The sequence below is a fragment of the Phodopus roborovskii genome, unplaced genomic scaffold (assembly GCF_943737965.1).
Source record: "Phodopus roborovskii unplaced genomic scaffold, PHOROB, whole genome shotgun sequence".
NCBI classification, from domain to species: Eukaryota; Metazoa; Chordata; class Mammalia; order Rodentia; family Cricetidae; genus Phodopus; species Phodopus roborovskii.
The window spans coordinates 67,407,525-67,475,915 of NW_026126418.1; the positions used below are offsets into that span (position 1 = coordinate 67,407,525).

Genomic DNA, 68,391 nt, shown 5'->3' on the forward strand with positions numbered 1-68,391 from the left:
CCTTCTTATTTGTTTTGTTTTTGAGACAGGATCTCATTATGTAGCTCTGGATGTTCCAGAACTCACTATATTAACCAGACTGACCTCAAATGCACAGAGATCCTGCCTGCCTCTGCCTCTACCTACCTCTGCTAGGATTAAAGGCATGTGCCTCCATGCCAAGCTATCCAAGGCTTCCTTGCTTGCTTCCTGACCTAAAGGCCCTGTGTATTACCCTGAACTATATTAAAAGTTAAAGAAGTTGTTCAGCTGGGCATGATGGCTCAGCTTTAATCATATCATTTGGGAGGCAGAGGCAGGTAAATCTCTGTGGGTTCAAGGTCAGCCTGATCTGCAGGTGAGTTCCAGGTTGACCAGGGCTACATAGTGAGACCTTGTCTCATAAACAAAAACAACTGTTCTAGGGCTAGGGTAGTTTGACTGGTTAGGGCTTGAAGCCCTGGATTTGGTCCCTGGAACTGCATAAACAGGATGTGATGGTATACATTCAGGGTGTGGAGGCAGGAGGATTAGAAGTTCAAGATCATTCTTGGCTACACAGAAAGTTTAAGACCAGCCTGTGATACATGAAACCCTGTCTCAGAAATGAATCTTTCTAGTGGGGTTAACCATGTCTTTCTGCCACGCCCGGGGTGTCAGGCATTCATGACTGAAATGTGCATGCTCATGAAATAACACTTATCTTTGACTTGGGGACATCAGTCCTGTGCTGGCATGACTGGATGGGATCTTAGCACTTCCCATCTTCCTCCCTGTGTCCTGAACCAGCCAATGTTCTATTATTCCTCCACCTGGGCCCAGGACATCTGGCTCAGAGGGAGGCAGAGACACAGAGAGGTGAGGTTGGAGAAAGGGATAGGAGAGAGAGTGAGACTCCCTGGGTCTCAGGACCCTTGCTGGCCACTCCGACGTCTGAAATGGCCTCTGCACATTTTTCTGCTGAGGACACCAACTTGGTCCCCCGCCCCCATGCCTACCTATTGTCTCATTGGCTTCTTCATGACTTACTGATTAGAATTGCAAGAACAAGAAGAAATTCCTGTTTGCTGCTTGGTAGCTTGGGGACTCAGGCATAGGCCAGGCTAGAGCTGCCTACCCCCCTTCACTGCCCTTCTACCCACTGGCCCTCAGCCATTTCTGGCCTTCACAGATACTTCCACTGCCTGATGGAAAAAGACAGACCCCTGATTTTCAGCTCCTGTCAGGGCTGAGAGACTAATGCATCTTTGCAGAAGGTGCCCCTGGCTTCTGGGATGGTAGATGCTGGGATTCAGGGGCCTAGAGTGGTTTGTCTCAGGGGATGGAGACAGGCTAACTGGCAACGGCTGCATCCAGCCTATGACCAGGAACCCAGACCTTCAGAGATGCCCAAGGTCCTGGACAGAACTGGGTTATCTGAGCCTACCCCTCCTACCTGCTTCCCTTTCCTCTCCTCTGCTTCCCCTTCCCTCTCTTTCCCTTCTTCCCCACCCTCTGCATTCTTATTCTCCATGGCTTCCACCCCCAGAGACAAAATACAAATCTCTTATCTTCTAGACTCTGGAGCTCAGGGTTCTGATCACCTGCCAGTCCTTTATCACAAATCCACTCCTGCTTCCACCACACCCTGTCTTCCGGCCTGGGGTGACTGGTCATGGGCTGGTCCTCATCTGCCTTCTTGGCAGGGAGAATCTCACTCTGGTCAGGCAGGGACACCTAGTATGTTGACAGTCTCTGGAAAGATCCTTCCCACCTGTGTCTGCCATCCAACAGAGTTCTTGTCCTACTGTGTCACAGTGAGCCACCCGGCTTGATGTCCCTGCTACCCTGTGAGGTTCTGCCCAGCTCAACTGCTGAGTTATAGAAAAGTGCTAAGTACAGAATGAGTGAATGAATGAAAAAAAAAAAAGTGGATGAACAGATAAGGGAAACTAAGGAACAGTGCTGATGTTTCCAGGGACTAAAGGGTCAAAGGGTCTGCCAAAGTCACTCACTAGACACATGTTGCCACCCACACGCCAAGGCAGACACCATGCATCATTCAGTCCTCAGAATGCTCTGATTAAACACACAGAGAGGCTGCTGCTACTCAGGGTCAGCTCATGCTGCTGTCCATGCAATACACAGCTCTGTTCCAAAGGGACAGAGGTCACTTATTCTGGGCCAGATATGAATGACTATCACCCCTAACATGGATTCAGGTTGTCCTGAACATTCCCACATGGAAGCAGTTATGTGAATTTTATGACCACAGGATAAAAAGAAAGTGGATATTATACGTGGCTACCATAAGGGGGCTAAAGACAGCCCAAGGTAATTTTGCTTCTTAATTTGCAACATTCCAACTTTCCACAATCATGAACTTCAACAGGACTGTGACTTCTTCCCCTGTGTGTGTGTGTGTGTGTGTGTGTGTACATGCATGAGTGCATATGTATGTGCACACATGGAGGCCAAGGGAAGATGTTAACATATGTAATTTAACATAATAATGGGTTTCATTATGACATTGCTACCCTGGCTAGTTTCTGTCAACTTGACACAAGCCAGGGTCATCTGGGCAGAGCAAATCTCAACTGAGAAAATGCCCCTATCAGACTGGCCTGTAGAGAGGTTTGGGTAGTATTTTCTTAATTGATGATTGATGTAGGAGGGTCCAGCCCCACTGTGGATGGTGCAACTCCTAGACAGGAGTCCTGGGTTATATAAAGGCAAAAACAAGTGACTCATGGCTTTAGTCCCAGCACTCAGGAGGCAGAGACAGGCAGATCTCTGTGAGTTCAAGGCTGGTCTGGTCTACAGAGTGAGTTCCAGGACAGCCAGGACTGTTTCACAGAGAAACCTAGTCTTGAAAAACCAGGAACCACCCCCCTCCCTGGAAAAAAACAAAAACAAAAAACCAACCTAAAAACAAAACCGGCTGAGCAAGGAAGCCTGGGAGAGCAAGCCAGTAAAGTAAGCAGCTCCTCCATGGCTTCTGCTTTAGCTGCTCCCTCCAGGCTCCAGCTTGACTTCCTTCGTGGTGGACTGTAAGCTGTGGGGTGCAATAAAACCCTTTCTCCCCCAAGTTGCTTTTGGTCATAGAGTTTTATCACAGCGACATAAAGCCAGTCCAGTTGCCATACATGTACATAATGGGTTTATGTACTCACTCCCCATTACCCTCTCTGGTCTCCCTCTCTTTCCTGTTTCAAACCTTTCTTCTTCCCAAGTAGACCCATTTCTTTTTCATGCCTGCATATAAACCCTCATGGAGGGGCAGAGCTCTGAAAGCTCCCTCTATTTTTTTTTTGGACAGGGTCTTTTACTGAACCTGGAGCTAAGCAATTTTGGCAAACTTGGCTGTCCACAGAGCCCTAGGGACCCTCCTGTCTCTGCTTCCACAGTGTTGGTGTTGAAGGCATGTGCCATATGTAGGCCCGGCTATTTCTGTGGGTGCTAGAGATCCAGACTCGGGTCTGCAAGCTTGTGCAGCATTTTACCTTTTTTTTTTTTTCAACCTAACCAGCTCCTTCCTCAGCTCCTCTTTGTGTGTGTGTGTGTGTGTGTGTGTGTGTGTGTGTGTGTTACTATGTGTAGCATTGGGGCTCAGATGATGAAGAAGGATATTGGAGGCTCCAAGTCCATTAGGGAGGTCAGAATTGGGGGACACAGAGTGACCTGTTATATGGAAGGCCTCCATGTCAGAGGTCCCAGCTAGGACTTTCAGGAGCAGGGATGGTTCCTAATGTAGGAGGTGGTTCCAACAGTGTCCAAAAGCAGTATCTGAGGCAGGTGATGCCATGCCTTCCACACAGGCTGAGGAGGGGTGGTGTGCTGTGAGCCTGTGGTCAGAGCTCCAGAATGTGGTCCCATGGGGTGGGAGCAGAGCAGCTTCTGGACTGTGCTCCAAAGTCAGCTGTGATCTTGCTGGACTGGACAGGTGTGTCTGGAGTGAAATAGATTTTTGAGACAAATTCCAGTTATGTAGCCTCAAACTGTCAAGAGTTCTCATGCCTCAACCTCCTATGTTCTGGGATTACAGATGTGTGCCAGCATGCCCAGCTCAAACACAGCTTGTAACCCTTGCTTTAGAATTTGTGGATCTCCAAGAATATGGTGTGGTTCCCTGTTCTATTACAAAAAAACAAAACCTAGGTTAAAGAAAGGGGAAGCCAGCTGAAACTCCAGGACTCAGGAGCCTGAGACAGGAGGATGGTGACTTTGAGGATATCCTGGACTGCAGAATGAAGGCTCATTTGAAGTCCAGCTCTGATGAAAGGGAGAGTAGGGTCTGCTCTGTGCAGTAGCGCATTCAACAATAAACTGTCTGGAATGCCTTGCTCCTGGTGTCAAGGCGACACCACTTGTCAGATTGTGGAATTACAGATGACTTGATTTTTTTTTTTTTTTAATTAAATTCTATCTATCTATCTATCTATCTATCTATCTATCTATCTATCATCTATTTTCAGACAGGGATTCTCATTCTCTGTGTAGCCTTAGCTGTCCTTGGCCGTCTTGGAACTCACTTTGTAGATCACACTGGCTTCAAACTAACAGAGATACACCTACCTCTGCCTCTCGAGTGCCAGAATTAAAGGTATGTGCCACCACCACCCAGCTGATCTTTTTACTTAAAAAAAAAATTAAGGTGCAATTTATAAATACACAAATGACAACGAAATTTTTATCACATTTATTTATTTACTTGTGAATGTGTATATGTGTGGGCATACCTGAGACAAAGTACCCGTGCGGCAGTCAGAGGATAACTTGCCAGAGTCAGTTCTTGCCTTCCTTGGGTTCTGGGGATGAAGTTCATCTTGTTCTTCTCACCAGTCCACTTTCATAAAAGTGACAATTTTAAGGGTCACTCTAGAATGACAAGAACTCACACCACTTTGCTGTTGAGCACTGTCCCACAAATCACAGCCATTGGCATCCTCATCACAGTGGCTGTAGCTACTTTCAAGAGCCCCTGACACCAGGCTTGCTGACCTTCCCTCCTGGAAGGAGGGGGCAGAGGGGGTCATTGGAGATTACCATCACTCCCCCTGGCATCTCCCTGGCAGTTGCATGTGGTATGGGGCGGTGCTAGAGCCTATGGACTCAGGAAAGTTAACTGAAGGAATTCCATCCATGCAGCTATGAAGATGTCATGCTGGAGTTGAGCCTTTCTAGTCGTGTGGCTGTTTGGGGGTGTGTCAATGTGTTCCTATGAGTAAGCCTAATAAGTGCACTGGTTCACCAAAGCAGACTTGGGTGCAGCTGTGACTTTGATCTGTCATGGTACCAATTGCTCATGTCTCCCCAGGAAAAGTTTGTGTAACACGTCACAAGCTGCACCCACTAGGCACCCCTCACCCTGTTATTATCCTGGTGCCTGGTCACTGACTGCCAGCCTGTTTTGTATCTGGGTCTGCCCATTCTGGACATTTCATAGCAACAGAATCCCACAGCACCTGGCCTTTTATGTCTAGCTTCTTTCTTTCAAAGTGCTGTTTGTGATGCCTACTGATGTGTGACGTATCTCCGTGTCCCAACCCTTTTCATGGCTGAACCACATTCCATTGCAGGTACAGACAGAACACACCTTATTTGTCATACAATGCTTGTTGGACAATAAGCCTGATTTCACAGTGAAAGGAAGTGTCAGGGAGTTGAGGAAGGCTGCCAGTCCAAGTCACACCTTGTGATCAGAAGGCAAGGACACCTGATTGCCCCAGGTTGCCTACTTGCATAAAAGCAGAAGGAGCTTTTTATTACAGAATCTAGAGAAAGGGCTGTTCAGGAAACTTCTGTTATTGCTACAATCTTGATTTCCCAGGTGAGACAAACACCTCAGGAGTTTCCTTGTTGGCTAGGAGCAATCGTATAAACGATTCTATTTTGGCTTTTAGCCTGGCCTGCAAGGCTCAGTGATGGATCCTAGACCAAACAATGAATGGCCTTGTTTTAATTTAGCAGGAGGAATGTCTCTAAGCCAGGTCCTGAGTCACCACAGGCGGGGCTAACTCACATCACCCATCATTTACACCCATGGTCCTTTCAATTGAACTGAGATGGGACCTCCTCTGTTCCCCACCCCCGCCATGTTTTGAGATAGGCTTGTATATAGTTCAGGCTAGCCTGGAACTCAGATATCCACCTGCCTCTCTCCCAAGAACTGGAACTAAAGGCATGCACTACCATGCCTTGTGTACCTTCGGTCTTCCTGCTTCCTCCTGTCAAGTGCTGAGATTACAGGAATTCACCTGTCAGTGGGGCTCATAATCTGCTTTGAAATCTAAGGAAAAGACAAACTCTTTGGATAATAGTAAATATGAGAAACAATTTTACTTAATTTTTTTCTTTTTTTAACTTTTATTGATTCTCTGTGGGTTTCACATCATGCATTCCGATCCCATTTATCTTCCTGTCCCCTCGAATCCACCCTCTGCCCTTGCAACCTTCCCCGAAAAACAAAACCAAATTTAAGAGAAAACCCAAAACCAAGCAAAATAAAGAAACAAAACAAAACAGAGAAGAATCTTGTGGAAGCTGTAGCATGACCCACTGAGTCACAGTTTACCCTTTAGTCCATTCATCTTTACTTGCAAGTGTTTATTGCCATGAGTCATTGGTCTGGCATGAAGCCTCTGGCCTCTGCTATGCTTCCAACACCCATTAGAGGCTCTTACTGGGGCTCCTCTTGGATGTCCTGTTGTCCTGTGTCATGAAGATCCTGCTGCTTTGGAACTGTAGGTTTGTCCCCTTTGCATGCTCCAACAGTTCATAGATGGGGTGGACGTTGGGGTGGGTCAACTCGTAGCCCTGGTTCTGGGCCTGGGTGGTAGTTGCCAGCCTGCCAGCTCTCATTTTTGCTACTTGGGCGAGCTCTTCAGCACTGCCTCCAGCTAGCTCACCCAGTGTGGCCTGCAGCAAATAACGGACCAGTTATGCTCTCAAGTCCTCAGATCCGGGTCACTCACACGCCACCAGGGCCAGCTGACATGCAGGGCCCTCTCTCCTGCTTGCTGTGGAGGCTGGAGGCAGGGTGCAGATGAGGCTGGGGTGGGTCAGCTCTCCTGCTCTCATGGCTGGCTCACCTGTGCACCTGACAACAGGGTCAGCCCAGGCCGGGTGCAGGGCCCTCTCTCTTGTGTGCTGCAGCTGGTGAGGGGCAGGGCTAGTTCTCATTCTCATGACTCCAGGGCCAACTCTCTCACCTGCTGCAGGTAGCAAAGGGTGGAGTGAGGAGGGCATCTTTCCCTCACCCATTCCACCACATGACAGATGAGGGGGGTGGGTCTGCTCTGTTGCTCTCACACCCTTAGGCCTGGCTCATCTGCATTCTCAACCATAGGGTCAGCTTTAGTGTGCTGCCTAGGCAAGGTGCTCCTCTATGTTGAGGGGTGGGGCCATTTTTCCTGAGTGAGGGGGTGGAGGGTAGCTCTGAGAGGTGGGGCAATCTCTCTTACCATGGTATCCAGGGCCAGTAAAGGAGGGGCTGGCTCAGCACAGCACGGTTGCAGTGACTCCCTGTACTAACATGGGACACTGATATCATCCCAGATCCCAGCTGCAGTAGGACCACAGACCCAGACATGGCCCTTGGCAGCATCTCTGGCCTGGACATCACCATGGCCTCTATGGCAGCATGGCCCTCAGACACCGACACGATCTCAGGCAGCCAACCAGACCCAAGTTATCTGCACATCCCCAGTGGTAACAGGAGCCATGGACATCAACTCAGATCCTGGATGTCCTAGGGGCACAGATCTACACATGGCCCTCAGCAGCAGCCTGGGCCAGAATGTCACCATAGTCTCAGGTGGCAGCATAGGCCATTCAGATTGGCTCCTCTGGCCCTAGGTGGTGGCCCATACTACAGGCCTCTGCATAGCCCTTGGTGGCGACAGGAGCCACAGATATCAATACAGGCCCTTTTGGCTTCCCCAGGGCCCTGGACCAAGACCTTGGCCCAGACCCAGACACCATCCTGAGCTCAGGTGACCAGTAGGCAATACATCAGCATGTTCCTTACCCCCTCACCTCTTCAGATCCACCTCTCTCCTAACCCATGAACTATTCTACCTCTCTCCCTCCCTCCCTCCCTCTCTCTCTCTCTCTCTTTCTCTCTCTCTCTCTTATTTCCCCACCCTGTACTCACTCACCACCTTGGTGGCACTTGGCAAAGATGGTGCCTGATCACCTGGTACCAGAGGCTTCGGGCAGGCTCCTGGTGGGTTGTGTGGGCCCCCCCCCCCACTCCTCTGCAAGGAGTCTGGTGGGAGCTATCTGTGTCCTCCACTGGCTCAGGCCTCCTATTTTACTTAATCTTTAAACTTGGAGATAGATGGGGATATCCCGCCAGACACAGAATTATCACTAGGCTTGCTTTTTAAGTAATTAGTTATGTGACTTTCTTTTGAACAACCCCTTGTGAGAGGCAGGCTAAGGCTCAGACAGATGGGTCTAGAGGGCCAGTGGCAGGTAGCACCTACCCTCACATTCCACTGAAGCATTAAGTTGCCTGTGGGTAGGCTGAGTGATGGGACCTCCCAGGAATGGGCCAAGAACAGAAAGAGGCTGCAGAGATGGGCTGGGTCTCCCTCCCTCCTCTGGGGATTGAACCTGGGGGTTTGGGCAAGCTAGTCAGGGACTCTACCACAGAGACACGTTCCCAGCCCTTGAGATTGCTTTTTTTTTTTTTTTTTTTTTTTTCTCCCAGTAATGAAAATAACCTTGATTGACATTCAGGAGCTCAACATTGCAGGCAGGATTTTGTAGTATACCTTTTGATCCCTGAGCTGAGGAAGCAGAGGCAGCAGATCTCTTTGAAACATTGAAGCAGAGCCTCAGTTCCAAGCTCACCCCTAAATGGCAGCTCTCAATGACAGCTGTTTCCCAGGCCAGATGCACATCTGCATCTATGCCAAATACAAACAATTTCAGCAACAGAAATGGCAAGTGTTTCACCAACCCTGGGTCAAGGAGAGGGTTTTGAGATGAGCTCAGCTGGGGTGAGTTTTACCCTAAATTCAATGTCCTTGACATGAGAAAACAAAGGCAGTTATTGGGGAGCTGGGCCACAAGCCAAGGGACACTAGGAGCCACTAGGCCCTGAATAAGTAAGAAGGGTCCTCCTCTAGAGCACCAATGTGAATATGGTCCTGGACACATCTGACTTTTGACTTCTGGCAAAGACCCTTCTCTCAAATGAAGTCACAGCTCAGGTGCTAGGGACTAGGATGTGAGAGAGGCTTTTGGAAGGCAGCCATTGGATCATTCCATCTGCCTAAGGGCTGGGGTATGACTCAGGGGCAGAGCACTTATCTAGCAGTCACAGAATCTTGGATTCCATCCTCAATACCACATATGCACATATGTAAACACACACATATATGAATACATGTGCATGCACATGCACATACACACAAACATACATATCTAAACACATACCCACACAAATCATAAAGCTCATAATGGCAATGCTGAGATGAACCAGATATTGATGAAGGCCCTGCTGATGTGGGCATGCCACACCTAGGACCATAGTCCACATGTCAATCATGATGTTGCAGTATTGGCCACCATTCTGCTGAAGGGGGCTTGCAGCCTGAGAGCACAAGCTCTCAGAGTCTGAGGATTTATTTCCTGGAGTTTCTCCTTGTCATTAGCTGTCTTGGCAGACAATTCTTGGAGTAGGGTGGGATTCTACCTGTTTTAACCAAATTCCTTCTCAATATACGTGGTGATTTTTATCAATGTACACAGCATTTAGTTGAACCATGCAGTTGCCATAACTTAAGTACCACAGCACAGTCACTTTGGCAGCCTGTCCACAGTCTGTAAAGGGCTGGGGACTTTGTACAGTAACTGTAAAGCTGGAACCTGAGCAGCTCAAATGACTAGCTAGGGAAGGGAGAAGCCTGACTCTGAATCAGTTTGTTATTTCGTTAACTGGAGGTTCTTGGAGATAACTCATTTCTTAGTTTTGGGAAGAATTATTTTCATTTTTTGGAGGAAGTTGGAGGCTCACCAGTTAGGAAATCCACAAAAGGTCATTCTAGAGTCAGGCTTGGTGCAGGATGCAGTGGCTCACACTTCATACCAGCACTTGGGAAGCAGAGGCAGGAGGATCAGGAGTCAAAGCCAGCGGTAGTTAGCTATATCCTGAATTTGAGGCCAGACTTGGCTATGTGAAAACTTATTTCTGATCCTCACTTTCCCAAAAGGTTATTCCCATATCTTAATGAACCCAGGAAGAGATAAATAAATGCAAAGGAGACATATTTTGTTTTTGTTTATTTTTAAGACAAGATCTCTCTCTCTCTCTTCCCTCCCTCCCTCTCCCCCTCCTTCCCCCTCTCTCTTGGAGACAGGGTTTCTCTGTATTGCTCCCCCCCCCCCCCAGCCAGCCTTGCACTTTATTATAAGCCTTCCCATCAGGCCTTGACCACATATTTGCGAAGCAGGTACAAGCCTCTCTTTCCTCTGCTGCTTCTTGGTCTTCAGCTTCTCCTAGTGCTTGGTGAGCCGGTGACACATGGTTCTAGTCTTCTTGGGTTGAAGGTCCAGAGGCTTGTACTTCTTACCCTTGTAGAATTTCCTGAGGTTTTCTTAAATGAATTTGTGGATCTCTCCTATCTTAGAGAGTTTGGACAGCTCCACCTTCAGATAGGCTAGTTGTTTTAGCAGCTCCTCCTCCTTCTTTGCCCTGCAGGTCCCGCCCGAGCCTTAATATTGGCCAGAGCTGTGCTTCTGACCGCTGAGGCCTCCTGGTCCGAGAGAAAGAGGAAGAGGTGGCTCTGTATTGCTTTTGAGCCTGTTCTGGAACTTGCTCTGTAGACCAGGCTGGACTCGAACTCACAGAGATCCACCTGCCTCTGCCACCAACACACAGCGACAAGGTCTCATTTAAAAAAAAAAAAAGATGTATTTTTATTTTATGGGTATGTGTGTTTTACCTGCTTGTGATGTAAATGTACCGTGTGTGTAGTGCCATCAGAGGTCAGAAGAAGGTGTAGGATTTCTTGGTGCTGGAGTAACAGATGGTTGCAAGCCACCATGTGGGTGCTGGGGACCAGTTTTCTGGAAAGTACTCTTAAATGCTGAGGCATGTCTTCAGCCCCAAGGTCTCATTTTCAGTCCAGGTGGTCTTGGACTTGCAGACTATGTGTCACCATGCTTGGCCAAATGCTATGTTTCTATCCAACACCAGTGAAAGATAAAAATTCATATAAACAGATATTTCCAAATGTTCCCTCTGGACTCAGCTTAAGCTGCCTCAAAGTCCTGCTCTGGTGTGAAAGGCAGCAAGACTGGCCATTTCTCAAAAAGAAAAAAAAAATAGAAAATTCAAATAGAATTACCAAGAAATTTACAAGTTACAGTTCTGGGAATAGAAAGAAAAGAACATAGCTGGCTGTGGTGATGCACATTTTTTTTTTTAATGCCAGCACTCAGGAAGCAGAGGCAGGCAGATCTATGAGTTCAAGGCTGGCTGATCTACAGAGTGAGTTCCAGGACAGCCAGGACTACATAGAAAAATCCTGTTTTGAAACACCTGCCCTGGAAAAAAAAAAAAAAAAAAAAAAAAAAGCAGCACTTATTACTTTTTTAGAAGGATCTGGGTTTGATTCTGAAACTGGGTTTGATTCTTCTGACATCTGTGGAAACTAATCATGTGTGCATGCAGGCAAAACTCACACATGAAATTAATAAATCTAATAATTTTTTAAAAAAGGAAATTCTGAAACATGCTACAACATAAATCCCAGGTATAGGTCTTTGTAAAAGAACCAGAGAGATGGCTCAGCAGTGGCTGCTATTCCAGAGGTCCTGAGGTCAAGTCCCAGCAACCACGTGGTGGCTCACAGCCATCTGTAATGAGATCTGGTGCCCTCAGTCTGGCCTTTAGGCATACACGTAGGTAGAACACTGTATAAATAATAAATAAATAAATAAATATTTAAAACAAAACAAACAAACAAGCAAACAAAAAACCCCAGTGCCATAGGCTCTACTTCTGGGAGGTTCTTAGAGGTATCAGCAAGAGAGAGAAAGTAGAGGAATGGTGTCAGGGAGTAGGGAGGGGCAGCAAGGGAAAGGTTTCAGTGAGAGATGAGAATGTGGTGATGGTTGGGAACCACAGGAATGTGGGTTATGTCTGCTGTGTTTACTTACCACAATAGAAAAAGCAAAAGAAAACAGACAGAATTGATTGCATTTAAATACCATACTATGTGATTAGCAATTTCAAGCAGGAGTCCAGTGGATACCATGTAAGAAGGTAAACACAGGGAAAGGAACAAGGTATTCCCATGGCCACTGTGTCACTTCTGAGACCCTTACGGGTTACAGAAGGAAGCACAGTGGCTTTGTGGTTGGGAGACCTGACAGGCCTCCCCCAAGGGACAAAGATAGTGATGCCCAACCAAGAAGGCGCCACTCTGTACACTGAGTAATCTCTCCTTCCCAGCTCAGATCTCATGTAGCCTAGGCTGACTTTGAACTCCCCTTGTGGTTGAAGATGCCCTTGAACTCCTGACCCTACTGCCTCTACCTCTGGGATATTGAGATTACAGGTGTGTATTACAAAGCTCATTTTATATGGTACTGGGGATGGAACTCAGGCTTTGTGCCAGGAAAGCACTCCACCCACTGAATGACATTCCCAGCCCTTGAGGGCTCACTCCATATTCTTTTAGCTTTTTGCCAGATAGGCACTCTTGTAGTCCAGTGTAGATACATCTGGAATCCCAGAAATTGGGAGGTGGAGGTAGGATGATCAGGATTTCAAGGGCAGCCTGAGCTACATAAGATCCTGTATCACAACAACGACGACAACACTGCAGTAAAAGACACACTTGACATTGCATCCAAGTCTATCTGACCACCACTTAAAAGCCAATTCCCAGCAGCCAAGAGTTGGTGGGCAGGAGATGGAGTTTATTCAAGGGCAGGGCGGGGGCAGAGTCTAAAGAGATGGCTCCGTGGTTAAGAGCACTTGTTCTTGCAGAGGGCAAGTACTCGTGTGGCAATTCACAATCATCCCATAACTCCAGTTTCAGAGCAATGCCTTCTTCTGACCCCTAGGGCACCAGGCACACGTGTGTCGCACATAAATGCAGGCAAAACTCTCAGATGCATGAAAAAAAATAAAAAACAAATGGAGAGGGGAAAACACATAACACAGACCTTTGGCTTCCACACACACACATATGCATGCATACATGAACATGTATACATGCATGTCATAGACATTACAGATGGCCATTGTACCCTAGACCAGACTGAGGAATAAAAATAGTTACCCATGACACAAGTCCATATCACCAAGCTTAATGTTTTATTTAAAAAAGATTTATTTATTTATTTACTTATTTATTTGTGTGTGTGTGTGTGTGTGATGCATCTTTGTGTGCACATGGAGGCCAGAAGTGGGTGTTGGATGCTTTCTTCTATCACTCTCCATCTTTTCCTTTGAGGCAGGTCTCTCTCCCTGAACCCAGCGCTGTGTTTTCTCAGCTAGACTGGAAGCCGGCAAGTCCCAGCAACTATCCTGGCTCTTCTCCATCAAGCTGGGGTTACAGGTGTGAGCAGAGTGCTGGATTCACTACATGGGTGCTGGGATTTGAATCCTTATGATTTCACAATAAGGGGTTTTATCTGCTGAGCCATTTTTTTCAGCCTCCCTATTACCAAGCTTGAACTACACTGTTTATCTGGCCTGAGAAATCAAGATTAGGGATGTAATAGTCAGACTCTCTAAACAGGTGGCATATAATTGGTGCAATAATGAAAGAATCCCTGTTTCACTTCTTTCTCCTTCCTTCCTTTCCTTCCTTGAGGCAGGGTCTCCCTTTGTAGTTCTGGTTAGCCTGGAACTTGAAACACAGTCTTGAACTTACATTAATCCTTCTGTTTCTTCTTCTGGGTTCTGGGATACAGACCTGGTGTTATTTTTCCTATTGTTTTGTGACCTGTTCTTGGCTCCAGCTCTCTTCAGCCTTTCTAGCCTATAAATCCAACCTCTTCAGCAGGGCTCATGGGACACTTGCTCCACTTTATGAAAAGAAAATTGGCCTGGTCCAGTAATTGCGAAGTAATTAGCATCCTTAAACTAAAGTTGTCTTTTAACACCATTGTGCAGAGCATGTATATGGGAAGCACAAGGGAAGGCGTCCAGCCTCCGTATTCCCTGGAGTGCAAATGACAATGCCATGGAACCCCCACCAAAGGTGTGGGTAAGGGATTCAGGGCAGCCGCTGCGCATGGGGGATGGTGCAGGGGCCATTCTGGCCATTGTCTATTAAGTTCAACAAACCTTTGCCCAGGGATAAGCTGGTGCCTTCCTAACTCCCTAAATGGGAGTCACATGAGAGGGGCGCGTCAGTAGAAATCAGAAGACTGGCTTTCAGGAGCAGCTGCTGACCGCGGGGGCTGTGGGTCCTACCCCACCTCTCGGTGCAGCCAGAGCTGCAGACACTTGGTGCCATTCAGCGGCTGCGGCCTCACTACTGATCGCACGTGCAGACACGGGAGGGCTGGGGGCAGACCTTGTTTTTTACCCTTGAAAAGGCGTAAGAAACGCGCAAGCGCAGGCCGGGGCCCCTCATGGCTTCAGCACCAGCCTTCCACCTGCGATCCAAGCTCAGTCCGGGTCGCCTTAGCCGGTCTCAGGAGAAAGGTCCCCAGCGGGAGGGAGAGACTGGACCAGGGGCCTTGGGCCAGTCCCCCCACGCGCGTGCACGCCTTTCCCAATTGCCTCCGCGCGCGCGTGCACGCCCCCTCCCATCCGTCTCCCCGCGCGTGCACGCCCTTCCTCTCCGCGGTCTCCTCGCGTGCACGGTCTCCCCGCGGTCGCCTTCAGAAGGCACGCGCCTCGCCTTTATAACGCGGGCCTAAGGCGCGCGGCCCGTATGGCGTGCAAGCGGCGGCCGCTACGGGCCTGGCCGGGCCTGGGCTGAGGCCGAGGCAGCCGCAGGGTTCCACAGCCCCTGACGGCGCCCATCATGCGGCGGCTGCGGCGCCTGGTGCACCTGGTGCTCCTCTGTCCCTTCTCCATGGGCCTACAGGTAAGCGGCGGTACAGGTGCAGCCACACGGGGAAGGGCTGGGTGTGGGATAGCGAGGGTCGGTGGGCGTGTTGTGCACCGAAGCCCTTCCTTCGTTACTTGAAAATTAGGCTTGTTTTTCTGCGGTAGCAAACTTGGGACATACCCTGCCCATGGCCATCTGGAACCAGGAACTGTGATGACCTTGGACCAGTGAGGGCCAGCTCCTATCTGTGGAAGAGACTCCCCCTGCTCGTGCTTTGGGGTGATGAGGGTCAGGCCTTTGGACTCCAGCCTCTGGTTGCCAGGGTCCTCAGAACCTGCAAGAAGGAGCCAGCACTTGCCTGCCCTGCCCAGGTCTCCTTGGCCTCTCTGCAGGGCAGACCTGAGGATGCTGGAGGATGCTAGAAGATGCTGGAGGATGCTGCACCTTTGGCCCAGGGCCTGGCCTGCGTTAGATGGTTTTAGAAAAAGGATAAAGTCTGAAACCTACTGGATGCAGAGATCTTCCAGGCTCAGACGTCCTTGTCAGCTCTCCTTTTCCGGGGGCCTTAGATTGCACTATGGTCCATGCTCAGTCCCATGTTGGGTATAAGTGGAGGTTTTTGGGGAACTTCCTTGTGTCAGGAGACGGGAGTGTATCCATACCCCTAGTTCTGAAGGATAGACCCTGACTCAGCAGTGAGTGGGCCTAGGAGTGGCAGGACAGGGGTTTGGCCAGTTCCCTGTGGGGCTGGCTCAGGGAGAGTACTGCCTGAACCTCATCTGCCCTGAGCCTGTTTCAGGAAACTGAGGAAACACCAGGGCACCTGGCACATGGCCTGGGCTTCCTAGGCAGGGAGGTCACTGTGCAGTTATCATTCCTGTAATGACCCTGTCCACCTCCCAAGTGACTTCTCTGGTGCTGAACTATTTATCACTGCAAAATATGGGCCCAAGACTTGCTAGCTTGTTCAACACTTAGAGGTAGAAGACCATGTAAGCTCTGAGTAGCCACTGGGGTGAGGCCTGCCCTGGGATGAGGATATGCAATGGTTCAGGGTCCCTGGGGGAAGAGATGGGTCTGACAAAGGCCAGGTAGACCATCAGAAGGAAACCAGGTAATAGTAGCCAAAGTGGTTCAGTGGAGCTATCTGTACCAAGGCCCAGGAGCCTGCCTGGAGTGTCTGGCTTGGCAGACTTCTAGCATGCTTCTGGGTCTCCATCACTTGGTCCAGCCTGGCTTAGCTGCTAACTCTGGTCCTGGAGCTTTGCTTTTGGTGTAGCTTGAAGTCTTTTAGCTTGCCTCACAGCAACAGTCTCATGTTGTTTCTCAGTCTTCATGTTTTAATTTTGAACAAGTCTGAAAGAAACAGCTGATTGCCAGGACTAAATGGGCCCCAGGAGGAGAGGTCCACAGAGCCATGCAGAAGAGGGACCATCCTGGTAGAACCTGAAGAAGGGCTGGACATTCTTGTGAAGGAGGTTCCTTTCTATTCTAACCTGAGGGACCTAGGGCAAGAATATAGACTTGAGTTCAGCATAACTCCCAGATCCAAAAGTGGGATTGCCTGGCTGGCTTCATTCTCAGACTCTCTGGCAGCTAGTAGACAAGAGGCCGTAGGAAACACTTGACTTCAGTAGAGACCCCACAAGTCTGGCCCCCCTCACCTTCCCTGCCGAGCTGATCCCTTGCCTTTAGCTTCAGATTGAGACATTTAACCCTATGTGGCACAGGTTGTCTGGAAGCCCAATCCCTTTCCCCGGAGACTGCTGTTTCTCAAGGTGGGCACTGGGGAGGGTGGTGGCATTTAGCTGTCTCTGGCTGTCAACTTTGGACACTTCTTGGAGTACTTAGTGGGAGCCAGTGTCCTCAGCACCTAGACCAGACCTCTCACCCTCTAGTGCTCTCACCTGTGATCTTGGAAAATGAGGACAGAGGGGTGATGATGACAGGGTGGCCAGGGACCTCCACAGAAGTGAAGGTCTTTTTTTTTTTTGCCTGCATGTATATATGTGATTCATGTGTGTGCCTGGTGTCAGAGGAGGTCAGAAGGAGGCAATGGACCTTGTGGAACTGGAGTTACAGATGGTTGTGAATGGGTGCTGGGAACTGAGCTGGTTTCTTCTGTAACAGAAATGTGTCCACCACACACACAGCCTTTTAAAAGAAATTGTGGCAAAATACACAGCATGATGGGTGGTGGTAGCCCCAGCATTTAGGAGACAGAGGCAGGGGGATCTCTGTGAGTTCTAGGCCAGCCTGGTCTACAGAGAGAGTTCCAGGATAGCCAGAGCTGTTACCCAAAGAAACCCTGTCTCAAAAAACAATCAATCAATAAATAAATCAATCAATCAATAAAAATAAAAAAGGCAAACAAAACCAACAACCCTTCCCTGCAAAACACCAAAAAACCCACAGCATGAAATGCACTATCCTGCCCATCTCTACTCCATACAGTTGGTGCATGTGCATTGAGACCGGCTGTGAAGCCACTGGCATGGTCCATCCCTAGAGAGCTCACCTTCTCACCAGGACTCTGTTCCTCGCCTACCCTGCCCCTGACACTCACCTTCTGTTTGCCTCTATGCATTTGAAGTTTCTGGGGACTCTGATTGGAGTCCCGCAGGAGGTGTCCTTCAGTGACATCCATCTGGGTTGTGGCAGGTACCAGACGACTCCTGCTGACACTGACTGGTGTTTCTAATTTGTGGATGGATACTAGCTGTCCACCCTTGCTGTTTGTTGTTGATACTGCTATTGTGAATGTGTGTGCATGACTTTATCCATGTCTTCTCACTGCTTCCCAGGGTGTAAGAGAGTTGAATTGTTGGGCCCTTGCTCTCCATGCCCCCTTTCCTGCTGGTTCTGACTCAAGGGGACCAGTGGGAAAAATTAGGGCCATAGCCCCTGACCGATGGCTCAGCTCACCTTATTTGGAGGCAGGCATGTTAAGAAAGGAGGGCATTTTAAGGGAGTGGGCTGTAAAAAGATCTTTATTCAGCTTTATCTTTTCCTCATTTTGAAATAAATGTCTACTTGTCCCTGATGGAGAGCCCCTGACTGCAGACCCTGGCATATGCCTGATAATGGGAGGTGCTGAGCTAGTGCTTCTCAGCACTGGAGTTGGTTGGTGCCAGCTGGGTTGGAAGGCTGGCTGTGAAAGGTTCAAAGAAGTGGAAGCTGCCCTTGGTTATGGGCACAGATGGGCACCTCCTCACTTGGTCCCTTCCTCAGCAGGGCCGGCTCCCAGGCCTCAGGGTCAAGTATGTCTTGCTGGTCTGGCTGGGTATCTTCGTGGGCAGCTGGATGGTCTATGTGCACTACTCATCCTATTCGGAGCTCTGCCGTGGGCATGTCTGCCAGGTGGTGATCGTAAGTCTGCCTGGGCTCAGGGACCTGACCCATGTGGGGCTCTTAGAGATTTGGTGGGAGGTGGGCTTGGAAGAGGGGGGAGTAGAGGGCTGGGGGTGTCAAGGGGAGGAGGTAGGGAAATTATAGCTGTTGCATGTGCTTGGGGTGGATTTAAATGTTGACACATGGACTTAAGCAGGGAGACAGGAATAGCCTGGAGAGGGCTGCCCTGACCAGTCCTGAAAGCAGGCTGTGGGGTGGAGTCTTTTATGCCTTCCTCTCCAGGGAGCCATTGCTGCTGTCAAGTGAGGATGTCCTTGGGAGTGCTCACTTGCATGTCAGTGTCTGTGTGACTGTGCCCACGAGCCTCATGAGGCTGGTACCTTGGTTCTCAGTTCCTTGTAACTGGTGATGGGGACATATTGTTCTCTGACAGGGGACATTGCCTTTTTTCCAGAGGAGATCCTTCTCTACCCCCTGGTCATACAGTCTCAGGTGCTAGCCAGACTCTCAGCAAGGAGGGAGCCACTCAGCACTCTACAGATGGAGAAACTGAGGTTTGGAGACCCAGGGACAGCAGGAGTCCTGAGGATGGCTGAACATATTGCCCACCTTAGTTTCTTTTTATTTTTTAACTTTTTTTTTTAAAGTTCATTTATTTGTATATGTGTATATGTATGTATGTGCACACACATATACCATGGCCTGTGTGGAAGTCAGAGGACAACTTGTGGGAGTTGGTTCTTTCCTTCCATCTTTACTTGGATTCTGGGATTTGAACTCAGGCCATGAGACTTGGTGGCAAGCTCCTTAACTTGCTGATCTATTTTGCTGGGTTCTACCTTGGTTTCTGTGGAATATCCTGTTCCTTCTGCCACCTTGGAATGCTGAGCAGGGCCAGTAAGCTCCTCATCTTCCCATCTACTGTGAGTCAAGGGCAACATGGCCTCTGGTTCCTACAAAGCCCCCCCCCCCCCCACCTGCTCCCGAAGTCTTATGACTGTTGATGGGATATTAGCACTGAGTCCTATGGTGAAGGGTTTGCTTACAGGGTGGTGGGATGACAAGCATAGCTTTACTCTTCCATCTCTATCTGATGAGCCTGTTTCACGTCGCCATAGGACACTCACTGTCTTTGTGGCTCACATGGCTCAGCTTCTTGGATTGTGGGGTGTTGGGTACCTCCCTTCCCCCATTTCTGCCAAGCCTGGCTCTGACCAGTGCTAGGCTCCATGGCAACCAGTGATGTATATCCAGGAATTTACCCAAATGAGAGCCAGCAGGCTCTTTATCCCCAGACTAGGGGCTGGGTAGTGCTGATTTAATCTGTGATGAGAGGCTCTCCAGCTAATGAGGTAACCTGGGTCAAGCCTGGCAGGAAGTAAGGTCCTGAGACCCCGGGATGCCATTTCTTTAGGAATGGTGACAAATAAGCCTGACAGTGACTAGTAACTGAAGTACTGGAGCATTTGAAGTCCTGGGTCTTGTTCACAGATGGCACCCCGTCCCTCCTTTGGCACATTTTATGGGTTGGTGGTTGAGTCCAGCTGGATCCGGAGGAAGACATCAAGGATAGGCCAGCTGTTCCTGCCTCAGCCTCCTATAGTGGCAGGTTAAGCCAGAACAGAGGTCACAACAGATGGAAAATGTTGGATGGGGAATGTGGACAGCTGCTCAGGAGTGTCCCAAGCTGCCTTGAAAGTTCCTGGCCATGCTGGGTTGCAGAGCTTGGACAGCCTTACCACAGGGAAATGAAGGGGTGGCCCAGGTGCCCAAAGGGTGCTGCTCACTAGAGGCTTATTTATCTACCATGACCAGGGCCCCTTTCATGGGACTTGTGGCTTTCATCTCATCCTGGTCTAGGCTGCTATCTGACCGTAGCTCTGATGCTGAGGGCCCAGCTGGGGCTGCAGTGAAGCCTTCTGTTGGGACCTGCCCGTGGTCTGGGTCATCTATGTGTATTCTAGTTGTAGTGCCTGGCATAGACTGGTGGTACCTTTCTCCCAGGAGTCAAGTCAGCGAGAGGAAGGAACAGAAGGATTGTTCCTAGCGTTAGGCCTATCCCTATGTCCATGCTGCTAGAGGCTTTTCTGTCCCTTCCTTTCTGGAGGGATGTGGCTGGGCTGTGGAGCCATAGGAAGTAGATAGGGCTGTGACCACCAAGCCCCATGGCCTGGGCCATACCCTGGTGTCTGTCTCCTCAGTGTGACCAGTACCGCAAGGGCATCATCTCCGGCTCTGTCTGCCAGGACCTGTGTGAGCTGCAGAAGGTGGAGTGGAGGACCTGCCTGTCTTCAGTCCCAGGCCGGCAGGTGTGCAGCTGGGCACGGTAGTCAGGCTGGGTAAGGGCAGCTGCTGCTGGTGGCAAGCTGGACATCTATTGGGAACATACTTGTGGCCTTGTTTAGGTGTACAGTGGGCTCTGGCAGGACAAGGAGGTGACCATCAAATGTGGCATTGAGGAGGACCTGAACTCCAAGGCCTGGCCAGGTGCAGTCCCAGGGCGGGAGCTGGTGCTGTTTGACAAGCCCACCCGGGGCACCTCCATCAAGGAGTTTCAGGAGATGATCCTCAGCTTCCTCAAGGTTAGTCTGTTCTACCAGGGGTGCTCAGACTTTCACTGTAGCCCACAGCTGCGTGTTTACAAAGACCTGGGTAGGATGCAGCAAGGAAGCATCTTCCCAGGGCTTGTGGGAACAGGTGGACTGGCAGAGTCTGAGGTGTGGTGAGGGTACAGGACTGTGTCCAGTGTGGTAAAAGTAGGGACTGGTGGGAAATGGAAACAGGGCTCAAGGGCCAAGTGATTAGTTCTCAATACTCAGGCCAGTGCTGTGGGCTCTACTCCCATCCCACAGTGACAGACAGAAGGGGTTGGGTATGTGGTGCAGTCAGCAGGCCTTGTTGACATTCTAATGTTCAGTGCTCTGCTAGCTGAGAGATATGTACCAGGGCGTGCTTCTCTGCCTTCCTTTTGGTCTCAAATGTCAGGTTAACCTAGGAGACCTGCCCTCCCTGCCAGCGCTGGTCGACCAGATCCTTTTCATGGCGGACTTCAACAAGGATAGCAGGGTGTCCCTGGCAGAGGCCAAGTCTGTGTGGGCCCTGCTGCAGCGCAACGAGTTCCTGCTGCTGCTGTCCCTTCAGGAGAAGGAGCATGCTTCCCGGCTGCTGGGCTACTGCGGGGACCTCTACCTCACTGAGGGCATTCCCCATGGCTCCTGGCAGGGGGCAGTGCTGCTACCTGCTTTGCGCCCACTTCTGCCATCTGTGCTGCATAGGGCTCTCCAGCAGTGGTTTGGACCTGCATGGCCCTGGCGTGCCAAGATTGCTATTGGCCTGCTGGAGTTTGTAGAAGAGCTCTTCCATGGTTCCTATGGTACCTTCTACATGTGTGAGACCACACTGGCCAATGTGGGATACACGGCTGCCTATGACTTCAAGATGGCTGACCTGCAGCAGGTGACACCGGAGGTTACCGTGCGTCGCTTCCTTCAGGGCCGCCACTGTGAGCAGAGTTCTGACTGTATCTATGGGAGAGATTGTAGGGCCCCGTGTGACAGGCTCATGAGACAGTGCAAGGGTGACCTCATCCAGCCCAACCTGGCCAAGGTATGTGAACTGCTGAGGGATTACCTGCTGCCCGGTGCCCCTGCAGACCTCCGAGAGGAGCTGGGCAAACAGCTGCGCACATGCACTACACTGAGTGGACTGGCCAGCCAGGTGGAAGCCCACCATTCATTAGTGCTTAGCCACCTCAAGACCTTGCTCTGGAGGGAGATCTCCAATACCAACTATTCTTAATGCAGCATGCTCCAGCTGTGGGTGGAGCATCCACTTGGGGAAGGTTGCCTCTCTGCAAGCAAGTCTCCCCCACCCCTTTCTCCCAACAACTGAGCAGAGGGACTGTTCCTCTGAACATGTAAATAAATGGCTTTTATGCGACACGTGGATATTTGGATCCCTTGCTAAATAGGAAGCAGTCTTCAGGCAAGGCTCCATTTTAGCGCTCTTGTCTGGGCACCAATAGAAGGCTTGTGGCATGTGTTGTGGACCCAAATGCACCTTTTCTTAGAAAATTTGCATAGCTCCACCCAGCAATCCACCCTTTGAACTCTTGTGCATTGGCATTTCTACCACCAGTACTCCATTACACCACTGAGCAACATTCCCTAGGCCATCTTGTTCCAGAATGCTGGTGGCACACAATGGCCGCTCCACTCTAGGCTTCTGACACCTTTTGCTAACCAGCCCTTCTGCATGCAGTTCAGCTGTCCAACAAAGAACAGGCAGAACATGTTATCTTTGTGCTCTACTTCAGAGCAGCCATAGAGAAAATGCTTCCTTGCACTATGCCAGCAAACATTTATTAATGCTTTTGGTATAAGTTAGCCACAAACCCTTAAACCCCTTACCATTCACTCTAGCAGGCTTTATTTTCTAGGGGAGATGAGGGGAAACTCAATGGGTCATTCACCCTTAGATTGGAGAATGCTGATAGAAATGATTACAAGCTTCAAGAATTAACAAGTTTATTTGTGTCACAATACCTACAGCTAACTTTCCCCTCCTACATAATTATAACTTCTAAGGCAATGTGCAGTTGGTTAGATGGAAATGATGACTCTTAAATGTGGTGAGGGGTCCAGAGGCTACATCTGCACTTGTCCTCATCAGCCATGTGACCCAGAGGTAGGCCTTATTCTTCCTGGCTTCTGGATCTGAAAAATTAAAAAAAAAAAAAAGGATGGATACTTTCTTATATATCCTGATCCCTCTTGTGAATGAATAACCTCCCCCCTACTCCAAAGTTCTATCTTGCTAAATGCCAACCACGTAAACTATTGGTGAGCCCTTGCGGTCTCTTGACATTGGAGTCTGGCCAACAAAGCCACATCCCAGTACCACCTCACCACGGCTCTGCAAAATGTTAGGCTATAAACCATTCTTAGTGCTCACTGGCTTCTGAACACTGAGTGTAGAAATAGCCACTTGCTCTTTGCCCTGATGTCCCAGGCACAGCTGAGTAGCTGTGCCTGTAGTGCTGACAAGTGTGGGACAGCATCTTCAGGGCAGCTGCACACAGTCCACACATCATGCTCCAGTGGGCCCATCCCACCTCTTACCTTAACTGGGCCATTGCTGGGCATCTGGCATAAAGTTCACACCATGAGCAGAGTTTAGTCACCAGCTTTCCTGCACCAAAGAAGAAGAATCAGTGCACTTCCTTCCTGCCAGCCCCACTCCACTAAACAAGGACTACACACAGCAATGTACTTTTAAATTCTTCTGACTAGTATGGCAAGCAGGGAAGGACATTATGGGGAGACTGGACAAATGGGTAGTTTATGCCCAGGGTGGCACAACCTATGACCTCAAGGATGTTTGTCAACCACAGCAACTAAACTAATGCACAATGGATCCTCACATGAGAGGGCAGCCATCACCGACACTGTTAGATGTGCTACTATACCCCCATATTCTGAACTCATCCCCCTTAACCCATGCTGCACAAACCCACTTCCCATTGTCTGTGGTGCCAGGGATGGAGAACCAGGCCTGCATCTCAGCCCTACTAGTTTAACGTCCTGGAAAGTGAGGACTACAGAAAATGTAGCCTGTCTCTCTGGCAGTAGCTAGCAACCTTTCCTCACGTCAAGATAGCTTGCCAACAAGTTCAGATCATCAGGCAGTAACTCCACTCATCTCCTCAAAGGATAGCTTTGATGCCATCACTGTTTCCATCCACTGTAGTTTGAGGCAGTCTCTTGCCCTACAGCCCAGGCTGGGTGAGCAGCCAGGATTACAGAAGTATATGTGCTATTGCTATGCTCCAGGACCTTTTGAAGGTTACTGGCTTCATGATTTCCAACAAGTCACTTTATTATCTCAAACCATCTCTTCACAGACTGGCCTCTCTATTGGGTCTACCTAGGTCCATCAAATTACCCTAACCAGTCAACAACTAGGAGGGTGATCCCACCTCCAGCTTCAGAGTGTTAGGCTACAAATCATTCAGATGTTCACAGGTCAGAACACTGAGCGTAGACATAGCCTCTCTCCTCTCTGCCACCTACTGACGCACATGTGACACAGCAGCCACACCTGCAACGCCTCTAGGGGCAGGACGCTGAACTAAGTCCGTCCATCTGAATCTTTAGTAACTTTGCGTTAACTTACCCAAGGCCAACATGTCCTCACGGCTTCTTAAATTTCCAGCAAATTCCCTAGAGAAAGTAAACGATCATTCTGCACACATTCTTGGCAAGATCGCAGGGGGGACTGCATCAGGTCTGTATTTCAGTCTTATTCCAATGGGTCCACATGGTTCGGTCTCCTTGCCAAGGCTTTCTGTAAGTAAAATAAGAATAAACGTAATTACTTCCTGCTTTCTCCTTAATTCTGCCCTCTTCTAGCGGAGCCTCGGTTTTCCTTCCAGGGCCTGGTGGGGGGGAGGGGGTGTCCACCCGGCTCTCCGGCACATCAGGAACTGCCTTCCTCTTACCACAAGGTTAGACTGCTGCACATATTAGGGCGACTGAACCCTCGGAGGGAAAGCACGCGACATATTTCTTACGATCGATAGTATGAGGCGCAGTCTTCCCGCCAGCGGGCCGAGGGCTATGGAGGGTCCTCCATGGCGTTCCAGGTCAACCACAGAAGACAGAACCACAACCTGTACACCGCCGCCATGGCCGCCGAGAGGCTGAGCAGGGTCGCACCACGTCTTTTATAGTAGTACCTACGGCAGCCCGCGAGGGACTTCTCTGTCCTCCGGCTGCAGCGCCCTCTAGTGGACCCTCAGTTCCTCGCCAGCGCTCGTAGCCCCACACCGCTCAAAGGCTCTTGGGCTAGTGTGGTCCTAAACGACCTAATAAAACCAGATCTTGCCTCATCAAGTGGATCTCAGTGACTTATTTTGCGTGTTGCCAAGCTCTCAGGGATTTTCCAAGCCACCCTTGGAGTCCTGCACCTTCTCAGGAAGCTCCGTGTTTTTTTTTTTTTTTTTTTTTTGGGGGGGGGGTGCCGGTGATGGGGTGGGCGGGGGGGGGGAACTCTACTTCCCACGTTCTTGGTTATGTCAAGGCTTCCACACAGAGAGGAAGGACCAGTTCTGACTAACCATTGTTCAGGGGCCAAGGAGGTGATGCTTTGCTTCCTCATTTATAAGGAAGCTTTGGAGATGGATCAGGAAGGAGCTACAAGGAGTTCGCGGGCCCCACTGTGCATGGCTTTGAGGTGCCCGGCAGATTTTGAAGGTTGACTGTGTTCTACTTCAGGGTGATGCTCAAAGACACATAGTACACTCAGCTAACTGCTGGGATCTGTGTTGTGTTCAGCACAGTACATATCACACATCTAATGAGTCCTGAAACCCATGAGGATCCCCCGGGTGACTGAGGGTGAATTGTGGCCCGGGGACACGTCAGTAAGCACTGTTTTGCTACTCATGGGCCAGGCCTGCCATACTTGCTGGTGGTCCCAAATTCTTGAACCAATCCTTCCTTTTCCGGACTTCCTCCGTTACTTCTAGCCTGTCTGCCTCCCTCCCCGCTTCCCTTCCTGTCTCATGTTCCCCGGCCCATATTCCCCCCACTCATTTCTCAGTGTAGCCTTGGTTGTCTTGGAATGCACTCTGTAGACAAGGCTGGCCACCTTCTTTTGCCTTCCAATGCTGGGTTTAAAAGAATATACCATCATTGCCTGGCTTCTTCCTGTTTTTTGATACAGTGTTTCATATAGCCCAGATTACCTTTAAACTTGCTATGTGTTTGAAGATGACTTGAACTTCTGATCCTTCCGCCTCTACCTTCCAAGTGCTAGGATTAGAGGCATGTTCTATCATGCATGGTCCAAATCTTTGAATCTTTACTGTAGGTTTGAATATGGGACCCATCTCTACTGTTCAGAGGGGAACTGAGACATCAGGAATAAGAAAATGTCCTGTCCTCACATGATTGCAATGGTGGGCCTAGGAAGGGTCTTGGAGGTATGTCTGGCAGCAGCAGAGGTGGAAGGAAGCTCACTTGAACTGTTGAACATTGACCAGGTCCATCAGTGCTAACCGTTTTGCCAACAGGTCTGGAAGAATCAACAAGAAGTAATGCTTCTGGATCCATTCCTGCTCTAAGGCCAAGATCCTGGTGCCCACCATGCCATTTGTTCTAGCATTTGTGGTTGAACTAGATCCCATGCCAGAAGAGGCTCCTGTGTTGGTCCTGAGTTACACACAGGTCTGGAGCCATCTCCAGATGATAGAAACAGAGGAGCAACTGCTGGAACCCCATCAGCAGAGGTACAGCCAGTCCAGAACCAGCTCCAACACCAATTCCAGATATAGGCAGTAGCACTGCCTGGGCCAGCCATAGCTCAAGGTTGGCTATTGACTCTGGATCTAGAACCAGTTCCATAGCTAACTACAGCAGTGACTCTGTGCTGGCTTAGGTGTCAACCCCAACTGCAACAAGTTCTGTAAGGACAGAACTAGAAGTGGCTGGATCACCGCCTCTGCCTCCAGATCCAGCTTCATCACAGATTCATTTCAGAGCTCTAGCATCATCCAGTGCCAGCTTTAGATTTAGAACCTACTCACAGCTCTAGAGAGAGATGCAGCATGAGACTCAGAACTCCCAGGAGCTCCCAGCTCCCGAGCTAGACATAGCCCTGCAGAGCTCTCAGCAGCCAGAGCTGTCTGCTCAGAGCCTGTTCCAGTCAGGAGCAGTGACAGGTGAAAGCCAGGACAGCCTTCACAACAGAGCAGAGTCCTACCCTACACCACAGTTTGAGAAACTGGTTTCTTCCCTGTTTCTTGAAGCATTTGACAAGTCATCAGTGTTCCTGCTTCAAGTGCTTGGGAAGAATTCAAGGTGGCCAGCTGGCTTAGACTTTTATTTACCAAAGAGTTTTGAGTTACAAAACTCTTTCCTTATTATAAGACAATTATAAGACATAAATATCATTTATCTATTATACAGATAGATTTACATAGATGGGGCGTTGAGAGGGACTTATTTCAAAGAATTGGCTGTTAAAGTATGTGGTGGCTAACCTTTTCAAATATTTATTTTTATTTTATGTGTATGGGTGTTTAGCCTGCATGTATGTTTGTGCACCATGTGTGTTTGGTGCCCATGGAGGTCACAAGAGGGCATTTGATCCCCTGGCACTGGAGTCACAGATGGTTGTGAATTGCTCTGTGGATGCTGGGACCTGAATCCAGGTCCTCTGCAAGAGCAGCCAGTGCTCTTAACCATGGAGCCATCTCTCCAGCTCCCAGGAACGGTTAATCTTGACTGTCAGCTTGGCTGGGGGAAGGCATTTAGGAGATTAATATAGTACTTCTCTGAGTATGTCTGCTAGGATGTTTCCTCACAGGATCAGATCACGAGTACCCTCACCTGATCAGTGTTTTAATCCATTAATGGATTGAAAATTTGAGAGATATCCAGCTGTGGGGGTAGGGTTTTGTTGGAGGAACTGGGTCGCTAGGAAGGCATGCCTAGACACCCCCCCTCCACCCCTGCTTCCTGAGTACCATAAAACAATGCGACCTGCGCTATACAAGCAAGGTTCCCCATGGTGTTTCTCAGGGATTCGCACAATCCATCACGCTGGCTTGGCTATTTGCCATTTAAAAAATGATTTACTCTAAGACTCAGAGCTGTGCAGAACCAGGACCCTGTGCCTGCAGTTGGCTTCAGGGATCCTTGCTAACCTCTGCCTGTCTCTCTGGGCACTAGGCTCACAGAACTGCACAGCTTAGGGTACCCCCTGAAGCATCTGGATGCAGCCTCCTTCAGTGGGTGCCATGGATCTCACAGGATCTAGGTTGAAATCCTGGCTCTGTCACTCTGCAGGGCAGAATCACAGTTCCTTATAGAGTCCTCGCTCTGCGAAACCCCATGAGTTGGGGTCTCTACTGTCTACTCTAATGTTCTCTCAGCATTCTTGAACGACCCATTAAACTCTGCTTCCAGCACTTAAAAGCTTTTCTGCCCAAGGCTCTAAACGTTGACACATTCTTGCTACAATCAAGTTCCAAAGCCCTAAGAAACACAAGGGCATGTTTAGCACAGCTGTGACCTCACTTCCTTTTGAAAATCTTATTTTTTTTCATGCGTATGAATATTTTGCCTGCGTGTATGTCTGTGCACCACATGTGTGCCTGGTGTCTGCAGAGGCCAGAAGAGGACCCCAGATCCCCCGGAACTGGTGTTACGGATGGTTGTGAGCTGTCATGTTGAGCTGAGCATCAAACCTGACTCACTGAAGAGCAGCCAGTGTTCTCACATCTTCCCCACTTCTTGTTATCACTCCTTTTTCGTCTTGGTTTCCTTTTCTGTTGCTGTGATAAAATAACCCAAAGAAAGCAAATTAAGGGAGAAAGCATATGGTTCGCAGTTTGAGGTTGCAGTTCTTCGTGGCAGGGAAGTCACCACAGCAGGGGCTAGGAGCAGCTGGTGGTGACCTTGCATCCACAGTCAAGGAGCAGAGAGAGATGGATGCTGGCACTTTGTGTGCCTTACCTTTTGTATTCAGTCCTGGACCTCAGGCCATGGGACCTCAGTACCTACACTCAGGGTAGGTTTCCCCATCTCAGTCAGCTCAATCTAGGAATCGCCCCCAAGTTTGCTTCCATGGTGATTCTAAGTCTCAGCAGCTGTCACGGCTCAGCAGTTAAGAGCACCTGCTGCTCTTCAGAGGGCCTGGGTTCAGTTCCTAACACCCACATTGTGATACCTTGCCCTCTTCTGGCCTCCATGGCCACCCACACATATAGCACACACACATGAATAAAAGTAAATCTTTTTTCTTCTTCTTCTTCTTTTTGAGACAGGGTTTCTCTGTATTGCTTTGGAGCCTGTCTTGGAACTAGGTCTGTAGACTGGGATGGCCTTGAACTCAAAGAGATCCACCTGCCTCTGCTTCCCGAGTGCTGGGACAAAAGGCATGCATCATCAACGCCGGCTATAAAATTAAATCTTAAATAAAAAGATGAACCAATGCCTGGCTATAAAATTAAATCTTAAATAAAAGGATGAAGCAAAATATATTTTTGGCACATTTGTTTTTATACAAATAACTCTTTAGTGACTGAGTACATAGGTAACATTAAGTGTACACTACAAGGTTATAACCTGATGAGACAAAAACATCAGTCAAGGAATTCTTGCCATAGCCACAGGAGGTGAGGGTATATTTTGGCTGAAAGCATAGTCTATAACATTGTGAGGGTCTAGCTCTGTGTAGACTCCAACCAGTTTCCTGCAGAGCAGCTCTTCATTCTTCTGTTTCTGTGCCTCCTCAGGAGGAAGCAGGAGGCAGGGATACTTCCCTCAGGGTGGGAACTGAGGCCTGACATAGACTAGCAGCTCCAGGGTGTCCTTCAGCACCAGGGCTGATCCTGGCTCCTGGGGAGGGTGGGAGCACAAGGGGCCCTTGTGTCATGCTCTTGGCTCCAGATCCCTAGGTCTACTCTGAGAACGTTCTCACTGGACAAGGGTGCTCAGAAGTGCCAAAGGCAGTCATGAGGTTAATTCCACAAATTAGCTCCTCCATTCACACCCATCCAAACAAAACTGCATTCTCCTGGACAGAGTGGGGTGGACAGTGACTTTGGTGTGGGTGGGGGAGGGCAGGATTGTGTTTCCAGAGCAAGCCACTCTATAATAATAAGCAGCAGCAGCAGCAGCAGCAGCAGCAGCAGCAGCAGAGCTGAGCTGGGACCATGCAGCTGCTGACATTTGCTGTGGGGCTGGGTCTGCTGTTTGTGGTTCCAGCCATGATGCCTCCTCTGACTCCTGCTCGTGCTGAGCAGGTGATGGCCCTGGAGAGGGAGGACTGAGGGTAGGAAGTGGCTTCCAATGTCAGACCTTGGCCTGGGTGAGTCTCACTCAGGCTTACTGATGGGAGCCACAGGTAGCTGCCAAAGTAGAGCTTTGCTTTCTGTTCTTTGTGGGGTTTGTCGGCTGCATGGGGAGAGGGGCTTGGGAAGGCATACCAGCTAGCATTATACCAGCTAGCATTACACTCTCTTCTACTTGAGGAGTACCCAGAGGCTAAGGGAAGGCTTACAGAGGTTTTGCCAGATCATCCTGGCCAGTGTGACCAACACAGACATCCACAGACTCACTTCTCCCCTCTTAGTTTGTGGGCTGGAAAAAAGCTTCTTCCTTTTTGCCAGATAGGTTTAATACAGAATTTATGTTCCAAAGGGCAGGCTCATACTTGGCTAACTACATAAAGCCAGAGATTTTCCAAGACTTCTTTTTTCTTTTCTTTTTTTGAGATGGGGTTTCACTGCGTAATAGAATAATATTGGCTGTCCTGGAACTCACTTTGTAAACCAGGTTGGCTTCTGTCTTTTTCTGCCTCCTGAGTGCTGGGATTAAAAGCATGCAACACCATGCCTGGCTATTTTTCAAAGAAAACTATAAAATGTTGGAGTGTTTTTATGGGAAGACTAAGCCTTGGAGATGTCCAGCCACCCTTCCAGGTTCTGTTACTGATGGGTAGTGAGCCTGGCTGCAGCTTCCCTGATCTTTCATACCTACACTCTGGAGGTGAAGCTGACTTGATTCTGAAGAGGTCTCAGGGCTGATGCTAGCATCCAGTCTATCTGGATACCTCTAGTCCAGCTGTTGGGCCCTTCATGCTCACCCCATGCTGTCTCACAATGACTTCAAGTTCTTTCAGCTTTCAGGAGCTGGTCAACTGTTAGTCACATTCTCTGCCTCCTGTTTCTCAGCACTCCAACTCTCTTCTCTGTCACTTCCACTCCAAGTCCCTCAAAAGGGAACAGGACCCAGTCACCCCAGGTCTCACTCAGGCCCTGAAGCCCTGGGCATAGGCCACAGATGATGCAAAGCGTGCATGGGCCCCAGGAGATAGAAACACGGTGGTAGCTGGTGGCGTCTGCGTCAGTGCTCATAGGGCCAACACTACTATTGATTGTTTTAGGAGAAGCTTGATGAATTCAGTCCTCAGAAAACTGGCAACCACAGGAGAAAGACAGAAGCTGCATTTTGGTCTGGCCACACCCTGGCAGGGTGACTGTGGCAGCAACCCACACACAGTGAGAACACTGTTGCGTTCTCACCTATAACTAGGCAATCTGGATCTCAGTCCACTCTGGTCCCTGCCCTGCCCTCCTAGCTCATCTTCTTACACAGAAAGGTTGACCTGTATCACTGGGCATCTGTATGGTGTCTGGTCAGGGTTCCTCCTAGGAGGCCATGATCCAGGCCTGCCTGGCTCTGTTGACGACCGAGAGGGGTAGCCATGACCAGGGCTCCTCCTAACCATCAGTGTCTCAGGCCCTTCAGTCCTGCACTGAGACCCTCATTAAGCGTCTTTCCCCACTTTAGCTCCAGCTTAGGACCCCTTTCCCTGGCTTCTGACACTGTCACCCTCTCAGAGACAGCTTTCCTCTTCAGATTTTAGGAAAATGGTACATAAGGAATTGGGCAGGAAACATGCCTATTCCTTCGTGGAAGTGGAGTGATCCGCTGCCTCCTTTCGCATTTGCAAGAAGCAGTTTTGGTGATCTGGAGTTCAGGATGAACCTCACGTAAGTAGCTTGGCTGCAGACTCTGCTGCAGTGTTGTCTGACCCCAACCCCCCCTTTCTACAAGCTCCCCGACTAAAACTAGCCTCTCTAACATCCTTATGAAATCCTGTTGTATTATCTTAGCAAGCTGATAGACAGCCCCCATAACCAAGAGAATGATTTTCATGTTGACACTAGGCGGAACCCAGGAGGCTCGGGGAACCACTCTGTTGTGTTCTAGGCCTTGCCCATTGGAATGAGATAGCTGCTGTTGGATGGCTCCAGAGAACCCAGCATGGACTGCCTGGTGGTCTTGCTGGTGCCTGTGCTTCCCTGACCAGCTACAGCCTTTGTGCCTGTCATAGGAACCCTCTGTTGCCATCCTCAGCATCCCTTGCTAGCTCTAGGCTCCGGGGCTTTGGTACCTGAATGTGTATCTCTTAGGGCCTCTGCCAAAGAGTTGAAGAGTCCTGGCTTGTTGGAAGTGTCATGCATCAGGAGGTGGTAGGAGGTGACCTCATGGCTCTATCCCATGATTGGAAGCAGGGAAGAATTATGGGTGCCTTGGGGAGAGCCATACTTGAACCCTGCATTCTAGGAAACCCATTGGCTGCATTCCGTTCAAGCTGGCCCTGTATGAGGGAGAGGACCTTGGCACATTCCTTACTTGTAAGTCGCTGGGTTCCAATTCTTATTTCAGTAAAGGCTCAAAGGGAGACCTGCTGCTCACATGACTGTGTTGCCCACAGGGTGGAGGCACCTCATCTACATCCACTTCCTGCCTGGGAAGAACTTCGCCATTGCCTACTTCAGGGGCAAAATGAACTATTGGTATTTCCAGATCATGATGCTCATGGGTAGGTTCTAGATTTTTTTTTTTTTTTTTTTTTGTGTTTGAGCATGTGTCCTGGGCACAGGCACGGACCAGGTCCATGTCTCCATGTCTTCCTGCCCAGCTTGCTTCATTCTTCTGCTGGAGAGCCATTCATGCACTTTCTGAATTCACCAGGAGGGGGATTTGTAAGCGCTTGGCCTTTTTTTTTTTTTTTTTTTTTTTTTAAATCTTCTGTTCCCATATGACCAATCGTAGTATCAGAGTCTACTGCTGATCCAGTCAGTTCCTGGCTACTCCCTCCCCCAATTAGTCAGCCTTTGTGTAGTTCTGCTCTGAACAGGGGTCTGATTGTTGCCCATTTGTCACTGGGGACATTGGACAGCAGGTGCAGTTGTCATGGTGGTGGTGGGGATTGCACTATTCAGAAAATGGATATAGGGATCCAACCCAACACCCTGATGGGTATAGGAAGCCCACCCAAGGAAAATCCTCTTTCCAAAGTCAGCAGTGCCAGTGGAGATATGACCTCTACCTGTCAACACTGTCCACAGAGCAATGTGTCTGTCCTACAGCCTTCACCACAATTCCCACCTCTGCCAGCGTTCAGCAACTCTGCACCCGGGATCCTTCTTAACACGGGTGGCCCTGGGCTGCCTTCTCTTTCATCCTCCATTCTCTGCTTACCTATTCTCCTCTATGCTGGCCCCATGGAACCCACCCGATGGAGGCTCTGGGCATAAAAGCCCCCCAAAATGGCCTGTGCAGGGTCTTAGGCTACAGTAGTGGCTGAAGCACCCTGCCCTTTTTTTCACAGACAAGAATTTCAGGGGTCTTGGAGCTGCCTAAATTCTCCTTGGAATCCTTAGGTTACTGATTACAACTCTAGTAGACAGAATTTCTCATGTCCTTTCCTTTTTATGGCCATCATGATATCATTGGAGGCACAACCTCCACAGCAAGCAGGGTTTTTGTGAAGAGGTTATGGGAAAGTGCCTTGGGTTAGATTTTGGAGTGATGTGCATATGTCCTGTCAGGAGGGACCCTGGGTACAGCATCTAAGATATGGTAGCCCAGAGGAGAGGAGCTGAGGACATTCAGGGATCCTTCCACTGCAGGATGAGTTTTTATGGGGTGGGGGATGGGTCTGGGACCAGGCTTTCAGGAAGGACAAACTGAGCACTGAACCTTTTTTGTCTTCTCACCTGATGCTCCTTCAGTTGTGGGGCTCAGGGCTTCTGTTCTGGAGGGGCTGGGACAGGGTGGAGTAGGGCATCTCTGAACCTAGAAAGAGTAGCTGTGCAGAGAACCCTACATGTGTCTCCTGCTCACCAGAACTGGGAGGATGGAGCCTCAGAAGGGAGCCATCAAGGGGTTTCAGTTCCACAGCATGCTCCTTCAGTCTATCGACGGTGTTCCTAGGAAGAGGGAGGAGGATTCCCCCTGAAGGTTCCCCCTCAGGTCTGGGTTGGAAGAGTAGCTCTTAGGAGGAGCTGCCTGCGTCCAGCCTGTAGTGAGGCTCATCCACTCTTCTCTGTGTGTGTTTAGAAGCCCTGCCTTCCTACCACTCATGCTCACCCCATCTGCCCCGTAGGCCGCACCCTGGAAGCAGACCTAGATGCTGTGAGGATCTTCAAGGAATTCGTGGGGAGTAAACTTCCAAAGACAGGAGAGATCATTACCCCTCCCCATGTCGGTAAGCAAAGGCTTCCCCACTTCCCCTTTGTTCATTCTCCTCACCCAGGACTGTGCTCTGGATATTTCTTCTGTAAAATGGTGACCACATGAGCAGCCTGTTTTTTCCTCATACATAGCTCACCTAAAGTTTGCTTTGCCCGTTGTCCCTCTTGGGTCTACAGAAGCTTGTGAGTTGGTCCAAGATTCCTAGTACAGAGGGAGTGCTGCAGAGTCTATGAAGAAGGGAGCTGGGACCCTGGCTGAGCTCTGCTTCTGCAGGCAGAACTCACAGTGTTAAAGAACACAGGGGTCGGCATCAACACCTCCTCCAAGAGCCTCAGCTCAATAAAGTTGGTGGATATCCCCTGATCACATGTGTCTCTTGGGTCCAGCGGGCTCCGATGTTCTGTTAATCAGTGTGGGCAGAGGCTCAAACATGACTGTGGTCATCAGGAAGGGAAGGGCTTTCATTTACACTCACAGGTCCCCAAACAGGTGCCATAGCATAGCACATAGGGTACAGCAGGGGACAAACTGGGCAGATGGAGAGAGGGATGGGGTAGAGCCTACATGGTGGTGTTGGCTGAGGAAAGAGTGGGAAGGTACAGGGAGGCAGGGGTAGGTTGGTTGACGTAAGTCATTGCAGAGCTTGGGACTTCAGTGTGTCCCTAGTGATCTGGCCACCTGGTGAAGGATGGTGGCTTAGACATGAAGTGATGGAAGGTGGATGTAGTTTTGTGCTCATGGCAGGCAGGTCTTGCAAATGAGATATTTACTAGCTCTAGAAATTACCTATGAGGTGAGGCCCTCCATGGGCACAGATTCAGAGACAAGAATGCTAAAAAATTCATTCAGAAAATATAAGACATGAACATGTACATGGGTAAGCCCTGGTTATACAAGATGAGAAATTGATTAAAATCTCCACAAATATACCTAACGTTTTCACGTACTGTAGTCTTTCTTCTGGCCACAGCCAGGCTACATTCAGAGGACATTCAGGAACTCCTGAGAATATCTGCCCAATCTCAGTGAAAGCAGGAGACCATGACAGAAGGACTCTATTTGACCTGGGAATGAGCTTCCTTTGGGGGCAAGGCCTTGCCCAGTTGGAGCCAAGTAAGAAGCCCCTGCAGAGGACATGCTGAGTAGAGGAAGGAGGACCTCAGAGGATCAGGCCAGACCTTGGTTGAACATATTTATGGACCAATCTTGGAAGTGGTCCTGCTCAAGAGGGACTAGAATCACAGGGAGGAATCTCCTTTTTCCATTGTTGTCTCTCCAGCTCTTCCTCCCAAAGGGTCAGTGGCACTGTGAGGTGGGGCATCCCTGAGTCCAGGATGGATCTGTGTTGGGAATTGTGCATCCTTGCCTTGACACAGGGGTGGGAACCTTAGAAATACATTTTCTAGGTTTGAACCCTGTCATTTCCCCTTAGCTGCTGGGGCAGGGTGTTGACAGTAGATGGTGCTGGAAGGCTGAAAGGGCCCTGCTTCCTAGCCTGTCTTGCTTATTTTTGGTCCTGCTGGATCTTGAGAATGAGTATGATGACTACATTCCTTCCACCCTGTGTAGAATTGCCTCTGGTTCGGTTATTTCTACCTTTCCACCTGTGTTAGAAGTAAAAACTGGCTGGGCACTGTGGAGCGTGCCTTTAATCCCAACACTTAGGAGGAAGAGGCAGGGGGATCTCTGAATTTGAGGCCAGCCTAGCCTGGTCTACAAAGTGAGTTCTAGGAGAGCCAGGACTGTTACACAGAGAAACCTGTCTCAAACAACAACAACAAAAAACAAAAGATAAACAAACAAATAAAAGCTGACTATATTCAAAGATGCCTTGAGTCAACTTAGGTCCAATTACAAATGAAGAGAAAAACATCAGACTCCTGCTAATGCAGGCTAGTCTAGCTTCCCCCATCCCCGAATCTGGCAAGCTACCCCAATGCACCCAAACTGTATGTGTAGAGTGGAAAATTACTAACATCCTAACTTGCCTGCAAAGTCATGCGTCTGGACTCTGGTGTGATCATTCCTTGGTCTGTTGTTGGTTCCTGATTTGGGATGAATAGAGAAAAGTCTCATATAGCAGCCCATCTCCCAGGTGATTCTAGATCTCATCAGGCTGATAACTGAGATTAACTACCACATACATATAGGAACTTCAGCTAGTCATTCCTCATACTGCATACATATTATAATCATGGTCCATAACATTGTCTGCGAGGGCCTAGCTCTGTGCAGACTCCAACCAAGTCCCTGCAGAGCAGCTCTTCATTCTTCTGTTTCTGTGCCTCCTCAGGAGGAAGCAGGAGGCAGGGAGACTTCCCTCAGTGTGGGAACTGAGGCCTGACATAGACTAGCAGCTCCAGGGTGTCCTTCAACACCAGGGCTGATCCTGGCTCCTGGGGAGGGTGGGAGCACAAGGGGCCCTTGTGTCATGCTCTTGGCTCCAGATCCCTAGGTCTACTCTGAGAACGTTCTCACTGGACAAGGGTGCTCAGAAGTGCCAAAGGCAGTCATGAGGTTAATTCCACAAATTAGCTCCTCCATTCACACCCATCCAAACAAAACTGCAATCTCCTGGACAGAGTGGGGTGGACAGTGACTTTGGTGTGGGTGGGGGAGGGCAGGATTGTGCTTCCAGAGCAAGCCACTCCACAACAAGCAGCAGCAGCAGCAGCAGCAGCAGCAGCAGCAGCAGCAGCAGCAGCAGAGCTGAGCTGGGACCATGCAGCTGCTGACATTTGCTGTGGGGCTGGGTCTGCTGTTTGTGGTTCCAGCCATGATGCCTCCTCTGACTCCTGCTCGTGCTGAGCAGGTGATGGCCCTGGAGAGGGAGGACTGAGGGTAGGAAGTGGCTTCCAATGTCAGACCTTGGCCTGGGTGAGTCTCAGGCTTACTGATGGGAGCCACAGGTGATGTTGAAGAGGTACCCTCTCTTATGGCCTTGGTGGGACCTTTTGTGGTGGGAGAGGAGCTTGAGCATGCATCCAAGGCCACAGTCATGGCTTTCTTCTCATTGTGGTTGCTTAGAAGCTAAGAGGCTGTTGAGGGGGTCTTGCTAGATGGCCCCTGTCCTGGCTGTAGCCAGCACTGATATCCAAGAATAGGCTTACTTCCTCCCAGTTTGTGGACTTTAGAGAAACTTCTTCATATTTTTTCCAAAAAGTTGGTTCCAGGTTTTCATCCATTTCAAGGTCCCTGTGTCTTGTGTATCTGTGGAGGCAGCTGATTGATTTCAGGAGAATATTGATCAGTCCATTTCTTAGAGGAGGCAGCACAAGCTGGGGAAGGAATTAGGGACAGGGATCTAGGGAAGTGTCACACCTTAGCGATTTGACTCTAGACAGTGAGGCAGTTCATGCTCAGGTGGGGTAGTCATGTTTATCTCTGGTTGTCTCCTCAGCCATGTCCACTCTGCTCTGTCCTCCTGCCCAGCACTCTGAAATTAAAGGCCAGCTCTGTCCTCCAGATCACAATTCTCAAACCCCTCCGGTCAGAGCTCGTCCCAGGAGGCGTTTCCTCCCAGGAGGTGTCTGTCCTGCCTGCCTGGTGATATCTACTGATGATGGAGAGGGACAGCTATGACCAGGACTTCTGCCATTCTAGCATCTCAGACTCCTCCATCCTGCACTGAGTCCCTACCCCGTTCTTCTCTTGCCTCTGGCTTCTCTTTTCCTGGCTCCCTCTCTCCCTGCAACTGTGTGTACTTGTGGCTTCCTACTCCAGCTTTTAGGGAAGTGGTACATAAAGCGCTGGGCAGGAGACATGCCTATTCCTGAGTGGAAATGGAGAGACCCACTGCCTCCCTTCACTTTTGAAAGAAACAATTTTGAGGAGCTGGAGTTCAGAATGAACCTGACGTGAGTAGTCTCTGTGGAGGCAATCTTTTGCTGCCGCTAAACAATTCCAACCCTTGCTACATACATGCTGCCTCACCTCAGCTAGTCACTCAGGGAATATGGTATCTTTCTATGTTGCATCAGGTGACCACTGGGAGGGATGCTTTCAGGACATTGAACTAAGTTCATGATCTAAGGTGTCTTCACCTGCTGTGTTCACCACCAGTGCTGAATATGATAAGTTTTCTACTACTGCATTGCTGTCTTCCTGAGAAGCCAGCATGGGCTCCAGGATTGGGAGTAAGGAAGGACTCTGGGTATCCTGGGGAGAGCCAGACTTGAACCCTGCATTCTAGGAAACCCATTGGCTGCATTCCGTTCAAGCTGGCCCTGTATGAGGGAGAGGACCTTGGCACATTCCTTACCTGTAAGTCGCTGGGTTCCAATTCTTATTTCAGTAAAGGCTCAAAGGGAGACCTTCAGCTCACATGACTGTGTTGCCCACAGGGTGGAGGCACCTCATCTACATCCACTTCCTGCCTGGGAAGAACTTCGCCATTGCCTACTTCAGGGGCAAAATGAACTATTGGTATTTCCAGATCATGATGCTCATGGGTGGGTTCTAGATTTTTTTTTTGTGTTTGAGCATGTGTCCTGGGCATAGGCATGGACCAGGTCCATGTCTTCCTGCCCAGCTTGCTTCACCCTCTTCCTTACCAGAATCTACTCCTGCACTTCCTGGATTTGGTTTGGTGGGTTTTAAGCTCTTGGTCATCTCATTTTCAGCTCTCATATGATCAATTATTGTGACTGAGTCTTTGGTCCACTTTGATCCATCCAGGACTTTATTGTCCCCTGCACCCCTGACCCAGTCAGTCTTTGGTATGGTCCTGCAGGGATCTGGCTGGAGCCCATTGGGACATTTGAACATCTAGACATCTGAAGACATGTGAAGTTGTCATGGTGGCAGAGGTGAAGATATGATATCCAGAGGGTGGATCTTGGCACATTGTCCAATACCCTATTGGACACAGGATGCTCCCAGGAAGAATATTGTTTTCCAAAGGCCAACAGAGATAATCTTGGAGAGCCACATGTCCGTCATGAACCTTATAGCTCTCACCTCACTTTTAACTTCTGCTGGTGTTCTCCAGTGCTATGCCCTGGCCCTTCCTGACATATACCTTCACAGGGCTGCCTCTCTGGCTCTTGTCCTGCATTCTTTGCTCGTTTCCCCATTCTACTTCTTGTCTTACCACACTTGGCCTTAACCTCATGGAGGCTTTGGGCAGGGTCTTGTCATGGATCAAGGAGATAAGGACAGAAGTATTTCCCACTGGCTGCTGTTGTTCTTTTGCTATAATTATCACCTATGAAACACAAACAGGAGGCTCAGTGGAGTTTATTAGTGGAGGGGAGAGAAGGGGGGTAGCTGGTGGCCAACTGAAAGCAGGAGAGAGGGAGAGAGAGAGGAGGAAGAGAGAGAGGAGGGAGAGCAAGAGCAAGAGCAAGAGCAAGAGCAAGAGCAAGAGAGGGACGGGTTTGCTTTAAAAAGGGAAACTAGCTTTTGCTTGCATAACTGAGTCCCCTGCACAGCCAGGTAAGTTATGATGTGGCCATGAGCATCCTGCCCATCGTCAGGGGGCGGGTTCAGCAGACTGCTGGGTTCCAACAGCTCCACCTTCAGATCATGAAAAGGTCTGTAGGTTGGAGTTGGGGTGATGCAGACAACTCTGGCCAGGAGGGACTCAGGGTACAGACTCTGAGACTTAGTATCCCAGGGGAGAGGTCAGAACCGAGGATCTGCCAGGGGACGCTGGGGGAGCTGAGGATATCACTCTGCATGATGAGCCTTTCTTGGATGGGGGATGGGCTCTTATGACCCAGAAGATGGGGTTCCACTAGGACGGGCTGGGGCCCGATTCAGGGAAAGGAGTGACTTATGGCTTGACTCTTTGTTTTCTCACCTGATGCTCCTTTAGTTTTGGAGCTCAGGGCTTTTGCCTTGGAGGGGCTGGGGCAGGGTGGGGCAGGGCATCCCTGAACCCAGGAAGAGTGGCTGTGCAGAGAATCCTACATATTGTCTCCTGCTTACCAGGACTTGGAGGATGGAGCCTCAGAAGGGAGCCATCATGGGGGTTTCAGTTCCACAGCATGCTCCTTCAGTCTAGTGTCTGGTATTCCTAGGAAGCTGCCTGAGAGCTTCCTCCTAGCTGTCCTTCCCAGGTCTAGGCTGGGGAGATAGATGCTGTGCCTGAGTACTCCTAGGACAGCATCTCTAGTTAGTTATCACAATGCCTGGGGCTCTTGGGAGGAGCTGCCTGCTTCCAGCTCCTCTCTTCTCTGTGTGTGTTTAGAGGCCCTGCCTTCCTACCATTCACACTCACCCCATCTGCCCTGCAGGCCGTACTCTGAATCCAAACATAGAGTCTCTGAAGATCTTCAAGGCGTTTATGAGGAGTAAAATGGGGCAAACAGCCAAGACAAAGAAGCCTCCCCATGCTGGTAATGAGTGGGCTGTCCCTCACTCCCATCCCAAGCCTCACAAGTTCTTTAGACAGGCATGCTGCCTGTCTAGCCCTCATCGCCTTCTGGTCTACAGAAGCCTGTGAGTTACCCAGAGACTCCTAGTGCAAAGGGAGTTGCTGCAGAGACCTGGCAGAAGCAGCAGTGTGGGCCCTCACTGCTCTCTCCATCTTGGCTGGAAAACTAGTGTCAAGAAAGGAAAAGGCAGGGCCCAGAGCCTACACCTCTTCCCAGAAGGCCTCTGCTTTAAATAAAGCTGGTCAATGTTCCCTGGCCACAACATCTGATAGGCTCAGGCTTAATTTTTAACTTTAATTTTTTTGTTTATAAGTATTTTCATGTGTGTGGGTGCATGTATGATTTGTATGTGTGTACATGTAGAGGCCAGGTTAAATTTCAGTGTTGTTTTTCAGGTGCTGTCTACTTTCAAAATGACTTATTTTATTTTTTACTTACAGACCATATGTGTCTGTATGAATGCATGCTACATGTACATGGGTTCCCACAGAGACTAGAAGAGAACCCCAGATCCTCTGGAGCTGGATTCCAGGCAGTTGTTGAAAAGTTTCTGCACCCAGATTAGCTTCTCTGCCAACACAGCAATCCAAATCAGATCGAATCAAACCGAATTAGAAAAAGCCCATGTTCAATGGATACAACACTCCTGGATGGCCTTCTATCCCCCCTCCCCCAGAGTGGAGATGGGAAAGAAAGATGGGTGCAGTTTAAATACCCTGTGGGAGTGACCTTGAACATCTCTGGGGGAGGCGTCATCATTTGGTGAGTTTTCTGAGATGCAGCAGGGTTTGGAGGGAGATAGGGGAGGGAGGCTTGGGTGGAACTTCCTCCATAATATTCCAGACTCTTTGAGTACATAGATGCCAGGGGCTGGGGTGAATCTTCCACCAGAACAGTTGTGAACTGCCATATATGGGTGCTGGGAACCACACTGGGTTTCTCTAGAAGAGCAGAGCTGAGTCGAGCCATCTCTTCAGCCTCCACTTTGATTTTTTGAGACAGGGCGTCTCATTGGCCTGGAGATCACCAATTGACTAAGCTTTCTGAATAGCAAGCCCCAGGGACCCTTCATCTCTGACACTCTAGAGTGCCTGCTACCATACCTGGCTGTTTGTGTGGAGTTCAGGTCTCCATGCTTGTGAGAAAGCACTTTATTGGGACATTTCTTCAGCCTTCCTGGCTTCATTTTTTTTTTTAAATTATGAAACTGTCGGCCATTGGTTATGGTTTCTTATTGGCCAGCTCTGACTTAACTATTATCACATTTTTCTATTAATCTAAGTATTTCCACATGGTCTTGGCTTACTGGGAATGCCAGACTTGTGTATCCTTTGATGTTACATCTCTGCAGAGAAGAGAGCTATTTCCTCTTTGTCCATGCTTATATTCTGATTCTGCCCAGCTACGTCACTTCCTGCCTGTCTGTACAGACCTCCCGACCTCTATGGTTAACTAGTGGCAGTATCTGCCATGCTACACTACTTCCTGCCTGGCAAATCAGTGTTTTACCAATCAACAAGACAAACATTTATACAGAAGAACATTCCCCATCATCTCCTCTTTTCTGTCTAAATAAAAAGAAGGGTTTTAACTTTAAGATAGTAAAATTACATATAACAAAACAGTTATTAAGAAAGAACTATAATTACAATATTTAGTACATTAACATTGTCAAGATTTAAAGAAAATATTCTATCATCTATCCTATCTTTGTGAGTCTAAATTCCTATATGTAACTTATCTTTAATCCTAAGGAAAACTATAACCATAACTACCTGTCTTAAACTCCATCAAAGATCACAGAAGGATAATATATAAACTCTAGAATTGATAGAAACTTGTTGCTTGGTCAGTCACTCGAAGTTTTTCTGTAATGTTCTATCTTCCATCCCATAGTCCACAGTGTGTCTGGCAGAGTCCTCAGCAAAACAGGGAATTTCAAACTGTTTGCCTGTATTGGCAGTTTTTCAGTTACTTTTCTTTGTGTCCTGCAGACTGTCTGGCAGACTCTTCCATTAAGCAGAAACCCTGTAGCAATGTCCATCTTGTTTCAGCAGTCACTTTCCTGTGGGTCCTGCACATCTACTTTATAAAGCATATAGTTAAACAGTCTAGACAATAGCAGTATCTTATCCAAATAGCTAGCCTTGCCATATCAGAAGCAAACTTCATAATGAGTTTCTTCCATGTCTATCTTCCTTTCTGACGCAGGCAGTGTTACCAGGAGCAGTTATGTCTCACGGTCAAGAAAAACCCTAAACCATTTTAAATGCCATATTCTGTAGGTCTTTGAAAGGTTTGAAGAATGCCTATCCATTTTAAATATATCTCTATATGTCTATAAAAACCTATCAAACCTAACTATAAGTTCTGACTATTATAGGTAACTATCTATAATTTGTACTTAATTATACATGATATTTTTAAATGAGCTATATAAACACAATACTTAAACAAGAGGAGAAATATACATGTCACAAAATTGGTCTTAAATTTGTATCAATAAATGAAAATCCGTTCCAAACAAAGTATTCATTTCTATACCATAATCTGCTTTGTACCTTTAAAAGACATGGGTTGTGATCATTTATAACCAACCCCATTTAAATGAAAACAATCATTTATAGACAATATTTGGGAATTTGGGCATCATTCTTTCCTGCTGGTTGGGGATGCTGTAATACCATGGGAATCCTAAGAAGATGCAGAAAGCCTGGCTGTAGTCTGCAAGGCTGCCTTGTCCCAGCTGTTTTGAATGCTGGATCACTTGGGACCCTGTTTCAGGGGGTCTTGCTTGATCAAACCATGATAGTCTAGAAGGAATCCAGGCTTTTCATTTTCTGTGAAAACAAAACTAGAAATTCTTTTCCCCAGTAACCTGTCCTTAGACTTAAATTTTGAAGTCAAAGCATTTTAAAAATAGACAAATTGGATTAATTCAGCAGCATTGATAATCAAGTGTATTATAGCAATTATTGTTCCTTCTTTAGCAATTGAGCCATTCACAGACAACACAATAACATACAGTATCCAGACTCTGTATTTCCCATCTTTAGGTGGCTTTTTTATTATTCTATTTCTTTTACTTCAAATTTTTCATTTTTTGAGACAGTATTTCTCTGTGTAACGTTGACTGCCATGGAATTAACTCTGTATACCAGGCTGCCTTTGAAATCACAGAGATCTGTTTGCCTCTGCCTCCCTAGTGCTGGAATTAAAGGTATGTGCCACTACACCCAGCTACTCTCTTTTTTCTTAAACCTCTTTATCGTGTTTCTTTTTCTCTCCTCTGTCTTTACTGTAATTCTCTACCTTTTTTTTAGCCACAAGTCTTGTATCTGCTAAACAGCATTGCTAAAATTAAAGCAGCAGTAGACAAACACCAGTTGTGAACATGATCACTAGGAAGGAAGGACTTTACCTTACACCCTTAGGTCCTCACACAGGTGGCGTGCCACAGCACACAAGGCTACAGGGCTCAGCAGTGGGCAGCCTGGGAAGATGGAGATTGGGATGGAGCTGGAACCTGTGTAGTAGCTAGTGAGGGAAGCAAAGAGTGATTGGTGTTGCAGAGAGGTAGGTGCAGGTGGCTAGTATGAGTTACTGCAGAGTCACATCAGCCCTCACCGCCAAAAGTACATGACCAGCTGATCTCTCCCAGCACCAGACCTTGGAAACTGCAGGGGCAACACCAGGAGATCAGCAGAAGAAACTTCCTACTCCCCAGTTCAAGGCTGCAGCTGCTGCACATGGAACTGGCACCAGGTGGTGCAGACCATGCAGGGAGACGGGTCCCTGGGACACTCACTTGTGAAATCTTACGTATAGATTCACTTCCCAAATGAAGTCCATTCACGGTAGAAGATGTAGTGCTCCTTCAGTGGCAGCTTGTAATGTGTATGACATTCTTGCCCCAAATGTACACAAGCAGGGGAAATGGGTCTGCAGTGCCTTGTTCCAGACTTGGGAGCAGAGTTGCTGGAGAAGGCTGGCAGAGGTGAAAAGTGTAGTGAGTGCTACAGGGCTCAGGGTGGACACCTGGCTCTCAGTGGCTGGTGATGTTAGTTAGCATTCGGAGGATACTTTGGAGCTATGTGTCCTCCTTGGGTACCACAGTGTCCAGAGCTGCCCTGTGAAAATGGAGACGGCCTGGGTCATTGTACTGAGACAGCCGTCATTTGCAGTACAACTGACAGTCTGTATCTTAGCTGACTATACATAAGTTTGTGCTGGCTTGTGTGTGTGTGTGTGTGTGTGTGTGTGTGTGTGTGTGTGTGTGCGTGCACATGTGAGGGTCAGAGGAGAACTTGCAGGAATCAGTTCTCCCCCTCTACCATGTGGGTTCCAGTGTTCAGATTTGGCATCAAATATCCACTGAGTCATCGCACAAGCTCTCTTTCTTTTAAATTCTTTTTTCATTTCTTTTGTGTCTGTGTATATACTGGATGTGTGTATCTGTGTGGACATATGAATTTGTATATGATGAGATCGTGTATGGGTGTGCTTGTTTGTGCACACTGAATCAAGAGGTTGAGAAAACATGAGTTTCTTCATGGCTCTTATATATTGGGCTCTCACTAAGCCTGAGCTCGATTCAGCTAGGCCAACTGGCCAGTGCACTACACTTCCCAGGATCCTCCTGTCTCCCAACCCTCAGTGGTCAGATTACACGCGCACCATTACAGCTTGATTTTATTGAGTTCACGCGCACCATTACAGCTTGATTTTATTGAGTTCAGGTCCTCATGCTTGAAAACTGAGTCATCTCCCCAACCTTGCCATTTTCTTTTGATATGATAGTAAATTGTCCCCTCTGTCTGGCCAGAGGGGACATCTTATACTGGACAATGAGCTGAGTAGTTATCTGGCCTCCACACTCTGGATACCAGGATCCCACCCTTACTACCATGCAGAAGCACAGGTATCTAGATGTATGCAGCCAGCTGTCTACTCAGAGCAGGACCATAACAAAGAATGACTAGGAAAGTAAAAGACAGACTGGAGCTTGGTAGACAGGAGCGGTTGTGAACCTCCCACTTCAGGACTGGTCACACCACGGTTGAGGACTCCCAAGAGCTAACAAATCCCTCTCCCAATGAGCCCAGGATCTTAGGAATGGAGCCCAGGGTGGGAGCTAAAGCAAGGGGAGTGGGAAATAGTAACTCACTCTGTACCCACTGCCCAAGGACTTGAAACCAAGCTCCCACAAACTCAGGCAGAGCAGGACTCACCCATGATGAGCAGCATCCCAGAGGTGGTCCTGTCTGTTCTGATAGTGCAGGAGACCTCCTCCTGAAACAGGAACCTGATGATAACAAAGCCTTTCAGCTCTAAGGACAATGCCAGAAACTGAGCCATATAATTGTCCCCTGTCTCTCTGAAGGCTTGGTTCAAAGGAAGGCCCTTCACCTGAACACTTACACAAATGGAAGACACTTTGGTGTTCTTTGAATTCATCCAGGGTCAGCTTGAACGGACACATCCAGTGGATTTCCTAGAACACAGGGAAAGAGGATGATTGTCTCCTAGACTTCTGTCCCATCCTTCCCTGTTCGCATCCACACGACCTGACATAGAGTGAGCCAACCCTTCACCTGATGCTTGAACCAGTGCTATAGGCACAGGATACACCATGGCATGAACTGTTATCCCCTCCTAGTGTGTTCTGTGTCCACAGAGAAGAAGGTAAAGGCAGATTCAGAGCTATAAGCCACACATTCTCTGAGTCCAGGTGAGTATCTCTAGCAAGCAGACACAGCTGGCCCTGTAAAAATGGTGGATATCAAATGGTCAGAGAGAACAGTTCCCAGGCCAAAGACCACCCTGCTAAGTGCCAACTGGACTTCACTGTCCTGCAGATAATTGAAATGCAGCCCAGACCTTAATCTTGTTTTCACAAATTCAACAGCATGAAAAGAAAAATTCCTTGAACAAATCATGGGTGTCTGGAGTTCAGTTTGCATAAGCCTTGTATTACAACACAAAAATTCCAAACAGTACTTTTGAAGAAAGACAAAGGCTGAGAAGTTAAGAAACAGAGAGGTGGCTTGTGATGTCACAGATAGCTTCCCTAAGCAATTACTCAGCCTCTGGGTGCTTCCCAGAGGACAGACAGACTTCATGCTACCCCTCCCCCTACTTCTGTGGATTGCTTGCTGCAATGTCCTTCTGTGCAGACATCAGCATGAAGGTAAGACAGGGCAGCTCACTGACATCCAGCTGTGACTCTCCTCAGCTAACTGTGATGCTCACCCTGTCCATAGGTCCGCTCTCAGAAACACCAGCCTACCCTCAGTCTTCCCCAGCTCCTTGGAGTCATCAGACTGTCCTTTCTCAGTCCTTCGATCAGCAGGAGCAGCTGCATGGTCTCTGTGTTTGTGCTGTGCTCCTGGCTTCCCTGAAGCTGCTTTGTCCTATACTGAGTGACCCAGGAGGCAGGACCTGCCTGCTCTCACTGCACAAAGATCCCATGGTGTGCATCACTCTGTTTGCATGGAGCCCAATGGACTGTACTAAGTATTGTCATTAGCCATCATGACTGTCCTTTGAATGCAAGGAAGCTTTGTCCCAAGGGAGAGTGCTCTCAGAGAAGGACATGCCTATCCCAGGACCTAAGACAACAATAGCCAGATCCCTCCAGGTCACAGGGTTGTGCCTTCAGTTCATGATGAAGTTGGTCAGCTCACACTAACTGCCAATTAAGAGGACTTGCCTGTCTTCCTTGTGATGTGTGGCTTGGTCTCTGTGACTATTCTATCAGATCCTGGCACCTATTCCTGTACTCAGTGGAGCAACTTGGAGACGATGATGTATTTCTGAGCTGTATTACACCTAAAATGACAGTTGTGTAAAATGATACATAATTTAAAATATAAAAATGAAGTAGTAGGTCTTATTGAGGGTTCCTCTGTTCAGAAGCAGTCCCGTGTCATCCACTACACAAACTGTGGCTGACCCATGCAGTGGAACATTGCTCAGTCATGAAAAGAATGAAGTTCTGACCCAAGGGTTGTAGGCTGTGGAGCCAAAGGGTGGGAAGAGCTGGGGTGTAGAAGGGAGAAGGCTGATAGGGGGCGCATGTGAGTTGAACTGGATCTCTTACAAGGAGAAAGAAAAATGTCTGGAGGGTCCTGAAAATGCCTTGGTCATTATCTTTCTTTGATAGATATAGGTATCATCTTCATTGTGCCTGGACATCTTCACAGCTGATTCCAGAAGAAATGTTGGGATGAAGTTATTGACCCTCCATAGGTCTGCCTCTGCTCTAGTCATTTTAGAAATGTGAGTTGAGTCCCCATGCTCATGAACACTCAGGAGACCTGAACTGAAGCCTACTTGGGGAACAAGTCCTGGGAGCTGAACAGATTCCATGCCTCTTCCTAAACAAACATGCTGAAACAGATTATAAGTAAGGTAATCTTGCCACTATTGCCCACAAATTGAGCAGGATTGTGACATCAAGGTCTCAGACAAGCAAAGTCCCTGGAAAGTGGAGGGGTTGAAACAATTGTACTGCACAAGTCAACCAAACAAATTTGGAGGAAGTTGTGAGCTCTGATAATTATTGTTCATTTTCCTAGGATCATCTGGGAGGAATAAGGATGCCAGTAAAGGTGCTAGACAGGAACGTGGCAACCATGGTTACTTCTCAGAACCACTTTGGAGCTGCCAATGTTAGAAGAGTCCATGACATTATGGGACTCTCACTGGTCTTATGCTGTGGAAGACTTTGTGTAGAAGTTTCTGTTGGGAAGAGTTCTTAAGAATCTATGATCTTGGCAAGTGGGGAGATTACTCAGCAGTTAAGAGCAATGGCTGCTCTTCGAGAGGACCCCGGTTCAATTCCTAGCACCCACACTGCAACTGAAAACTGTTGCTGGATTTTCTTGTTCCCACCAGCCTGGTCACAGAGCCACTTCAACCCCAAAGAAACCTGCGGGCACTATATTATGTATAAAACTGTTGTCCAATGTCTGAGACTTCTGATTGGCTAGCTGTGTCTTAATTATTAACACATTTCTATCAATCTATTAGTTCCATGTGGTCTAATCTTACCAGAGAACACCTGGCACATACTTTCCTCGAAGTCCCCACATGGGGACTCTTTTCAGTTCTTCTCTGCCTATTTTTCCCAGAATCCTCCATGTCTCCTAGTCCCGGCTAACTTCCTACTTCAAACAGCATTTTATTCATCAACCAATAAGAGAAACCTATATACAGAAGGACATCCCCCATCACACAACTATCCATAATTCCAGGTACAGGGGATCTAACACCCTCACAAACATACATGCAGACCGAAAACCAATGCACAAAATGAAAAGAATCTCTGATCTCTCATCCAGATGTGGTGGGACATGCCTTTAATGCCAAAAGTCTGTGGGCAGAGGCAGGTAGATCTCAGCCCACCTGGTCCATAAAGCAAGTTTGAGGCTAGCTAGAGCTATACAGATGAACCTTGCATCCAAAAACCAAAAAAGAAAAAAAATCTCTGATCTCCTGCATATAGCCATGTTCGAGATCACTCTCGGGTCCAGTCACCTCCTCTGGAGTACCTGGTACCAAGGCCAGAAACAAATCCAGTCTCCAACTCTAGCCAGTTCATCACATCCACCATCTCAGAGCCCTTCCTCATAATGGACCCCAGACTTCAGTTCTGTCCAGTACAGTCCTTTGTCTACAGATGTTGGACAGATAAACCATCAGAGGCCCTTCTACTCAAAGGAAATATGATGCCAATAGACAAACCATACTGGGTCCAGGATGCCCAGAGCAGGTGCCTGCAAGCCAGGTAACTCTGCTTAGTGGAAGGCCATCCTGATGGCCAGAGGTATTCAGGTAAAAAAGATGGGGAATAATCATTATAAAACGACAGAGCTAGCAAAGGCAAGGCACATGATGCTTCCACAAGGTGTAGCACAGTAGAAACCACTGCCTGTGGAGGACATCAGAAACCTCCTCAGAGAAGAAACGCATTGCATGGCCCAAGATTCTACATGTGGTGCTTCCAGTGGCCCAAGGAGGCCAGAAACCCTGACCCAACCCTGCCAATATCCATGGGCCCGGGAAGTGCAAGGTCATGATGGAGTTACCCTGGCACCGAAGGAGGTTTGGTTGAGTCCTACTCCCCTAGGAGAAAAGAGCCCATCATCACATTTGGCTTTCCATAATACAGGGTGCAAACTCAGGATGATTTTGAGAAGTACACTCCTGACATTAGAGTGTGTTGGCATGGAAAATTCCTGGAGAAGGGCTGTGGGATCACCTTTTTCCTTGAGGCCTGTTAGCCACTATTCCATGAGGACAAAGGGCAGAAGAGGCAACGAGAGCTTTGTATGGCCCACGAACACAGTAGAAATAGCCTTTTTCTATCAAGGTGCTTTGTGATGCAGCCCCAACTCCTTCTTCAGGGTTTAAGCAGGACACTACAGCAAGCAAAAGAGACTTTTTTCTTAGGGTATCTGAGGGCAAATGAACCAGTTTTCTCACATACACTGTTCCAAGCAACCTATTCTATTCTATTCTATTCTATTCTATTCTATTCTATTCTATTCTATTCTATCCGATCCTATACTATACTATCCTATCCTATTTTTCTTTTCTAATTCTCCTGTTCTAATTTTAATCCATCATAGCTTCTTCTCTGTCCTCTAAACTATCTTTCATACAGGAGCCTTGAAGCAATAAATAAAAATTACAGAGTTACCTCCCATTGGTCAAAAACACATTCCTAGGTTAAGCGATTAGGAGCAGAGCCATTTACCATGGCAACAGAAGGATTTCAGGATTTCAAGAGTACGACTGTGACAAGAGCCTAGTGTCCCAGTGTCCATAGGACTTTTGTCAGCTAGACTTGGCAAGCAAAGAATTGGCATGCTTTTTTTTTTTTTTTTAGGGTGATTTGTGTAGCAAACTTGGTTAGACATCTGCAGCTCTGATCTTGTACATAGCTGTAATGTTTTAAAGTTAAGATCTATTTACAAAAACCCTTTAGTCTAATTTGAACTTGTGTGAGGTAAAAATGATATAATGTTTGTTGTTAGTCTGAGTGAAAGGAACAAAACAGGCTTATATTTATATATATATATATTTATTTATTTCTAATTTTACATATCGAAACCAGTTCTGTCTCCCTTCCTCAGAACAACTTCTAAGTGTCTACACTCCTCATGGGACAAATAGATCTAGTTATAAACATGTCCTAGTATATTTTCTACATGTCCAAATCATACATGTAAATGAAAAGTCATTTCCTGACCATCCACAGATATGTTTGCTAAGATGGAATATTGTCATGAGATAAACAGAAACTAGTGGGATAACACCCAAAGCTATTCTTAGGGAAGAAATGAAGTGGCACATGAGAGAAATTACAGACGCACTCAATAGGCTTTTCAAGTCAGTGGTCCTGTGAGCCTTGCTAGACTAGATTGGTTAACAATCAGAGTCTTGTGAGTGGACACCTGGATTATCAATTGTCATATGCTGTATATTTCCATGGCCACCAGCATTCCTGGAGACTGCTTCAGCGAGCTTTATTACAGATATATGAGGGCTGGGGACATTAGCAGGGGAATAACTTAGTTTGCATTAAATAGGACCCTCTTATCATAAGGATCCTAGTACAACTCTTAGTTATCATCTGTGGAAGCATGGTCATATTTTCACACTCCTAGCATAATATCAAATTGCCATATGGGCAAAAGGGGAAATCCTTCAGCAGGGAACTGTGTCAAGGGTCATACTAGAGATAAGTCATGCGGCAGACACAGTCTCGAAATAAGGTCAGGTAGAGAAGAGGATGCCTTCTGCTGGGGCAGTAGGGAGTCTTCCATGTGGTCAAGCTTAGAGGGATCTGCCAGGCAATGGTAGACTGCAATCTCTGAACACCAAGGCCTCCCAGATAAATACGACAATGTCCAGGAGGACTGCAGGAACTAGTCAAAGCACTCCCCATTCTTCGAGGCCAGGGAGGGGTCCCAATATCATCCTGTCCCCATCATAAGCCAGTACATTAATCCATGAGTCCACCCTGACTACTGCCAGGATAACCAGGTGATCACCCCCTGCCAGTAACCTCCATTGGGATCTCATTTCTGTCCTGGAGCTCCATACACTTTCCCTCACACTCTTCCCACCACACTCATCATCTGGATTTGAGAGGACAGAAATCACTGAAGGTGCCTGGGGTACCAGAGGTTTTCACCCTTGCACTCAGCATTTTGTGGCCTTTGTGCAGAAAAAACACCATGAGAACCAGGAAGGAGCTGGACACTGGCTTCATCCTAGCCACTTTGCCAATCCTCCTCCTCTAAAAATATCCACCAAGTCTCCGGGCCATGAGACAGCACCCTGCCTAGTCCTCTCACCAGTCACAGCACGGAAAGACACCGAGGAAACGATGAAGTTCTTTAATGAGAAGCAGGGGAGTAGGAACAGAGGGAAGGGGTGGGTGAAGCCATGAGGGAGAGTGAGGGTGCTCCTTCTGTGTCCTGTGCTCAGATGCCTGGGTGGAGCAATGCTGTGAGGAAGGCCTGGACCCATGCATCCCTTGCTGTGGAAAGGAGGAGAGTCAGTGCAGCCCAAATGATTCATGCAGAGGAAATATAGGGATGCCAGGGGCTAGGCCCACCAGATATAAACAGGACAAAGGTCATTCTATCTCTCTCCCTGCATAAGGAGTCCCCACATTTCTCCATGCCCATGTGGGGAGAAGGGACAGGTGACTTCTGGGTAACCACATGGCCAGGGGAGGACAAGGAAGCTGTTGGACTCAGGTTTTCTCACACCTAGACAATTAATTCACCTTGGGCAGTTCTCTGAACTACATCTCCCAACTGTCACACAGCAGAGAGGGGCCCAGCAAAGCTCCAGGACCCAGGCATGGCTGCCACCTCCTTTAAAGCAATACAAGCCATAAAAGGAGTAAACATGGTAATGGAAGGGAAGGGATTAATTTCCCCTCTGCAGGAAACTGCAGGGGACAACACAGAGAGGCATTCTCTCCAGTTGCAAAGCAGCTGCAGAGTATCAGAGAGGGCAGATTCCTGATGGCCAGGATGAAACACCCATGATGGAATCCTGAACAAAATACCCACAGGTGGAATGTTTTCAGGCCAAGGCTGCACCTGTCTGCACAGGTAGGGAAGGTTAGAACACAGTGGCTCCGGAAGCCCTGTTGACCCCAGGACCAGAAATTCCTCAAGTGTCCCCAATATAAGCAACTTACCCTAACTGATTCCTGGGGAGCAGGTTTCTGTCCAAGAAACAGAAAACATGGTTCAGAAGAGCCAGGGAATTCAGTCAGAAGGCCAAGGCCCCTCCCATCAGCCATCATGTCCCCAGCCCCAAAGGACAAAGCTGGATGAGAGGCAGCCTGTCCTCCTGAGGGACTAAAGGGCTTCCCAGCCAGCATGGGGCTCGACAACATGGAACTTGCTTCCTACCACTCTGCTTGGGGATGAAGATGTCCTCTTCATTGAGGCCTCCAGCTCTCACAGCATTCCGGAAATCTTCCAGGGCCTCCAGGCTGATGCCTGGGTCTCTGCCTATAGGTGAGGCCAGGGCAACAAGGTGTCAGGGACACAGCTGGGGGGGAGCTCATCGAATCCTTCCCAGCCCAGAGGCCTTTGGGGTGAAGAGTGAGGCATCACCCACACATGTAGACACTTAACCCAGAGGCCTGGCTGTGAGAGGAGATTCCAGGTGGGGAAGGAAGACCAGAGCACCATGTTCCTCCCTCCATATCTTCTGGACAAGAAGACACAGGAGCACAGTGCCTTCATCTCAACTGAGTTTCTCTCAGGCAGCTTGGGAACAGTGCGGTCAACCTCCGTCTGGAGGAATAAGTCACCCTTGGCTGAGGGCTCCATGTTGTCTCCCTGCTCTGTGTGGACAAGTGCCCAGTTGCAGGGAGACCTCAGAGGTTCCGAGGCCTTTATCTCCAGGCAAGAAGGACAACGGTACTAGCTGTCATTGGGGCTGGTTTTCATATGGTGGCTCCTGGTTCTAAACCCATCCTTCTTAAACCTGGAACGCCAACAGTCATGAGTCTTTTGCCCATCTAACAGCAATGTGACTCACCTAGGAGTTTTGCCCCTTGGAAATGAAGCTTGTGCACTTTGTATTGCCCATATAAGATGTAGTGGTCCTCCACTGCAGATGGTATGATGTAGAAGACCTGAGTGCCCCCATCTGTGGAGGTACAGTGACATAGATCCAGAATAAGCACCTAATCCTACAACAAGGGTCCAAGGGTTCCTGGCACCTAGCCTGGCACCTTCAACTCTGATTCCCTCACTGTTGCTCAGGTCTTACTGACATAGCTTCTCCACCATCCCAGAATCTCAATTGTGAGTTTCCATGGGAGCCACACACATGGGAGATAGCCACGTTTCCGTCCTGTGTGTCAAACAGAATCTTCCTCTGGAACTAAATACATTCCTCTCCTGACTACCTCTATGAGTTCAGTCATAGCCAATGAGACATCCCTGGCAGTTGTATTAACTTGTCTTATATCAACTTGATACAAGCTGGAATCATCAAAGAGAAGGAAAGGCCAATTGAGAAATGCTTGCATAAGATTAGGCTGTAGGGGTGCTTGCAGGGAATTTTCTTACTTAGCAATTGATGGGAAAGGGCCCTTCCCATTGTGTGTGGCGCCAGCTCTATAAGAAAGCAAGCTAACAAGCAATGAAGAACAAGCATATAAGTCGCACTCTTCCACAGCTCCTGCATTATCTCATTTCTTGCCCTGCTTGAGTTCCTGTCCTGATTTCCTTTGATGATGAGCAGTGATGTGGAAGTATAAACAAAATGAGCCCTATCCTCAACTTGAGTTTTGTCATGGTGTTGCATCACAGCAACAGTAACCCTAACTAAGACAACTGCCAATTCTCTTCTAAGGCCAAGTCAACCACCCCTGATGCAGTATTTGGTGCCAGCCGTTGCCATGTGTAAGGAAAACTGCCTCGTGGTGGTTACCCTGGGTGTTAGCAGGCTTAGGAGAAGTAAAGGTTCTCAGGCCATGGGGCACCCTGGCCTCACATGTATCATGGGAGGTTGGGGACAGCCCTCTCAGGCTCAGGGACTCACCAGCTGTGTATTTGTCAGGTTCATCTGTCTTCTCTAGGACAGTGCTCGTCTCTCGGCACTGTCCTGCAATCCTGGAAGACAGAAGGTCTGTGAGACACACTGTCCAGACACACACCTCCCCTCCCATAACATGGTCTACCTGCCTGGTTCCAAGGTGGCCAAGGAACTGTAGGTTTTCCTGAGTCTAAGTGTGTTACCAGCAGGCCTCCTGAGCCACATGTCCTAGCCCCCTGAGTCCCTCAGTTGTCCAGGTCTGTGTCATGTCACCCGCTGCCTGCACCCTTACAGTCTCTTCTCACTCCCTTGGAGATCCTTGGGGCTACTTGGTTTGTAGACATTGTCTGAAGCAAACTCTCTTTGCTAACTTCCATGCTATGTGGCTCGTGTGGATCACCCTCTGTCCCTGGAGATATTTAGGGACCATTCCCATATTACTGTCACGTGGCCAGTTGAGGAAACCCTTCAGTGGGTAGGATTGGGGGAAAAAACAAAGGGAAGATTCCAGGCTAACTGCCAGGCCAGGGACTGCCCAAAAGCCAGATCCAGAGAAGAGAGCTCAGACAGTGTCATGTTGTTTAGGGGTACTGACATGGCAGAATCCTATTGTGAGATCAGACACGAAGGTAGAAGCCTCACAAATGGGAGGCCACACAAGTATGCGACCACACGGGTGAGCATCTACACAAAGAGGGGGTCACAGACATGACAGGATGCTACACAAGCGAGGTCACACTGGTGATAGATCACACAGGTGAGATTAGGCTAGGATTTCAGTGTCTATGCAGAGCCCTATAAGCTTTTTCCCTACGGCACTACACACACTCCCAGTCACTCTGAAAGCCTGGTCTCTGCCTCTCTCCCAAGCAGAATTTTACATTAGAGGGTGAATAGGTCCAGACTGCATATTCATTCCTGGTCTGGGAGTGAAACTCTTTCCCAAGAGCCTGGGTCACTGACAAACGATGTCCCATCAGAGTAGAAAGTGGGTGCCCTTTCCAGCGGGGACATCTTCTCCAGACTACCTGCTGACTCATGTTCCTCTCTAATTGGAGGCACCCTCAGTGGTACTGTTGGACCCAGCACCCCAGCTCACCCTGTGCACCCCACTCAGCTCCCATCTCTCCTGTGTGGGGGAAACTAAGGCCAAGAAGAATGCTACCAACTTAGCTGTCACACTCACAGTACATTGAACTTGACTTGCAGGTTGCCCCCTTCCAGGGCCGTGATGGTCATGGGAGTCACAGACACAGACCGAAGCTTTTCAGGAATCCACTTGTCAGATGCTGTAGCTTTCATATACCATGTCCCTGTCACCTGGAGAAAGCACCTTCCCATCAGGTAGACCCCAGGACTGCCCCTAGTCCTTAGTCCCTGCCTCTACCTTGGCTCTCAAGTTCTGGACAAGTGGACCATTTCCCAGGCTCCCTTTCTATCAACCCATTAAATAAATGGGCTCTACCAGAGCCACAACAATGTGGCCTTCCCCTCTTGCAGGTGTGACACTATCCCAGATCCCTGCACTCCTGGAGAAAAGTGAAGAGGGCTGGATATGGACTCTGGAATCCCCCAGCCCTCTGCACCCAGAACCACCCGACTGTGCTGTGTCTGGCATTCCTTCAGAGCAGGGTTCAAGCCTGGCTATAAAATGATGTCTCTTTAGATGAGGAAGGAATGGAGGACCCAGCTGTCACCCTCAGCCCCCCTATGTGCCATGCACCCCCTTGAATCTCCTGCCATCTCAGCCTCACATCTCGAGTCTCTTCTGTGGTAGGGAAGGTCTGGGCCTGTAGAGCAGCAAGCAGGCCGAGGCTGAAGGTCAGAAGCAGGGCCTTCATCTCCAGATTCTGTGCTCACAGGTGTCCAACAAGTCACTCTGCAGGCTGAGGAGACTGTGCTGGGGCCTCACTCAGCTGCTCTTTATATTGCTCAGCTCAGGGTCCTCAGGGAATTTGGCAAGCAAGGATGCCAGTTTCTTCCTGGCCATTCACCATGGCCATGTCCTCAATGGACCAGATAAAATGTCATCATTGTTGGAAGTTGGTAGGAAACGCTTAAAGTCCAAAGGATAATGGGACCCGGCTATTTGCAGTTATCCCTGGCAAGAAAGTGAGTCTGAGTTGGAGGTGTAGCCTCCCATGTCAGGAGTCCCTGAGGGTGAGTAGAGAGAACCCCTCCTGCACACACTGTGTGTTCATCCAGCTGGCCGACATGCTCTTTGACACAGTGGAGGCCACTGAAGCCAGGCAGTCTTGTGCTGCATTTTCTGGAACCTTCTTCAATCCCAGGGCAGGACAATGAATCTTAGATTCATCTTGGAAGAAGAGGAAAGTGGGAACCTGCTGTGTGACTGTGAAAATGTGTGTTTAAAGATGTGTCCCCTCCTCAGCAAGCCCATCGGCAGAGCAATGATGGATCAGACATAGAAGGAAACCTAGAAGGCTTGTGTGAGCACATATGTACACAGGCACACATGTACAGACAGTGAGCAATGGGACAGAGTCACAGGCTGAAGCTGCAAACGTGTCTCAGCTCTTAAGATTCCTTTATGCTCTTGCAGAGGACATGGGTTCAGTTTCTATCACCCATACAATGGTTCACAAGCACTTGTAACTCCAGTTCTAGGGGATATGATATTTTCTTCTTGCTTTCAGTTATCTGCATGCATGTGGTACATATGAACCCAGAGAAGTTCACACCTGGTAAAGGGTCTAAGGCACATGGTCTCCTGTCCCTGAAGCTAGCAGATAGCAGATGGCCACGGGTATTTTCTTAAAGTGTTTAACATCTTCTGGTTGGCTTACTGATATGCAATAAATATCAACTTGCTATGATTCAGAATAACCTGGGAAGAAATCTCTATTTGGAAATATTTGGAAATTATCTAGATCAGATTTATCTGTGGCTTTGTCTGTGGTATTGTCTTCATTGTTACTTGACAGCCCACTGTGGGCAGCACCATTCCCTAGGCTGGTCCTGAATTGTATTGGTGAAGAAGTCTAGCTGTGTACTAAGCAAGCAGGCATCATGGGTCCATTTATTTCTCCTTGCTATTGACTGTGGCTGTGATGTGACTGGACTGACTGCCTGGACTTTCCCTCAGTAATGGACTATGACCTAACACTGTAAATCAAATAAACTCCTAACTCTATTGAGGTTTTTTTTTTCTGTTTAGTTTTTAGTTTTTTGTTTTGTGTTTTCCACATTGTCTACAATGAACTTTTCCTGTCCTAATTTTATTTTTGTCAGGATGTTATCACAGCAATAGAAATGAAATCAAACTGTTGAGAATTTATTTTACTCCTGGTTTTTGAGTTTTTGAGGGTTCACTCTGTGGTTTCTTTTATCCAGACATGGTTTCCCTGTGTAGCCTTGTAGACCAGGCTGGCTTCAAACTTACAGAGATCCGCCTGCTTCTGCCTCCTGCATGCTGGGATTAAACATGTGCGCCACTGCTGCCCTGTGCCACTCTGTGGTTTCTTAATCCCATGTGTTTAGGCTGAGCACCACGGCAGGGAGAGCCCATGGTAGAAGAGGCTTCCCAGCTCCTGAAAACAGGAAGCAGGAAGAGTGAAGAAGAACTAGATCTATTCCTCAAAAATACCTTTAGCTACTTACTTCTTTTAACTAGGCCCATCTCCTATGGCTTCCAGAATCTTCTCAAATAGCATCGATACGTAGGGACCAAGATTATACCATGTGAGCCTATGGAGATATTTCATATTCAAACCCCTGAATCCCAAAGACCCATGAGTAGCTAGCTCATAATACAAAATGCATCCAAGAGTCCTGATAGTTGTAGCTACTAGAACATTCTTCAAAATCAGCAGTGCAAAATTCCCTGTGAGATTCATGGCAAATCCTTAGCTCTGTATCCTTATAAAAGAAAAACAAAAAATAGCACACTGCCAAGATAGAATAGTACAAAGGAGACATCCCCATTCCCAAGGGGTCATAAGAAGGAAGCATGGGATCAAAGCATCATAAAATCCCATAACCTTTGCCCAGCACTTGGATCACACTGTATGGTCATAGACACTCAGATAAGCCTGGGAAAACCAACCCCTAAGATGTTGGCTTGGAAATACCTCTCTTGGTATTGTTTGCTGCCTGAAGCTTTTATCAACACATTTGTTTGTTTGTTCCCTACATCTATAAATTCTCAGGATAAGCAATACATCGTCCACTTTGTTCTCATAGCTATGCTCTCAGGAGCTGCTTGCAGGAATCCTGAGCCTGTTGTTCAATGCCTGGCCTCCTAGAACTTTCTTTGAAATCTGGGTGCAAGCCTCTATTTCTAGGTAACTTGGATTCTGCATGCCTGCAAAAGCCTCACTGCATAGGCAGTTCCTTGTCTTTCCAACAGGACAACAGATGACCCCTTTGGTATTCGTGGCCTTGGAGTACCTGGGTTAGTGAGGGAAATGGATCTAGGGAAAACAATTTCTGAGGCTGATCTATCCAAGTGAAGGAAATTTCTTTCAAATGAGTTTACCCTTTTGTGCCCTTGAGCCTGCATAATTGGGGTCTGGGTTCACCGAGGCATAGTTCCCACTGTCTCAATTAAAAGTATTTGACTTCTTTCCAATGGCTATATTTCTCAGAAACTATGACTTTCTTAGCAGCAACTTTCCATGAGCTTCTAGGACAAAAGTACATTTGTCCCAAGTCTTTCTACCCTGCATTTTGCTCTTGATTCTCTCTGTGTGAACCTGACCAACAATAACCATGCCACAACCCCAATGCTGGGCTTCCTTGAAATTTTCTCTACTAGATTAACCAGTCACTTCAGCTTTTCCCAAAGACCTGGGACATGAGCAAACAAGTTCTCTCCCACAGTGAAACATATATCACCTTGAACCCAGCTCCCAACAAAGTTAACATTCCAGATGATACCAATAGTACAGTCTTTGCTATGGGTCTTACATTCTCACAAGAACACTCCTTACTCTTTGTTCATAGATTGTAGGGCTTCTCTAGCCATTATCTCCAAATTTGTCCAGATTTCTCCCACAAACTAGTTCCAAAGGCTTCTGAGCCCCTTTTCAGGCAGTCAAAGCAACAACCCCACTTCTATCCTATCATTTTTAAAAAATATCTTAGGGGGCTGAAGAGATGGCTTAGAAATTAAGAGCACTGGCTGCTCTTCCAGAGGTCCTGAGTTCAATTCCCAGAAACCACATGGTGGCTCACAATCATTTGTATGAGATCCGGTGCCCTCTTCTGGTGTGTAGGCATACATGCAGGCAGAACACTGTATACATAATAAATAAATAAACCTTTTGTTTGCATACACTACATTATTTAGTGTATGTGTGCACGTGTGCACACATTCACACCATGAGCACTTGTGGAAGTCAGAGGACAATATGTAGGCCCCAGTGGCCCAACTCAGCTTGTCAGCCTTCACCTGCTGAGCCATCCCACCAGCCCCTGGTCTACACAACCCAAAGGAAATTAGGGTACATGGAGCTCCTTGTTTCAGAGATTTCTGTTTGTCATGGCAGAGGGCAGAGCAAAGCAGCCTAGTTGCACTGTGAAGGAATTATACTAAGAGCTTTGCTCTTGAATTCTGCTTTTTCAGAACTATTTCATCTCCCCCGGGCCCCAGGTTGAGGGACAAGATCATCTTCTTTCATGGTATTCCCCTAACCTTAGTTAATCTCCTTTGGAATCCCTTAAAGACATATGCTCAGAATCACGCTCTGCTACCCTTCTCCGTCTAATCCAATCTACAGGCAGTGTTCACAATCACTCTGGACCTACATGATAGGTTGTGAGAATATTTTCAGAAATAGTTTGTAGGGTCCTTGCCCAATGCCAAGTGACTGTATAGGACCATCTGCCAGCCTACCACAGGGGCCCTCTGTGGCTGAGGGCAGAGATGTTCCCTCCTAAGTATCTGCTGATCTCTAATAACAATGATAGAAAGCTCTGGCTTCTGGTGGCGCAGAGAAAAGTTGTACTTATTGTCCAAACTTGTGGACTTCATGAATATTCTTGGTACCTTGTAGGCCAAGCTAGAATTGAACTCTCAAAGCCAGCTCCCAAGCTTCAGTTCCTCTCAGGATGGTTAAGTCAGTCAAAGTCAGCATGACACGGATATGAAGCCGGCTCTCCGGTGATGCAGAAAATGGAATAATTGTCTGATACTTCCCCACAGAGAAGCCAAGCCAGCTGAAGCCAGCACAGCACAGACATAAGATTGGCTCTCCACGGGCACAGACAACTGTGTAATGGAGACTGACTTCCCTGTGGAAGAGCCAAGCCAGATGAAGCCAGCATAGCACAGACATGAGGCTGACTCTCCACAGGTAGAGACAACTGTATAATAGAGACTCACTTCCCTGTAGACAGGCCAAGCCAGCTGAAGCTAGAATAACACAGATCTGAGGCTGGCTCTCCACAGTTACAGACAACTGTGTAATGGAGACTCACTTCCCCATGGAGGAGCCAAGCCCCCTGAGGCCAGAATGTCACAGGTCTGAGACTGACTCTAATGGAAAGCACTGCACAGTTGTTTGGGCAAGGTCCACAGTGTGACGAGCAGGTAGGTCTTTTGCTGATGTTTGAAAGGTCAATCACTACAGCTTTAAAGACGCATCCTGTTGCTGTTATGGCTCCTTTCTCACGGCTGGCGTTGGCAGTGGTACTACCTATGATGGTGCAGGTAGCCATTCTGAGCTCCACGTCTCCCCTGACTCCTCACTATCCACATCACCCTACTTGTTCCTTGTGGTACAGCCGTCCTGTCACACAGCCTCCATACAGGGCACTGCTTGCCTCACAAGCTTAGCCCAAAGCCTGAGCCCCTGCTCTCTGGGCTGGAATCTAGGTATTGGGTCAGCTTTTATGGTGCCATGTGGGACCTGGATGTTTCTTGACTTTGTTCGAGGGTTCTCTGGTGGGCTTCTCTCACAGGTCTTCCTCTTGGGTTCTCAGACATCCTGAGTGTTTCTCTTTGTCTTTCTGTCCAGCCCCAGCATAGAGCATAGACAGAGGGTCAGGTCACTGTGTATATCTATCAGTCAGGGCCTCCCTGTAGACGGGAGAGTATCATTATTCATGAGGACTCTGGCCTGTTTGGGAGGAAGGAGAGAGGAAATGGATGCTAGACAGCACCAATGTGCCACCATCAGCCCCAAAGAGACCCTGCTTCCTGCACTTACACAATATGCACATCTGCTCAGTGCTTCTGTGTGTGCCTCATTCAAGGGTCAACAAGATGCTGGGAGACTCCAGAGTGTACACAGTAAATAAATGGCAGGTGCTCCACAACTTGAGTGGAGAGCAAAGAGGTCAGTCAGCAAGGGACTACAATAAAAAGGTAAATTGTTCCCAATGAACCACATGTTCCATGGTGACCCAGCTCAGCCTCAGGGGAGAGTTTGGGGTGTGGTAGGTTTATAAACAATTTTCACTTTTTCTTAAAAATCTAAAATTATCTATATTACAAATATAAATGACCTAAACAGTACTTTCTGTGTTCAATTGTACAAGTCACTAGGAAATCTGAAATTTCAATGATGGGAACTGAAGGTTGCCTGTGTGTCCCTCACTATGTGACAGGCAGCTGTCCCATGAGCACTTTGGCTTCTGGTGAATCACTTGGTGGATGGTCAGAGCTCACGGCTCACAAAATCAGAAGAAAGGAGAGAGATGGTCTCAAAATATAGGACAATTCAAACCCCTGGATGTGGGATGGGATGTGTAGGGGAGTGGGAACCTCCATCATGCTCAGTACCTGGATGCCTCCTGAATGAGGACATGGAGCCTACTGTGGAAGGGCATGGGGCAGGAGACCTGCATGGCAGCATCTGGCAAGGGTCAAGTCTCCGCTGTGTGCTGATCAATGGTGAATCTGGAGTCTGGTTAGCCTCTGGGTAGATTTGCACCTTACTCGCTGTTTTCAACCTTCCCTTATTTTGGAAAAGGGGTCAAGGATGGCAGAACCCTGATTAGACAATGAGGCACTTAAATAGCCATATTCCTTGGTCCCCTCCTCTTCCATAGGCTTATCTAGACAAACCACAACACTGACACATTCATGGGACTTGCCCCAGAGAGGGCTTCCTGGTGTTTATCTGGGGACCGGCTCAGATGGCAGGATGCATCATGGTCTGCAGGTCCCTCCTTGGCCACTTCCATCCCCCATAGAACAGTTGTCTGTGTATAGAGGTGGAGACCAGATGGGAAGAGGCCTGGGTCAAGCTCCAGTGAGCCTCAGTTTCCCAGGAGAGATCCTTGAGAGGTTCAATGTTGCTTTCTTAGTGGCTCCTTCCCTGGCTCCCTGCCTTTGCTTCTTTCTCCTTACTCTGGGGAACTTAAGTGTTACCCTGGTTATACCACTTTGGGGTCGGGTAGTTATTAAGCTGGAACTCCAGGAAAATAAGAAAGGGAAGGACTGTGTGCATTTCTAAGTGAAGTCCCTCCCTCTCCATTGGTTTGCAGGGCTTGGATGGCCAAAGGGTCAGGTTGATCCCACTGGAGATTCTGGCTAAAGTGTCCAGACTTCTAGAGCAGAGTATTAAGTGAGTTCCCAGCATAAGGTACCCAGGGTGAGGCTGGTACAGCTTCCCCCAGACCACATCCAAGAACAATACTTGGCTCTTGGGTGAAGTAACATCCAGGCATGCTCCCACTTGTGTGACATTTACTGTGACATGGCACAAGCCATTCTATAAAGTGTTCTGTGTTCAGATTAGCCATGGGCTGGGAGGAACTGGAAGAGAAAGAACCAGAAAGCAAACACAGCCTTTCCCTGAACACAACTCCCTCTGTACACAAACATGCTCTGGCCTCTGGACCCCACCCTCAGCTTTGGAGCCAAGTGCAGATCCCATCCCCTCAGCCACCTGCAACTCAGTCCAAAGAAGTCCAAACAACATTTACTAAGCCTCCACCTGGAAAGATGAGGGGCCTAGGTGCTGGTCCTGACCTGCCCACATGCCAGTGCCTTTTGGGACAGGGAGCAAGACCTGTGATGGGGACAGGGGTGTGGTGGGGGGGTGAGTGGGACTGATCCTGGCTCTAAGTTCCCTGAAGATTGGGTAGCCAGGCCCTTCCCGACTTAGGGGAGTGATTGTGCTAGACAGCGTGCTGGGGATGGCAGAGAGACACACAGAGTTGACAGACTGTCAGACACACTTCTGAGACTCTGAACACCTCTGGGGACAGGCAGCAAACAGAACACCTGATAGAGACACTGACAAAGACTGCCCAGTGGAGTTAGGAGCCCAGGACCTTGAGAAGAAGAATGATAGCTGCTCATGTTTAGCTTGCTCTCAGTCCTGTGTGGTCACATGTCAACTGCAGAATTAAGAACAACCTTCAGCTTGGTTCCTGAGGGAGGGTGGGAGGGAGGAAGGAAGGGAGATGGAACTGGGATCGATATGTAAAATTAAAATAGAAAAATAAAAAAATATAAAATAAAAATAATGAAATTATAAAAAAAAAGAAGGAGGAGGAGAAGAAGAAAACTGGCTGACTACTTACTTGCGGGGAGGGGTAGAGAGTACAATGATCACAAAAGTGGTTTTCCCAGGGTAAGACTGAGGCAATACACTCTGGATGTACTGGCCTCTGTGATTTCCCCATAGTAGGGGAATTCTGCATAATTTGTGGTATGGGGCGGGGGACTGCATTCATTCTTTCCCTTGGAAAATAAGAGAAAAGAAGAAACAAAGAAAATACACCATGTGGGATAAGTCAGTAAACAGTACTCCTCCGTGGCCTCTGCATCAGCTCCTGCCTCCAGGTTTCTGTCCTGAATTCCTTTGATGATGAACAGTGACATACAGGTGTATGACAAGAAACCCTTTTAGCCTTTGGTCATGGTGTTTCATCAAAGTAATAGTAACCCTAGTGGACAGAAGTTGGTACCAAGATTATGGGGATATTTCTGTGACAGATCTGACCATGTGTTTTGGGGGGGGGGATTGTGGAAAGACTTTGCAACTTTGGGTTAAAAAAGTCATTGAGTATTCACGATTAGTGAAATGTTCTATGGGAGCTTGGAAAATGTGAGAGCAATATAGCTGATGGAGGCCTGGCTTGTGAAGTCTCTGCTGGACCATTTGTGTAAAGAATTTGTGGTGTCTGGTCAGGTGTAGCTGAGAAGCTAGCAGTGACTTAGAAGAGAGCAGCACCACTGAGGTGAAATCTTCTGGGAAGTGTTTCCTCAGAGTCTGCACATAGAGGCTGTGTTTCAGAGGTAATTCAGGTTGTACCTTATGCTGGCATCAAGCATAAAGGAGTCATAGAAAACAGCTGAGGCCCACACTGTGTGGCAGGGCTGGAGTCCATGAAGAGAGCCCAGGAGAGGCTATTGGTGAAGGTGTAGCCCAGCTACAACAGAAGGTCCAGCATTTTGAAGATGCCCACATCATGGATGACCACCAAGAACAGCAGTGGAGTGGAGCCAGCTGGAGCCTCAAAGACAAGCTTTGTGTGCTGCAGAGGGCAGAGCTGGAGGAGTGACTCAAGCCCTTTGGAGACGCCCAGAAGATTGTGAGTGGACCTCAGACACTGTACATGGAGTTGTTCACACAAATGCAGTTTTCTCTTTCCTTTATTCAGATTGTACCCTAGTACTTCCCACTTCAAGAAACAGTGATGTGTTTGTGTGTCAAGTTGACAAGGGGTCAGTAGTGCTGGCTGATTTTACATCAACTTGACACAAGCTAGAGTCACTGAAGAAAAGAGAGTCTCAACTGAAAGAATTATTCCAAAAGATCAGGCTGTAGGCAACCCTGTACCTGTAGTCAGGGAAGCATCCAGCCCATTGTGGGTGAGGCCAAACCTGGACTGGAGGTACTCCGTTCCATAAGAAAGCAGACTACGTAAATGATGTTGAATAAGCTCTTAAGCAGCAATCACCAATGGCCTCTGCATCAGCTCCTGCCTCCAGGGTCCTGTCCTGCCTAACTTGCTGTCCTGACTTCCATCAAAAATGAATACAATCATACTGAAGTGTAAAGCAAATAAACCCTTTCCTCTCTAAGCCCTGGCATTTTGTTACAGAAACACCAACCATAACTAGGACAACTATCTATCCTCCCATCCTAGAGGGCAAATACAGTCACACCTGTGTTTAGGATTTTTGTTTTATTTTGTTTAGTTTGTTTCAGTTCTTGGTTTTCACTAATTTTTTATGTATCTGTCTGTATCTGTACCTGTACCTGGTATGAACCGCCACATGGTCATATGGAAGACCATAAATGGCTTTTAAATACTGAGCCACATTTGCAGCTTCAGCCTGTGACTCTGTCCCATTGCTCACTGTCTGTACATGTGTGCCTGTGTACATATGTGCTCACACAAGCCTTCTAGGTTTCCTTCTATGTCTGATCCATCATTGCTCTGCCGATGGGCTTGCTGAGGAGGGGACACATCTTTAAACACACATTTTCACAGTCACACAGCAGGTTCCCACTTTCCTCTTCTTCCAAGATGAATCTAAGATTCACTGTCCTGCCCTGGGATTGAAGAAGGTTCCAGAAAATGCAGCACAAGACTGCCTGGCTTCAGTGGCCTCCACTGTGTCAAAGAGCATGTCGGCCAGCTGGATGAACACACAGTGTGTGCAGGAGGGGTTCTCTCTACTCACCCTCAGGGACTCCTGACATGGGAGGCTGCACCTCCAACTCAGACTCACTTTCTTGCCAGGGATAACTGCAAATAGCCGGGTCCCATTATCCTTTGGACTTTAAGCGTTTCCTACCAACTTCCAACAATGATGACATTTTATCTGGTCCATTGAGGACATGGCCATGGTGAATGGCCAGGAAGAAACTGGCATCCTTGCTTGCCAAATTCCCTGAGGACCCTGAGCTGAGCAATATAAAGAGCAGCTGAGTGAGGCCCCAGCACAGTCTCCTCAGCCTGCAGAGTGACTTGTTGGACACCTGTGAGCACAGAATCTGGAGATGAAGGCCCTGCTTCTGACCTTCAGCCTCGGCCTGCTTGCTGCCCTACAGGCCCAGACCTTCCCTACCACAGAAGAGACTCGAGATGTGAGGCTGAGATGGCAGGAGATTCAAGGGGGTGCATGGCACATAGGGGGGCTGAGGGTGACAGCTGGGTCCTCCATTCCTTCTTCATCTAAAGAGACATCATTTTATAGCCAGGCTTGAACCCTGCTCTGAAGGAATGCCAGACACAGCACAGTCGGGTGGTTCTGGGTGCAGAGGGCTGGGGGATTCCAGAGTCCATATCCAGCCCTCTTCACTTTTCTCCAGGAGTGCAGGGATCTGGGATAGTGTCACACCTGCAAGAGGGGAAGGCCACATTGTTGTGGCTCTGGTAGAGCCCATTTATTTAATGGGTTGATAGAAAGGGAGCCTGGGAAATGGTCCACTTGTCCAGAACTTGAGAGCCAAGGTAGAGGCAGGGACTAAGGACTAGGGGCAGTCCTGGGGTCTACCTGATGGGAAGGTGCTTTCTCCAGGTGACAGGGACATGGTATATGAAAGCTACAGCATCTGACAAGTGGATTCCTGAAAAGCTTCGGTCTGTGTCTGTGACTCCCATGACCATCACGGCCCTGGAAGGGGGCAACCTGCAAGTCAAGTTCAATGTACTGTGAGTGTGACAGCTAAGTTGGTAGCATTCTTCTTGGCCTTAGTTTCCCCCACACAGGAGAGATGGGAGCTGAGTGGGGTGCACAGGGTGAGCTGGGGTGCTGGGTCCAACAGTACCACTGAGGGTGCCTCCAATTAGAGAGGAACATGAGTCAGCAGGTAGTCTGGAGAAGATGTCCCCGCTGGAAAGGGCACCCACTTTCTACTCTGATGGGACATCGTTTGTCAGTGACCCAGGCTCTTGGGAAAGAGTTTCACTCCCAGACCAGGAATGAATATGCAGTCTGGACCTATTCACCCTCTAATGTAAAATTCTGCTTGGGAGAGAGGCAGAGACCAGGCTTTCAGAGTGACTGGGAGTGTGTGTAGTGCCGTAGGGAAAAAGCTTATAGGGCTCTGCATAGACACTGAAATCCTAGCCTAATCCCACCTGTGTGATCTATCACCAGTGTGACCTCGCTTGTGTAGCATCCTGTCATGTCTGTGACCCCCTCTTTGTGTAGATGCTCACCCGTGTGGTTGCATACTTGTGTGGCCTCCCATTTGTGAGGCTTCTACCTTCGTGTCTGATCTCACAATAGGATTCTGCCATGTCAGTACCCCTAAACAACATGACACTGTCTGAGCTCTCTTCTCTGGATCTGGCTTTTGGGCAGTCCCTGGCCTGGCAGTTAGCCTGGAATCTTCCCTTTGTTTTTTCCCCCAATCCTACCCACTGAAGGGTTTCCTCAACTGGCCACGTGACAGTAATATGGGAATGGTCCCTAAATATCTCCAGGGACAGAGGGTGATCCACACGAGCCACATAGCATGGAAGTTAGCAAAAGAGAGTTTGCTTCAGACAATGTCTACAAACCAAGTAGCCCCAAGGATCTCCAAGGGAGTGAGAAGAGACTGTAAGGGTGCAGGCAGCGGGTGACATGACACAGACCTGGACAAC

General features: G+C 48.4%; 5 protein-coding genes, 1 long non-coding RNA gene and 2 other non-coding genes across 10 annotated transcripts in view; 4 read left to right on the forward strand and 4 right to left on the reverse strand.

Annotated features, from left to right (window-relative positions):
* Nucleotides 1–14,632: 14,632 nt before the first annotated feature.
* On the forward strand, nucleotides 14,633–22,153 carry Dipk1b (divergent protein kinase domain 1B). Of its 3 annotated transcripts, none has more exons than XM_051184909.1 (5): nucleotides 14,633–15,026; nucleotides 18,222–18,359; nucleotides 20,543–20,650; nucleotides 20,747–20,923; nucleotides 21,327–22,153. In XM_051184909.1, the coding sequence occupies exons 1-5, from the start codon at nucleotides 14,964–14,966 to the stop codon at nucleotides 22,137–22,139; spliced, it is 1,299 nt and encodes a 432-aa protein (XP_051040866.1). In that variant the 5' UTR covers nucleotides 14,633–14,963; the 3' UTR covers nucleotides 22,140–22,153. The 3 variants fall into 3 exon arrangements, with proteins under 3 accessions (XP_051040866.1, XP_051040868.1, XP_051040867.1); XM_051184911.1 differs by having other exon boundaries at nucleotides 20,588–20,650; XM_051184910.1 differs by having other exon boundaries at nucleotides 18,225–18,359.
* Nucleotides 22,154–22,850: 697 nt separating this feature from the next.
* LOC127222129 (uncharacterized) lies at nucleotides 22,851–24,904 on the reverse strand. Its single transcript, XR_007834526.1, has 4 exons — nucleotides 24,841–24,904; nucleotides 24,516–24,686; nucleotides 23,462–23,531; nucleotides 22,851–23,056 (listed from the first exon to the last, which is right to left on the reverse strand). It is a non-coding gene; the product is annotated as an uncharacterized LOC127222129 (long non-coding RNA).
* On the reverse strand, nucleotides 23,261–23,398 carry LOC127222918 (small nucleolar RNA SNORA43). The gene has a single exon (XR_007834598.1). It is a non-coding gene; the product is annotated as a small nucleolar RNA SNORA43 (small nucleolar RNA).
* Nucleotides 24,331–24,462, reverse strand: LOC127222921 (small nucleolar RNA SNORA17). The gene has a single exon (XR_007834601.1). It is a non-coding gene; the product is annotated as a small nucleolar RNA SNORA17 (small nucleolar RNA).
* A 5,147-nt stretch (nucleotides 24,905–30,051) lies between the features above and the next one.
* LOC127222130 (lipocalin-1-like) lies at nucleotides 30,052–34,604 on the forward strand. Its single transcript, XM_051184013.1, has 6 exons — nucleotides 30,052–30,153; nucleotides 31,772–31,905; nucleotides 32,483–32,553; nucleotides 32,634–32,741; nucleotides 34,311–34,412; nucleotides 34,576–34,604. Exons 1-6 carry the CDS (start codon nucleotides 30,064–30,066, stop codon nucleotides 34,602–34,604), a joined length of 534 nt encoding a protein of 177 aa, XP_051039970.1. The 5' UTR covers nucleotides 30,052–30,063.
* A 2,326-nt stretch (nucleotides 34,605–36,930) lies between these two features.
* On the forward strand, nucleotides 36,931–41,043 carry LOC127222131 (lipocalin-1-like). The gene is made up of 6 exons (XM_051184015.1): nucleotides 36,931–37,211; nucleotides 38,123–38,256; nucleotides 38,592–38,662; nucleotides 38,743–38,850; nucleotides 40,639–40,740; nucleotides 40,838–41,043. Exons 1-6 carry the CDS (start codon nucleotides 37,122–37,124, stop codon nucleotides 40,864–40,866), a joined length of 534 nt encoding a protein of 177 aa, XP_051039972.1. The 5' UTR covers nucleotides 36,931–37,121; the 3' UTR covers nucleotides 40,867–41,043.
* An 11,234-nt stretch (nucleotides 41,044–52,277) lies between these two features.
* On the reverse strand, nucleotides 52,278–56,708 carry LOC127221921 (von Ebner gland protein 1). The gene is made up of 6 exons (XM_051183868.1): nucleotides 56,622–56,708; nucleotides 56,054–56,187; nucleotides 54,874–54,944; nucleotides 53,863–53,973; nucleotides 53,226–53,327; nucleotides 52,278–52,333 (listed from the first exon to the last, which is right to left on the reverse strand). Exons 1-6 carry the CDS (start codon nucleotides 56,706–56,708, stop codon nucleotides 52,278–52,280), a joined length of 561 nt encoding a protein of 186 aa, XP_051039825.1.
* A 10,089-nt stretch (nucleotides 56,709–66,797) lies between these two features.
* Nucleotides 66,798–68,391, forward strand: part of LOC127221922 (von Ebner gland protein 1-like) — a 4,432-nt gene continuing 2,838 nt past the window's right edge. Inside the window, exons 1-2 of the mRNA XM_051183869.1 lie at nucleotides 66,798–66,884; nucleotides 67,319–67,452. Of these exons, the coding sequence (XP_051039826.1) occupies nucleotides 66,798–66,884; nucleotides 67,319–67,452 (221 nt within the window). The remainder of the gene's footprint in view (nucleotides 66,885–67,318; nucleotides 67,453–68,391) is intronic.

Excerpts from the sequence above, each read along its gene's own strand:
- Dipk1b (XM_051184909.1), top strand. The coding sequence starts at position 14,964 with ATGCGGCGGCTGCGGCGCCTGGTGCACCTGGTGCTCCTCTGTCCCTTC. Across the intron at positions 15,027-18,221 it reads CCTTCTCCATGGGCCTACAG|CAGGGCCGGCTCCCAGGCCT; the intron begins GTAAGCGGCGGT and ends TCCCTTCCTCAG. Across the intron at positions 20,651-20,746 it reads CTTCAGTCCCAGGCCGGCAG|GTGTACAGTGGGCTCTGGCA; the intron begins GTGTGCAGCTGG and ends GGCCTTGTTTAG.
- LOC127222130 (XM_051184013.1), top strand. The coding sequence starts at position 30,064 with ATGCAGCTGCTGACATTTGCTGTGGGGCTGGGTCTGCTGTTTGTGGTT. Across the intron at positions 32,554-32,633 it reads CCTTGGCACATTCCTTACTT|GGTGGAGGCACCTCATCTAC; the intron begins GTAAGTCGCTGG and ends TGTTGCCCACAG. Across the intron at positions 34,413-34,575 it reads CATTACCCCTCCCCATGTCG|AAGCTTGTGAGTTGGTCCAA; the intron begins GTAAGCAAAGGC and ends TTGGGTCTACAG.
- LOC127222131 (XM_051184015.1), top strand. The coding sequence starts at position 37,122 with ATGCAGCTGCTGACATTTGCTGTGGGGCTGGGTCTGCTGTTTGTGGTT. Across the intron at positions 37,212-38,122 it reads CTCCTGCTCGTGCTGAGCAG|CTTTTAGGGAAGTGGTACAT; the intron begins GTGATGGCCCTG and ends TTCCTACTCCAG. Across the intron at positions 38,663-38,742 it reads CCTTGGCACATTCCTTACCT|GGTGGAGGCACCTCATCTAC; the intron begins GTAAGTCGCTGG and ends TGTTGCCCACAG.
- LOC127221921 (XM_051183868.1), bottom strand. The coding sequence starts at position 56,708 with ATGAAGGCCCTGCTTCTGACCTTCAGCCTCGGCCTGCTTGCTGCTCTA. Across the intron at positions 53,974-54,873 it reads ACCTGACAAATACACAGCTG|ATGGGGGCACTCAGGTCTTC; the intron begins GTGAGTCCCTGA and ends GTACCTCCACAG. Across the intron at positions 53,328-53,862 it reads CCAAGGGGCAAAACTCCTAG|GCAGAGACCCAGGCATCAGC; the intron begins GTGAGTCACATT and ends CCTCACCTATAG.